The 72,089-nt window shown below is 46.1% G+C and overlaps 1 long non-coding RNA gene across 5 annotated transcripts; it reads right to left on the bottom strand.

The window, feature by feature from the left end:
- Window positions 1–20,032: 20,032 nt before the first annotated feature.
- Window positions 20,033–52,016, bottom strand: LOC111559413. 5 transcript variants are annotated; one of them, XR_006585826.1, is made up of 6 exons: window positions 49,791–52,016; window positions 49,348–49,371; window positions 48,044–48,173; window positions 47,722–47,745; window positions 45,106–45,195; window positions 20,033–21,110 (listed from the first exon to the last, which is right to left on the bottom strand). It is a non-coding gene; the product is annotated as an uncharacterized LOC111559413 (long non-coding RNA). The 5 variants fall into 5 exon arrangements; XR_006585825.1 differs by having other exon boundaries at window positions 20,040–21,110; window positions 47,722–48,173; window positions 49,791–50,322; window positions 50,811–52,016; XR_006585823.1 differs by having other exon boundaries at window positions 47,722–48,173.
- Window positions 52,017–72,089: the final 20,073 nt, after the last annotated feature.

The following is a 72,089-nucleotide window of genomic DNA, read 5'->3' as shown; positions in this document are numbered from 1 at the left end:
ACCACTAACACGTAACCACGAAAACCTAACCCATACCCCAAAACCTAAAACCTAAACTCTAAACAATAAAACCTAAATCCTAATCCCTATCCCCTGACCCTGCCACTACCCTGACCGTGACCCTAACCCTGAAGCTAATGCTGATACTAACACTAACACCTAAGCCCTACCCTAACCCTAAGCTACACCCCAACCCTAGCCCCTAAACCCTAAACCTAACCTTCACCGTAATCCTAACCCTTTAAATGTAACCATCTAATCTAACCCTAACCCTAACCCCGAACCGCTAACCCTAACCCCTAACCCTAACCCCATGGACAGCCCTTCATCACCAGTCATGGGCTATGAACCACCCCCCCCCCCATCCTCCACCTCCTCTATTTGGGTAGATAAACTGAAGTGGTTAGGGATTTCTAAAGCATATTCATCTACTTCGTGAAACACTTTGTGGGAAAAATGTAGAGAGGGATGTTAGGGCTTGGCAATTCAACTGCAAAACTGCCTGAGGACTTTGTAACATATCTCAAGTTTCTCAGGACATATGTTCAACGGACTGTATCATTTCTCCGTAATGAGGTCAGCTTTAGGTTTCTCCTGTCAACAAGAAAGATTTTTACACAAAGACAGATGTATCGGGCGTACTGGTGCATATTTTACAGACACAATGTTTTGAGTTCTGTGAAGGATGAGATGCACCCCTAAGTGTAGGTGACTTAGGTGTCCTGTGTGAAATGGGGCACATGCATTAAATGACATAGACCTTGTGGTCACCATGTTGAAAGCACCAGTGAAGGAGTGGGGGAAACTTGAATCACACAGGAATAGAAATTTGAGAAATTAGAGGACAGTAAGCAGAGTTTGAGGAAGTGCAGAGGGGAGGGCCCTGGGTTCAGTGAGATGCAGTTGCAGCCCATTCCTGACCACAGCCTGAGCAGGGAGCATGAGTTCCACACGGAGCTACTATGTGGGATCACTCTCAGTGCACAATGCAAGGTTCCTCTCCAAAATGTCATATTTGTCAAAGTGCACCCAGGTGATCATCTAAAAAGGATGTTGTCTCCCTGCATTGTCTAAAGGTTCTGGATATTTATGGGTGAAAAAATGTCCTGGATATATAGAAAATTTAACTTGGTCTTAAGGAAATGCTTGCCTGCATAAGTTAATATCCTTCAGTGAGACTAAAAGTGAAGACAGGATCTAGATCAGCTGAGTGCCTGCATTGGCCTTTAGCCTGGGTAAACCTACAATTCAGGGATGCCCAGATGCCACCCCTGCTGGATCTCTGACATAACCTGACTACGACTTTGCATCTATCTCCTTAAACTTCTCTCACAATATCCCAAGGGTTTCCCTGTGTTCCTGCTATCTCAGCCAGAATACCAATTCTCAGTGGGACCTACACAGAGCCCGAGATGGGTTATCTGTGAAAGAGGGGTAATATTTGTTTCTAAGGACATAATGAAAAGAAGACATTGAATACAGAATGCATCTGCACAATGTCTGGGAAATATCCACTCACCCTTCTCACAGTTTCAATTAAGATATCTCCACACAAATGATCATCAAAGAAAGATGGTCACAGAAGTTCATTAAACTAAGATGGTTAACGCCTCAGCCCAGGGATTGGGGATCGCCACTTTAAAGAAAACAATGGCACACTTATTGTATTAAGATTCAGGCCCTGCCAGACAAAGAAAGAAAAAGATAATTACGAGAATGTGTATATCAGAGTTCTACATCTGAGATCTGAAGACAATCATATTCCATTACATATAGACTCACAGATACATCCACACTAAAGTGTTCATCTGAGGCCACAGATTAAGTACCGAAGAGGGAATGCATGTAGGAAAACATAAGACCATAGGGAAATAACCCCAAATCTCATAAATCTCACTGCCTTATACGACAACTATTTTGAAATTTGAAGAGACTGTGTGAGGTGACAGAGTATGGTGATTATATATCTTAAAAATGTGTCAGATCTGCCTGCATGCTTTCTCTGCTAACCCTGCGCTCTCCACTTTGTTTTTCTTAGTATCCCTTAATAGTACTTTCACTGTTCTGTCTCTGTTTCAGTGTTTGCTTCTAGGAGGACCTACTCTCACCCCCCATCGACTATACACAGTGTGGTTCCTATACACGCAGGTAACAAACTAGCAGAAATTGCAGTGATGTAGGATAGTAGCAAGATCGCCCTTTTTGCAGAGGAGCCCGAGAGAGTTTTCTGGGGTGATGGTAACTTCCTGTATCTAGATGCATGGGGTGCTTCTGCTCATTTATTTTAGAAACATTCACTGACTCCTGGTGCTTGGGGTCAGATAGACAGGTACCTGACCCTAGCATATGGCTGATTTCTAATGGTGGGTAAGGATCAGGGACCAGCAGTGACTGTGGGAGATGAGTGAGGAGGCCACACATGGAGTCAGATCCTCCCTCAGGATGCCATGTCTCCAGGGACAGCAACCTTGTGCAGGAGGTCTCTGAGGATCACATATTTCTTGATCAGTCCTGTGAAATGCATAATCCTACTCCAGATTTCTCACTGAGGGATGGACAGGGCAGAGGCCAGCAGCTGGAGGACACCCTGATCATGGCTGGAGTGGAACAGTGGGCCTGAGAGACTGATTCAGAGAAAGGGAAAGGCAGAAGATAGTGGCAAGGATTTTGAGAGATAAAGGGAAGAGGAGAGAATGCAATGTTTTCTACTGACTTCACCCACATTTCTGTGTGAACAAAAGGAGATTCTTGTCTCGCAGGGAAGGGAAGAGGGTCGGCAAAAAGACAGGGTGACATTCTCAGCTCAAGTGCTCAGGATATCTGCCTTGCTCTTGAATACATATCATAGGAAGCCTGTGCATTCTGTCATAAGTGGAACTGCAGCTCATACCATTTAGTGAAAATTAAAGCGATGATGAAGACCTCATCATTAAAGTATTGCAACGAGAGTATGTGAACATACAGAGAGATACAATAGAAGCAAAAGTCCAAAGGTAAACCGATTGCAAAACTTATGGGAATATAGACTATCGGAAAAGGAGATACCTCAATGCCAGTTTTCAGACACTTGCGCAATATGTGAAAACGTGGGGAAAAAAAAGTAGTCCTTACTTCAAAAGCAACATTAGCATTAGACACAAAGGGATCATGATGGAAGGTTTAGGGAGAAACCATATGATTTCATGGTGCTGTACCCATGGTCCTGTACCCTCAATCTCATCAAAGTATACCCTTTAACTTGAGGTTTGTTATATGTAACTATACCTCATTAAAGAGAGTTTCAAAACATAAAATAATGGAAGCAAATGTGGGAAAGTTCCTTTCCAATCCTGAAGTACATGTGTGATATGAGTCTGTCTTCCCATGTCTCAAAAATACAAAATAATAAGACATTTAAAAAATTAATAATAGCAAAGTAAGAGGACCCTGAGCTCACCCTGTCCCATGTTTTCAACTGCATAACATCCACATCCAAGTCCATGAACCAAAGAGCGATCCAAAGACTGGCAGAACAAACTCCACACCAAAGTTGACAGAAGCTGCATCAGAAAGGTTAGGAAGGTCAGAAAGGTGGAGGCTGTCTGCCTGCAGAAGGGGCAGAAAAAGTGAGCCCCACACCAGGGAGGTCATACAGGGAAGACTAATCTCCATAACATTGGGCATTAGAACTTAGAGGGGCTGAATGCCTTTGTGTTCATATACAGGAGCTTTGGAGGTCAAATGACCCAGCACTGGGAGATCCAGAAGGATTAGTGATAGCCAGATCCCTGCGTGTGTAGAGAGGCAATGTAAACATGGCATGTTGCACAATGCTGAGGGAACAGGAGACAGATGTATTCATGCTGATTCCAGAGTGTGTTGGAGGACTTCTCCAACATCGAGGGAGCTCACAGGCACCATTCTTCTCCCCCAGCCTCCCAGAATAAGCATAGAAGCACCCACAAGAGGGTGAGGCTGCACAGACACTTGCTAACTAACCCATTAGCAGTGTGCCAGTCCCAAGGGTTCACTAGGGGACTCACCAAACCAAGCCTGCTGGTCTCAGGCCAAACATTTTTCAAACCACAAGGGCACCCTGTCTGACAAGCTGCATGCATAGCTGCCACAACATGCTGTGCACATCTGCACCTCACCCAGCTGTACATATCCAGGCACCCTCATCTGTCTCACTAAGCCACATGTCCCCAGGCACAGACATGTTCTGTGCATATCCTCAAGCCCCTAGCTTCCACCGCTGGTCCACAGCCCCCAGCCAACAAAGGACATCGGGAAATCTGGCATAGGACTTGTAGCCCTGTGAAATTTTGCTAACACTCCTTCCCTGTGCCCAAGTTATCCAGCGGGCATACCACCCCACAGCTGGCCTGCCTGGGTCCCACTAAAACCAATGAGACGAAGCACAGCCCACAACAGCATGCAATCAGTGCAGACACCTGCACTAAAAGGAAAAGTAACCCAGACACAACAGCAGGCTGTGAACAGTACCCATACGATAGCCTCCTGAAGGTCCAGGTCCTATAAACGGAGACATGCACTGCTGAGTTCTCCAGGACCTCTTCTTCATAACGTTATTAGTTTCAAGAGCAGAAGGCACAGCTGACTTTTTTAACACAGAGAAACAGAGACAGAGAGACAGACAAAATGAACACACAGAGATGTTTTTCCACAATGAAAGACCTAGTGAAAGTCATAGCCAGAGATCTAAGCCAAAGAGATGTAGGTAACATACCTGATACAGATTTGAAAGCAATGATCGTAAGGATACTCATTAGAGTTGTGAAATGAGTAGAAGAGTGAGACCCCTGAATAGAGATAAGAAATAGTACAGTAGACATTGAGGACACAATAAAGGAGAGACACGCTTGCTGGAACTAACAAAGGGATGGAAGAAGCAGAGGAGCAAACCAGTGACCTCGAAGACTGAGTAATGGAAATGAATCACATTGAACCAAAGAGAGAGAACAGAATTCTGCAACGTGAGATGAGACTAAGGGAACTCAGTGACTACAGCAAAGATAACAATATTGATATTGTAGGAGTCGCAGAAGAAAGAGAAAAGGGGGCAGAAAATTTATTTGTGGAAACAATAGCTGAAAAATGCCCTAATTGGGGGAGGAAACAAACGTCCACATCTGGGAGGCTAGAGAGTTCACATCGAAATGAAGAAAATCAGGCCAACATCCAGACATATTGTAAGCAAACTTGCAAATTACAGTGACAATAAAGAAAAACTCTTAAATGCAGCAACACAAAGAGACCTTCACTTAGAAGGGAAGACCCATAAGGCTAGCTACCAGATTTCTGAACAGATACTTGGCAAGCAAGAAGCAAGTGACATCACATATTCAAAGTGCTGAATGGAAAAATTAGCAGCCAAGAATACTCTATCCAACAAGTCTATCATTCAGAATGGAAGGAGACACAGACTTTCCCAAACAAAAACTAAAGGTGTTTGTACCACTAAACCAGTCCTGCAAGAAATATGAGGAGGGACTCTTTGAGTGGAAAGGGGAGACCAACAGTGACAGTATGGAGGTAGAAGACACAAATCAAGTAAAACATGAATATTTTTGTAAAAAATAGTTAAGGAACTCAGAGATATGGATTTGAAATATAATAACATCTACCAAAAACCTAGGGAGGAGAAAATAATGGGTTCCAAGGTAAATGACCATCAGCTTAATACAAACTGCTAAATGCAGAAGAGGTTATATACATAACCCAGCAGTAACCATATATCAGAAACCGGTCACAAATATGCTAAGAATAAAGATAAATAAATTAAAATACTTCACTAAAGAAAATAAGCAAAACATGAAAGACAGACAAGAAAGGATCGGAGAAAATCATTAGAAACCACAAGAAAACAGGTAATATAATGGCAATACATACATACATACATACATACATACATACATAGCAATCATTTCTTTGAAGGTAAATGGAATGAACGCTCCAATCTAGAGACATAGGGTGTAAGAACAGATGAAAAAAAAAACTAGAGTAACAATACTTGTATCAGAAAAAATACGCTTAAAGTACATAACAAGAGACAGAGGAGGACGTTATATAACAGTAAAGGGTACAGTCCAAAAGGAGATATAACAACTATAAATATATCCCACAATTAAGTGGGATTTATTCCCAAGTTGCAAGGGTGGTTCAGTATTTGCAAATCAATCAATGTGATACAATATATCAACAGGAGAAAGGACAAGAACCATATGATCGGGGCACCTGGGTGGCTCAATCCTTTAGCAGTCCGACATCAGCTCAGGTCATGACCCCATGCTTCGTGAGTTCAAGTCCCACATCGGACTCTGTGCTGAAAGCTCAGAGCCAAGAGCCTCCATCGAACTCTGTGTCTCCCACTCTCTTTCTGCCCCTTCCCTGCTCACACTCTCTCTCTCTCAAAATTAATAAACTTTAAAAGAAAAGAACCATACGGTCATTTCAATACATGAAGAAAAAGCATTTGACATACTACAACATCCACTCATGATTATAACCCCCTAAAGTAGGTTTACAGGGAACATACATCAATGCAATAAATGTTTTCTATGAAAACCCTGCAGCTATGATCAACCTTAATGGAGAAAATCTGAGAGCTTTTCCTATAAGATCAGGGAAAACACAAGGATGTTTACTCTTACCACTTTTAATAAACATAACATTGGAAGTCCAAGGTACAGCCAGCAGATAAATCAAACAAAACAAAACGAAACAAAACAACATAAAGTAAATTAAAGTAAAAGAAAAGAAAAAAAGAAAAGAGAAAAGAAAAGAAAAGAAAAACTAATCCAAATCTGGAGGAAGTGAATCTTTGACACTTTGCAGATTACATGACACTATATATATGGAAAACCCTAAAGAGTCCACCCAATAACTGCTAGAAGTGATAAATGAATACAGCAATGTCACTGGATACAAAATCATTGTACAGAAATCTGTTGCATTTCTAGACAATAACGAAGCAGTAGAGAGAGAAATTAAGAAAACAGTCCCATTTACAGTTGTACACCAAATAATAAGGTATCTATGAATAAATCTATCCAAGCTGGTGAGCGACCTATACTCTGAAAATTATAAAACAGTGATGAAAGAAATACAAGATGACACACAAAAAATGGAAGGATATTCCATACTCATGGATCGGAAGTACAAATTTCATGGAAATGTCTATACTTCCCACAGCAACTGACACAACTAATGCCATCGCCATCAAAATAGCAACAACATTTTTCATAGAACTAGAACGGCCCTAAAATTTGTACAGAACCATAAAAGACCCAAATCTTCAGAGTAAACAAACTTTATGTGAAGTGATAATTATGGATGGAACTATGCCTCTGGATCTTCTGCTCCAAAACACAGTAACTCTGGCTTAAGCATTTGAACAAACGTTAGACATATCCCAACCAAGGATCATTCTACAAAATACATTCTACAAACATACCCTCAAAACTTTGCAGATTATGAAAAATATGGAAAAATCTAAAAATCGCCATGGCCAAGTGAAGCCCAAGGAGACAGGATGACTGTCATGTGCCAGCTGGGATGAGTCTGGGACAGAAGAGGTTAAAACCGAAGCATTCTGAATACAAATATAAAGTTAGTTAATACTACCACATCTCTTTGGGATATTGATTGTGATCATGTATCAACTTAGAGGACATCAATAGTCAGAAAACACTCTGATGTATGTGGAGACTCAATAATATCTTCCCAATTTTTCTGGTAACTAGAAACCCACCACGAATGAAAAGATTATTAGTAATCATGGTTTTATGTTTTCAACACCTAATATTATATGACTAGTTCTAGTATTAGTTACTAGTGATGGCCATGTGCCTATTCTTGTTGTTCTTACTATTGTGTAATTTAAATAATAGCATTCATGGTACAGAAATCTAGGTGGTTATCCTAGATAATGAATGATACTCAGATTTTACAGGATGTACTTCACATCATGCCTGAACAGAGTCCAAAAAAGAAAACATACGTACACACGGCCAGATGGATCATTGTGACTGGCTCACTTATTGTAAAGAGTCCTTGCTTTAATATTTTCATGCATATTTTTAGCAGGAATACAAGAGAATGAAATATTTCCAAATCGAAGAGATGTTCAAAGGCTAGAAGAATGATAGGGTGTTCAAGGGTTTTCAGAAGGAAAAGATGTGACCATGAAGTGGCAATCACAGGCAAGCAGGTTTCTCTCATCCACTTTGACAGGTTTTCATGAGGGGATATCCATCACAGCATGTGATCTGCAAAAGGGTAAGACCCAGAAGTACCAGAGGGAAAGACACGCTTTAGGAAGAGGTGACTTGGAAAGGGTGCTTCTGTGCCTAAGTGATGGCTCAGAAACCTGCCTGGGTGTCCCTTGGTCAAAGATTTCAGGAGGCCAGCAGTAACCTAGACTCACAAAGACCTTAGTAACATACATCAATGTAATTTAGAGTCACAAAAATCTTAGAGCCACAGAGTTGATCTCCATCTATGATTAGGAGATGGTCACAGATTTACAGGATATGATCATCGGGCCGGCAGTAGATGGCTAAAATATTATTTAGGGTTATGTTTTTAATAAAAAAATTCATGTGCAAAAATATGGGTTTGGAATGTAAAGAAAACTCACAGGACCATCATGGAGTTACTTACATTAAGGCCTCATGTCACTAACCCTAAATTCACTGCTGACACCTGTGAACACACTGTCCGAAGCACTGCTGCCTACAGTGAACCCACTGTCCGAGGCAATGCAGCCTCCATGAACCCAGTGCCTGCCATCATGGAGTTATTTACGTTAAGGCCTCATGTCACTAACCCTAAATTTACTCCCGTAGGAATGTAACCTTTAACAGGTCAACAATGAAATTCCTATTCATTGCCGGAAATTTAACTGATAGACCGCTGCCATTCCCTCAGGGAGGAAATCTCGCCTAAATAAGGTATTCCATGCCACTAAATTTGTTTTAAGTTTATTTTGAGAGAGAGACAGAGAGAAAGAGAGCACAAGGAAGGCAGGGGCAGGAATAGAGGGAGAGAGAGAAGCCCATGACCACGAGGTCATGATCTGAGCCAGGATCAAGACTTGGACACTTAACCAAGCGATCCAGACCCCGAGAATGTGGAGTTTCAAAGGTGAGCAGGGTGGGCTGGGATACAGCCCTGAGGGCACTGGTCTAATCCTTGAGAGAAGGCAGCAAACTACTTAAGGCAGATGGTATGGAAACAGTGACCTGTACATCGCCTCGTGCACACAGTGGGGCAATTATACACTCATCATGGATAGCATCCCTGAGAGGCAGTGTTCACAACAAGGGGACAAAGGAGGTAGGACAGAGGAGGTGTGTGGGACCATTTTCCTCCTCTTCCTCACAGCATAAACAGAGAGCCATCTGCTGGAAACAATGTCATCCCCACACTGGCTGCCTAAGATGCTAACACCAACCCCACATTCCTGTGCTCTGGTGAGACTGGCCTTCTAGGTCAATCAGGCTTGCCTCAGTCCCAATGGAGGTGTCCCCTTCCCCAGGAGACCAGCGGAAGCACATGACCACACCACCTCTCTTGACCAGACAGTTCTGCAGAGCTTCACTTCGAGTGGCAGTCATTTCAAGTCTCATTTAAGAAGCAGGTCGGAGCTGACCTATATAAAACTCAGCACATTCTGGCCAAAGACCATACATTGTCCATACAACTGGCCTGAAGGACAGTGCAGCCAGAACACAAAACAGTGTACGCAACACACAACACAGACGCTCACTGATGTGTCAGGCCCTGGACACTAGATAACCTCCTTTTCATAAAACCATTCATCTCACAGGCAGCTAACATAATGAGCGTTTGTAACACAGAGAAGGCAAAAACTCAGCCAAAATGCCAAGACAAGAGGAATGCATCCCAAATGAAAGAACAAGATAAGGTCATGGCCAGAGACATAGAAGGAACACTTCCAAACTCATTCTATGAGGCCAGCTTGGCCTTGAGTCCAAACTGGACAAAGACCCCACCAGAAAGGAAAACTACAGAACAATTTCCCTGATGAACCTGGATGCAAAAATTCTCAACAAAAAGTAATGAACCAGATCCAACAATACATACAAATAATTATTCACCACAATGAATTGGATTTATTCCTGGGATGCACCACCAATTCAATATCTGAAAATCAACTGATGTGATACATCACATTGATAAAAGAAAGGATAACAACCATATGATCCTCTCAATAGATGCAGAAAGAGCATTTGACACAATGCAGCATCCTTTCTTGATGAAAAAAAAGCACACATGAAAGGAAGGATAGAAAGATCTTGTCTGAATATCAGTATGTCCAGATACGAAAATCCCACAACTAATACCTTCTTCAATGAGGAAAAACTGAGAGCTTTCCCCCTAAGGTCAGGAACACGACTGGGATGTCCACTCTCACCACTGTTATTCCACAAACTGTTGGAAGTCCTAACCTCAGCAAGCAGACAACAAAAAGAAATACAAGGCGTCCAAATTGGCAAGGAGGGTCAAACTTTCCCTCTTCGCAGACATGATACTTTCCAAGGAAATCCCAAAGACTCCATGGAAAAACTGTTAGGACTGATACTGGAATTCAGGAAAGTCTCAGGATATAAAATCAATATACAGAAGTTGACTGCATTTCTATACACCAATAATGAGTCAGCAGAGAGAAATCAAGGATTGATGTACTTTACAACTGCACTGAAAACCATCAAACACCCAGGGGTAAACATAACCAAAGAGGTAAAAGATCAGTACACTTAAAACAATAGAGGGACGCCTGGGTGGCTCAGTTGGTTAAGTGCCGACTTCAGTTCAGGACATGATCCCGCATTTGTGGGTCTGAGTCCTGTGATGGGCACTGTGCTGAAAGCTCGGAGCCTGGAGCCTGCTTCAGAGTCTGTGTCTCCCTCTCTTTCTCTTTCTGTCCCTCCCCTGCTCATGTGCTCTCTCTTTCTCTCCCTCTCTCTCTCAAAAGTAAACAAAGATAAAAAAAAAATAAAGGAACAAACCATACAACATCTATGAAAGAAATGGAAGAAACACAAAGAAACGGAAAAACATTCCATGCTCATGGATGAGAAGAACACATATTATTAAAATGTCAATACTACCCAAAGCAATCGACACATTCAATGCAATCCCTATCAAAATCACACCAGCATTCCTCACGGAACTAGAACAAACAACCCTCAAAATTGTAGGGAGCCAGAAAAGACCCCAAATCGCCAAAGTCATATTGAAAAAGAAAACAAAGCTGGAGACATTAAAATCTGGACTTTATGGTGTATTAGAAAACCGCAATCATCAAGACAGTATGGTACGGGCACAAAAACGGACACAGACATCAATGGAACGGAATGGGGAACCCATAAATGGACCCTCAAACATATGGCCGAGTAATCTTTGATAACACTGGAAAGAATACCCAATGGAAAAACAAAAGTCTCTTCAGCAAATGGTACCGGGAAAACTGGACAGTGAGAAGTTTGGACCTGGACTGTGTTCTTAAACCACACACACATACACACACACACCTCAAAATGGATGAAAGATATAAATTTAAGAAAGGGACCATCAAAATCCTAGAGAAGAAAACAAGCAATCTACCTCCTTGATCCTGGCCACAACAACTTCTTGCTTGCCATGTGTCCAAAGCAAGGGCAATAAAAACCAAAAAGAACTATTGGGACCTCAAGATAAAAAGCTTCTGCACAGCAGAGGACACAATCAGCAAAACTGAAAGGCCACTGAATGAAATGGGAGAAGATATTTGCAGGTGACATATCAGATAAAGGCTTAGTATCCAAAATCTATAAACAATTATCACACTCAACACCCAAAAACCAAATAATCCAGTGAAGAAATGGGCAAAAGACGTGAACAGACACTTTAAGAAACATGACATCCAGATTGGTCACACATGAAAAGATGCTCAATCTCACTTGTCATCACTGAAATACAAATCGAAACCACAATGAGATATCCCCTCACACCTGTCAGAATGGCTAAAATTAACATCTCCGAAAAAGACAGATGTTGGCAAGGATGCAGAGAAAGGGAACGCTTTTGAAATGCTGGTGGGCATGCAAAGTGGTGTAGACACTCTGGAAATAGTATGGAGATTTGTCAGAAAAACTAAAAATAGAACTACACTAGGACCCAGCAATTGCACTACTACATATTTATCCAAAGGATACACTAACGCTGAGTCGAAGTGGCACATGCACTGCAATGTTTATAGCAACATGATCAACAATAACTAAATTATGCAAAGAGCCCAAATGACCATTGACAGATGAATGGATAAAGAGGATGTGATATATTCATACAATGGATTATTACTTCGCGGTAAAAAAGAATTAAATCTTGCTATTTGAAACAACATGGATGGAACCAGACTTGATTATGCTAAGCAAAATATGTCACAGAAAGACACACATCATATGATTTCTCTCATCTGTCGAATTTAATACAACTGATGAACGTAGTGAAAGGAAAGCAAAAATAAGATACAAACAGAGAGGGAGTCGAACGATAAGAGACTCTGAAATACTGAGAAGAAACTCAGGGTTCCAGGAGGGTTCCTGAATAGGGGTATGGGCTAAATGGGTGATGGGCATTACGGGCGCACTTGGGATGAATATTGGGTATATTTTGTACTTGATGGATCACTAAATTCTACTGCTGAAACTGTATTCCACTATAAAGTAACTAACTTGGGCTTAAATTTTAAAAAAAGAAATATTAAAAAGAAGTAAAGAAATGTACTACCAGTCAAAAGAAAAGAATATTTAAATCGGGCTCTTTGAGAGGAAATCTAGGACTAAAAGTGTTACAGACAAGAAAGGATCAGAGAAAACATCAAGAAAGAATGGCAAAACAACTAGTAGAATGGCACTAAATATATACCTATTAATAATCACTCTAAATGTACATGGACTAAATGCTCCAATCATAAGATATTGGATAGGGCGTCAGAATGGACAAAACAAACAAACAAACAAACAAACAAAACAACACCTATCTAGATGCTGCCTACAAAGCTTTATTTGGACTTAAGTCACCTTCAGATTTAAAGTGAGGGAATGAAGAAACATTTATTATGCCAATAATGTCAAAAGAAAGCCAGTAGCAGTACTTATATCAGGCAAAATAACCTTTAAAACCGAGACTATTTTGGTACCCTTTGGGTAAATACCTAATAGTGACATTTCATGAACCCAGTATTTATAGCAGCATTATCAACAGTAGCCAAATTATAGAGAAAGCCCAAGTATCCATCAACTGATGAAGGTATAAAGAAGTTGTGGTGTGTATGTTGTGTATGTATGTATACGCATATATACATATGTACATATGTGTACGTGCATATATACAAACATATGTATATACAAAGAAATATAACTCAACTTCAAGAAGAATGAAATCTTGCCATTTGCAATGATGTGGATGGAGCTAGAATGTATCATGCTAAGTGAAATATGTCAATCAGAGAAAGACAAATATAGGATTTCACTCATGTGGAATTGAAGAAACAAAACAGATGAAAACATGGGAAGGGGGCAGGAAATGAGAAGAGTGGTAACAAACCACATGACTCTCTTAATGTTAGAGGAAAAAAAAACGAACGTTGATGGAGGGAAATGGGTCAGCGCTGGGCTAGATGTGGGATGAGTATTAAGGAGAGCACTTGATGTGATGAGCACTGGGTATTGTATGTAAGGGATGAATCACCAAATTCTACTCCCGAATCCGAGAATGCACTGTATGTCAACTATGACTTAAATTAAAATAAATAAATAAATAAATAAATAAATAAATAAATAAATAAATAAAGCTAAAACAAGAGATGAAGATGGACGCTATCTCATACTAAAGGGGACAATGAAACAAGAAGATCCAATGATTGTAAATTTTGATGCACCCAACATGCGATCACCAAGTATATAAAATATTTAACAACAACCATAAAGGAACTTATTTTTTATAATATAATGATAGTAGAGGACTTTAACACATCACTCACATCAATGGACAGAAGCTGTAAACAGAAAATCAACAAGGAAACAATGGCTTTGAATGACACACTGGACCAGATGGGTTTAACAGATATATTTAGAACACTCCATACTAAAATGCAGAGTACATATTCTTTTCAAGCGCACATGGGACATTCTCCAGAATTGATCATATTCTAGGTCACATATCAGAAGAAGAACAGCAGAAGAAAGGAAGTAATAGAGATTCAGACAGAAATAAGGGATATTCAAACCAAAAAGACACTAGACAAAATCAATGAAACCAGGGGCTGGTTCTTTGAAAACAGTAATCAACATGAAATCTTCTAGGCAGACTTTTGAGTAAGAAGAGAGAAAGGACTCCAATAAATAAAATCACAAATAAGAAAGGAGAAATAACAGTCCACACCACAAAAATACAGTTAGAAGTTAATATTATGAACAACTATATGCAACAAATTGGACACTCTGAGAAAAATGGACAAATTCCTATAAACACACAAAGTACCAACTCTGAAACAGGAAGATACATAAAATCTGAAAACAGAAAGAAATCAAATCAGTAATAAGAAAAATCTCCCCCCAACACAAGAGTTCTGGGCCAGACGGTTTAACTCATGAATTCTACCATCCATTTAAGAAAGAAGTAATATGTATTCTCCTCAAATTATTACGAAAAATAAAAAAGAAGGAAAACTTATAAATTCATCTTATGAGGCCATCATTACCCTGATACCAAAACCAGATAAAGCCTCCACTAAAACCGAAAACTGGCGGGGCGCCTGTGTGGCTAGGGGTGTTTACTGTCCAACTCTTAACTTCGGACTAGGACATTATCTTGCGGTGCATGGGTTCGAGTCCCATGTTGGATCCTGCCATGACAGTGTGGGGCATGGCCAGGATTCTCTCTCTCCCTATCTCTGAGCCCCTCCGTCACTTTTATGTACTCAAAGGAAAGAAATAAACATTTAAAAAATGTTAAAAAATTTTTAAATAAAACTGCAGCCAAATAGCCTGATGACTATGTATGCAGAAATTCTTATTAAAATACCTTCAAATTAAAGTCAACAATACATTAATAGAATCATTTGCCATAATCAAGTGGGATATATTTCTGGGCTGCAAGGGTGGTTCCACATTCACATATCAATCAACATGATGGGCCACAGTAATAAGAGAAAGGATAAGAACAGTACGATGCTTTCAACAGATGCAGGAAAACTATTTGACAAAATGTCACATCCATTCATGATAAAACCCCTCAGCAGTGTACATTGAGAGTCAACCTTGCTGCACATAATAAAGGTCATCTAGGAAAAACCCACAGCTCATCTCATCCTCAATGGGGAAAAATTGAAAAAATTTCCTCCAAGGTCAGGGACAAAACAGGGATGACCCCTCTCACCACTGTTATTCCACATAGTACGGGAAACCCTAACCACAGCACTCAGACAACAAAAAGAAATAAGAGGCATCCAAATCGGCAAGGAGAAGTAGCACTTTTGCTATTTGGAACTGACATGATATGTTCTATAAAAAGTATGAAAGATTCCCTTAAAAACTGCTAGAATTGATATATGAATTCCACGAGTCATAATATACAGAAATCAAGGAACATAGATGTACTGCATTTCTAACACAAATCATGAATTAACACAGAGAGAAAGTAAGGGATCAATCCCATTGGCAGGCTCACAAATACCACAAGAAACCAGGAATAAACCTAACCAAAGAATTGAAAGACCTGTACTCTAAAGTCTATGAAACACTGATGAAAGAAATGGAAGAGGACACAAAGAAATGGAATACATTTCATGTTCATGGATGGGAAGCACAAAATACTGTTAAAATGTCTACACGCCTCAAAACAATCTACACATATAATGCAATCCCTATCACACTAACAAAAACATTTGTGACAGAACAAGAACAAATAATCTCAAAATTTGTATGGATTAACAAAAGTCCCCAAACAGCCAAAACAAACTTGTAGAAGAAAAGCAAAGCTGGAGACATCACAATTCCAGACTTTAGGTTATATTACAAAGCTGTACTGATCAGAACAGTATGGTACTGACAAAACAACAACAACAAAGCACAGAGGCATAGATCAATAGAATAGAAACGCAGAAATGAACTCACACCTATATGGTCAATTAATTCTCAACAAAGCAGGAAAGAACATCCAATGGAAAAAAAGATAGTCTTGGGACACAGGGGTGGCTCAGTCAACAAAGCGTGTGATTGTTAATTCAGCTCAGGTTATGATCTCAGGGCAGTGCAGAGCATGCGTGGGATTCTCTGTCTCCATTTCTCTCTGCTCCTCTTCTGCATGCTCTTTCTCTCTCAAAACTAAGTAAATAAACTTAAAAAAAGGCTCCTCAACAAATGGTTTTGGAAAAACTGGACAGCATCCTGCAAAACAAAACAAAAACTACAATGGACCACTTTCTTACAACATACACAAAAATAAATCCAACACGGATAAAGACCTATATGTGAAACCTGAAACCATAAAAATCCGAGAGGATAACACGGGTAGTATCTTCTTTGACATTGCCTGTGCAAATGTCTTTGCAGATATCTCTCTAGAGGTAAGGGAAACACAAGCAAAAATAATGAGACTTCATAAAAATTAAAACCTTCTGTCACCTAGGAAATAATCAACAAAACTAAAACCCTTGGATGGCTTAGTCGGTTAAGCGTCCGACTTTGACGCAAGTTGTGATCTTGCAGTCCATGAGTTTGAGACCCGCGTCAGGCTCTGTCCTGAGAGCTCAGAGCCTCGAGCCTGCTTCAGATTCGGTATCTCCCACTCTCTCCCCCCTCCCCAGCTCAGGCTCTCTCAAAAAAAGAAAAAAGAACCATTAAAAATGAAAAATAATTCCTAATTTGGAATATGTGAAATTCCATTTATACCACATTCTCTAACATCACCATCTTGATGTGGAGAGCTTATCTGAAAAGTCACTAATAATAACTTTGATGACACATATGTGACAAGGTCAGAATGCAACTTACAGGGCGCTACACATCAGTTGTGAATTTACAGTATGTATCCTTGGCTAATATTTCCAATGAAATGTGCTTTAGGGACACGGATGGATGAAATAATGTCCACCAGTCATATAGGTAAATATCCTATAGGACCATTATGCCTTCAATTACTAATTGCCACTCTTCAGAATTAAAAGAAACTTGGGACAAGAAAATGTCTTTGAATTTGATGTAAGAGAAGACTAGAATGTTTTATAGTGTTCACCTACCTTCTGGAATCCTCAGATTAGTTGTGGACAGGAGGATAGCAACCCACGATTGGGATGCACACCGCTAGTCCCAGAGGGAGGATATGGACCTTATTGTCAATTTTTTAAATCAATATCAGCAGTCCACCTCTGCCAGGTACAGACTTCAGGACCTGGGGACAACATGATGCCTGATGCCTGGGTTCAGAACTTGAGGAAGGCCAGCTGGTGGGGGAGGGGGGAAATCCAACAGGGCCTGGGGCAGTGAGAGAGATGGCCCCAGGACACCTCCCCACAGGGCAGACTTGGAGTATACCTGCCAAAGAGCGGCACAATCTCCCTCAAGACATCCCTCTCCATGACAGATCATGAGGCTGAGCCTCACAATTCCAGAAGAAATGAGGGATACCCATCTGTCCAATTCCAATGGCTTCTGCAGAGCTTGGACCCAGGGATGTTGGAGTCTTGGGGTCATGGAACTCTGGTGCCCATGATACAAGCCCTTTCTGCCCCAGCACTCAGAGCCACCTCATACATCCCCTCTCCCCTGACGCATCTAACGCCATCCACATACCTCGAGCAGGTGTCTACCTTCCTCTTTGTACTTCCTCTTTGTCACTGTTTCTCTATAACCACATCTCTCTATGTTTCTTCCTCTCAGTCTTTAGGGAGTGGTGTAACATACGGTGCTAACCTTTATTCTTATACATGTGAATATCCAATTTTCCCAGCACCAGTTATTCAAGAGACTATTCTTCTCCACTGTGTATTTTTGACTCCCTTGGCAAATACGAGTTGACTGTGCATGCATGGGTTTAGATTGGGCTCTCAGTTTCCGTTCCATTGTCTTGTGTGTGTGTGCTTATGCCAGTGACATAACAGTGACTTCTTTGTCTTAGAATGAAACTTGAAATCAAGAAGTATGATGCCTCCTATTTTGTCCTTTCTTGCATTGGCTACTTTGGGTCTTTTTGTGGTTCCAAATACATTTGAGGGTATGTGTTTCTAATTGCATAAAAATTGCATCAGAGTCTTGATAGAGATAGCACTGAATCTCTAGAGGGCTTTGAGTAGTATGGACATTGTATCTGTATTAATTCCTCCTTCAGATGGACATGGGGTGGCTTTTCACTGACTTGTGTGTTCTGTTTCTTCCATGCAAATTGAATTTCTTCCATTTCTACACACAGGTTTTGTAGTTTTCTGTAGAGATCTTTCACCTCCTTGGCTAAATTTATTCCAATAAATTTTATTTTTTTTGATGCTATTGTAAACATATGGCAAACTAATCTTTAACAAAGCAGGAGAGATTATCCAATGGAAAAAAGACAGTCTCTTTAACAAATGATGCTGGGAGAACTGGACAGCAACATGCAGAAGATTGAAACTAGACCACTCTCTCACACCATTCACAAAAATAAACTCAAAATGGATAAAGGATCTGAATGTGAGACAGGAAACCATCCAAACCCTAGAGGAGAAAGCAGGAAAAGACCTCTCTGACCTCAGCCGTAGCAATTTCTTACTTGACACATCCCCAAAGGCAAGGGAATTAAAAGCAAAAATGAACTACTGGGACCTTATGAAGATAAAAAGCTTCTGCACAGCAAAGGAAACAACCAACAAAACTAAAAGGCAACCAACGGAACGGGAAAAGATATTTGCAAATGACATATCGGACAAAGGGCTAGTATCCAAAATCTATAAAGAGCTCACCAAACTCCACACCCGAAAAACAAGTAATCCAGTGAAGAAATGGTCAGAAACCATGAATAGACACTTCTCTAAAGAAGACATCCAGATGGCCAACAGGCACATGAAAAGATGCTCAACGTCGCTCCTCATCAGGGAAATACAAATCAAAACCACATTCAGATATCACCTCACGCCAGTCAGAGTGGCCAAAATGAACAAATCAGGAGACTATAGATGCTGGAGAGGATGTGGAGAAACGGGAACCCTCTTGCACTCTTGGTGGGAGTACAAATTGGTGCAGCCACTCTGGAAAACAATGTGGAGGCTCCTCAAAAAATTAAAAATAGACCTACCCTATGACCCAGCAATAGCACTTCTAGGAATTTACCCAAGGGATATAGGAGTACTGATGCATAGGGTCACTTGTACCCCAATGTTTATAGCAGCACTCTCAACAATAGCCAAATTTTTGAAAGAACCTAAATGTCCATCAACTGATGAATGGATAAAGAAATTGTGGTTTATATACACAATGGAGTACTACGTGGCAATGAGAAAGAATGAAATATGGCCCTTTGTAGCAAGAGGGATGGAACTGGAGAGTGTGATGCTAAGTGAAATAAGCCATACAGAGAAAGACAGATACCATATGGTTTCACACTTATGTAGATCCTGAGAAACTTAACAGAAACCCATGGGGGAGGGGAAGGAAAAAAAAAAAAGAGGTTAGCCTGGAAGAGAGCCAAAGCATAAGAGACTCTTAAAAACTGAGAACAAACTGAGGTTTGATGGGGGGTGGGAGGGAGGGGAGGGTGGGTGATGGGTATTGAGGAGGGCACATTTTGGGATGAGCACTGGATGTTGTATGGAAACCAATTTGACAATAATCTTCATATATTGAAAAAAAAATAAAATAAAATTATTTAGTTTAGTTTAAATTTATGTATGCTTTTCTTTAGTATTTATTTTTTCAAGTTTTTATTTAAATTCCAATTGGTTAACATACAGTGTATGTTAATTTCAGGTATAGAATGTAGTCATCCATCACTTACATACAACACCCAGTGATCCTCACTGCTAGCGCCCTCCATAGCCCATCACCCATTTAACCCATGCCCCTGCCCACCTCACTTATAGTAACCCTCCATTTGCTATTTATAGTTAAGAGTCTGGTTTCTGGTTGGTTTTTATTTCATTCAATTTTGTGAGGGATCACATTTATTGATTTGCATTTCTGAAACATCCTGCCTTTACAGGAAAAAAACCCTTCATCACGGTCAATGATTCTTTTCATGTGATCCTGAATTTGGTTTGCCTGCATGTTACTGGGAATTATTCATCTATATTCATCACGAGGATACTGGCCTATAGATTTCTGTTCAGGTAGTATCCTTTCTGGCTTCTTACCAGGGTAATTCCAGTCTCATGAAATGAGTTTGGTGGTGTTCATTCCTTTTGAATCAGTGAGAGGACTGCTGTTAGTTCTTCTACAAACGTTTGGTTAAATTCACCAATGAATCCACCTGGTCCTGGGGTTTTCTTCCTTGGCAGAACTTCGATTACTGATTCAATTTACTTACATTGGTTATCTTTTTGTATTGATACAGTCTTCCTTTAATGGGTCTGTGCAAACCTTCTATATCTTCCTGATACAATCTTGGTAGGTTGTGTGTTTCTAAGAACCTATCCATTTCTTCTAGGTAGGTACTTTTATGTAATCTAATTTGGCCATAGTTGCCACTTTGTCTGCTTTATGTTTCTTTGGTATAAGGCATAGTATCTTCTCTTTTATGTGTAATTCTTTTGAATTTGGTCCTCTTTATGTCTTAGCATAGTCTATGTATAGCGCTGACAATTTTGTTTCACTCTTCTGAAAACCCACTGTTGGTCTTCTTCATGTTTTCTATTGATTTCATGGTCTGTTTCATTGGTTCCCACTCTCATATGGATTAATTTCTCCCTTTTGAGAACATTGGGCATAGATTGTTTTTTTCTTCTAGTTCTTAGAAGTTAAAGGTAGGTTGTTCATTTGAGTCTCAAATCTATCCTCCACGCATGCAAATCCAGTGACTCATCAGAGAAGCTTCAATAGGTCTTTCCTGTCCTATTTCTCATTCTGAGAATTCTGAGAAATAGAACCAGAAAATGTATTTGAAGACACAATAAATGAAAACTTCCCTAATGTGCGGAAGGAAACAGATCCAGAGCAGGAGGCACAAAGAACCCCCATTATATTCAACAGAAGCAAGTCGTATAGTAATTAATACCCAAAATGTCGTGATAAAGAAAACTTTTCACAGCAAGAAAACAAAAGTTGACAGTTACCTACAAGGGAAACCCCATAAAGTTATCACTGGATGTATTTCAGAAGAAACTTTGAAACCGTAAGTGAGCAGCACAGTTTGGTAAAGGTGCCGAATGGAAAACATCTGCAGCCAAAGAGAGTCTATCTAGCAAACTATCATTCAGATGGAAGGAAGATCAAGAGGTTCCCAAATAAATACTAAGCGAGTTCACAATCAACAAACCACCCCTGCAAGAAATGTTAAAGGGGACTCTTTAAGTGGGAAAGAAACACCTAAAGTGACAATATTAAAGTGTGAAACGCAAAAGCAATGAAAATGAGTATATCTGTAAAACATCAGTCAAGGTATTCACAATATGAATGGTTTCGAAATAGGAACACTACATAGCTACAACACGGGGAGGAGAGGAGTAAACAACTGGTTCAAACTTAAACAACTATCAACTTAATATAGACTCCTATATACAGAAGTGGTTAGGTACAAACCTAATAATACCCACAAATCAAACACTACTAGTACATATGCAGAGTATAAAGACAAACAATTTCAACTGTGAAACTGTGAAGAAACCCAGCAAATCAAAAAAAGAGAAAGAGAACAAAGGATCAGAAAAAATCAGAAATAACCAATATCAAGTAATAATAGGACAAGTACATGTCTATCAATTACTTTGAATAGAAACAGAATAAATGCTCAAATCAAAGGCACTGGGTGACAGATAGGGGCAACTGGATGGCTCAATCGCTTGAGATTTCGACTCTTGATTTCGGTTCAGGCTATTATCGCAGGATCATGGGATTGAGTCCCTACTGGGCTCTGCACTGAGCATGGAACTTGGTGAGGATTCATTCTCATTCTCATTCTCTCTCTCCCACTCTCTCTATCTCTCTCTTCCCTCTTTCCCCCCACCCCGCCCTCCCATGCCTGTGCTCTCTGTATTCATAATAAAAGGCACTGGGTGATAGAATGAGTAAATATATAGGACCCATCTATCTTCTACCTACAAGAGAGAAATTAGAGAACTAAGGTTTCAAAAGAAATCTGCAGTAGCAGTACCTTTATCAGACAAAATAGATTTAAAAATAAAACTGTAACAAGAGACAAAGAAGGACACTATAATAATAAAAGATACAACGCAACAAAAAGATAGAACAATTGTAAACATATATGCGCTCAACCTAAGAGCACCCAAATACACAAAGCAGAACAAAACTAAAGAATTCATAGTCATTCAATAATAGTAGGGCACTTTAACACCCCAATGACATCAATGGAGAGATATTTCCATCAGAAAATCAACAGGGAAGTAGAGACTTTGAATGATAGAGGAGACCAGATGGACTTAGCCGATATATTTTAGACATTCCATCCTAAAACAGCACAATACACATTCGTTTCACGTGCACATAGAAAATTCCCCACACTCGATAAAATATTAGGTCATAAAATAAGCCAAAACAAAATCAAACCAATCGACACCATACCATGTGTCTTTTCAGACCACAATGCTATGAAACTAGAAGTCTACAACAAGAAAAAAGATCTGGAAAAGGCACAAAACCATGGAAGTTAAATAACATGCGACTAAACAATCAATGGCTCAACCAACAAATCAAAGAGAAAATCCAAAAAAAACATGGAAACAAATGAAAATGAAAACACAACAATCCAAACATCTGTAAAGCAGGAAAACTGGTTCTAACAGGGAAGTTTATAACAATACAAGTCTGCCTCAGGAAAAAAAAAAAACAAAAACAAAAAAACAAAAAACAAAAAACAAAAAACGAGCATTGAAGTAAACTCCATAATTTTATAAAATAAAAACCAGAAAAAAGACAACAAACAAAACTCACAAAGGACAGAATGAAGAAAATAATTAAAATTAAAAAAATGATATAGAGATTAAACTATGCACCCGATGCATCAAAAACGGATGAGGCAATACATGAAATCCTATCATATCGAGAGAGGCAGGGTCGTGGTGTGAAACATTCCAGAGACAAGCAAGAATGGGGCAAGGCAAAAACAAACTCCAGTGCAGAGAGACAGGGGCGAAAAAAATGAACACATTCCCTCCAAGATGCAGGGCGGTGTCCACACATAAACATCTCCCTGCTCCAAGTGGGAGTGCAAACATTACTTACTTCTTGCCCTAGACCTAACCCTAACATTATCCCAAATCCCAACACCTAAACATAACAGCTCACCCTAAACATAACCCTGAGACTAAACCCTGTCACTACCCCTACGCCTAAACCCAAACCTAATCCTACCGAACAGAGAAAGTTAACAAACCCTAAACTTACTGTAACCTTGTGCCTAAACCTCTAACCCTAACCCTATAACTCTAACCCTAAAACCCTAACCCTAATACTCTAACTTTACCCGATAACCCTAAAACTATAAAACCTAAAACTAACCCTAACCCTAACCATAAAACTCTAACACTAACCCTAACGCTAACTGCTAATCGAATATCCACACCCATAACCCAAACCCAAGTCCTAGACCTAGACCTCACCTTATCCCTAAACCTAACGCAAACCCTAACACTAATGCTATCAACTTACACTAACCCCACCATCTAACCATTACCCTAACTCTCAAACCCAAACCATAACCCTAAACCTAAGCCTAACCCAAGCCCAAACCTAACTCTAACTCCAAACCCTAACCCTTAACCATAACATTAAACACTAACCATAACCCTAAACATAATCCTAATGCATAAACCTAACGCTAACCCCAAACACTAACCCCTAACACCAACCCTAACCATAACCCTAACCCCTAACACCAAACCCAATCCCAAACCCTAACCCAACGCACACGACACAAAGGAATGGTGTCACATCCACACTGGTGAAGTCCCTGGTCAGAACATTAACCCTAGTTAAGGATGTTTCTAGATGGGGACCCAATTCCTATCTCTGAGAACATCACAAACAAATGGCCCAAACCGGTACAGAAATACTTGACATGGAAAATTGAGCATCATCATGACGTTTCCAATGCCCGCATGGAGCAGCACAAGAGGGCTGATGAGGACCAACTGAAGATGGCACACACATGAGGCTTGTCCTGGAACACAAAGACTAAGCCTGAACAGCCCATTCTGATGAGGCCCACACACAATCCTCTGGGGAGACCACTACACTGCGGAGGTTCAGCGCTCGGAGCTTCCTGGGACCTAACCCTAACCTTAACTGTGACACTCACATACCGCTCAAACTAAACCTCACCCCAACTCTAAACCTAACCCTACACATGACCCACACCCGCGCATGGACCCTCATTCAGCCCTCAGGGTGATCATGGCACTGGTGTCACTTTGGCCCTGGCAACATCCATGGAACGAACCTAAACCTTGGCAAAAGCTTTCTCCTAATGGGGACCCAATTCCTAAGTCTGAGGACATGACGGACATGGGGCCCAGAAGCGGAGGAGGATTACGTGGCATGGAACCTGGAACATCATCATGTCATTTCCAAAGACCAGAAGGAGCTCCACAGGGGACTTCTTGAGGTCTAACCGAGGAGTGGCACTGGCACCCAAAACTCAACCTGACTGGGACCCTCCTTAGACCCCTCCACTCAGCCTTGTAGGGTGACAATGGCCCTACTGGGGGTATAGTGCCAGGAGCCTCCTGTGACCAAGCCCTAATCTTAACAGTGACCCACAGTATACACGTGAACCTAAACCTCACCTCATCTTTAACACTCACCCTACACCTGACTCGCACCATGCATGTGCCCTTATATCATCGATTCAGGGAGATCACAGGACCGGTGTCACTTCAGCCCTGGAGATTTCCCTGGCCAAAACCCTAACTGTAGCTAAGGCTTTCTGCATATGGAGACCGAATTTCCACAGTCTGACAAGAGCAGGCACAATTGGTTGAGAAGCGGTGCAGGATAATTGTGTGTGAAGCGTGGAACATCACCATGTCATTTCCAAAACAGGGCTTCAGATGCACAGGAGGATTCCTGAGGCCTATCAAAGAGTGGGGATATAGGTGTGGGGCCGTGGAATGCAAAGACTAATGCTGACCGGTACCCTTCCTTCTGCACTCCAGTCAGCCCTTCGGGGAGACAACTGCACTGCTGTAGGTTCAGGGTCTACAACCTCCTGGGAACTAATCTCAACCATAAACAGAAACGTAACCCTAACGCTACACCTAAACCTAACACAAACTCTCACACTAACGCTAAACCAGACCCACACCCGCCCATGTGCCCACATTTCAGCCCTCCATGGAATTCACGAGAATGGTATCGCTTCAGCCCTGGCGATGTCCCTGTACCGAACCCTGACCCTAGCTAAGGCTCTCTCCCCATGGAGACCCAATTCCAAAGTCTGATAACAGCACATACATGGGTTCCAGAATCGGTGCAGAAATACTCAACACAACATGGAACATCATCATGTCATATCCAAAGCACGACTGCAGCTACAACAGAGGATTTATGAGTACTACACAAAGAGCATTCCATACACTTGTCTGGACTTTGTACCCAAAGACAAATCCTTACTGGAAACCTCCCTTGTGTATTCCACTCAGCCGTTCGGGGAGACAACTTCGGGGAGACAGCTGTACGAGGGGATTCCTGAGCCCCACCAGAAGGGTGGCCCACACATTTGACTGGCCATGGAACCAAAAGACTAATCCTGACCGGCACCCTCCCTTGTGTACTCCACTGAAACCTTCAGGGAGACAACTCCTCTGCTGTGGGTTCAGTACCTGGAGCCTCCTGGGACGTAACCCTAACCCTAACCCTCACCCTACACCTGACCCTATCTATCACAATAACTCTAAAACAGACCCAGAGCCAAGAATGTGCCCTCACATCACCCTCCATGGATTCACAACACTGGTGTCACTTTGGCCCTGGCAATGTCCCTGGACCGAACCCTAACCCTAGGTAAGGCCTTCTTCCCATGGGGACCCAATTCCAAAGTCTGACAACAGCATGCATACGGATTCAAGAATCGGTGGAGAAATACTCGCCATGGAACATGTAATATCACAACGTCATTTCCAAAGAGCTATGGCAGCTGCACTAGAGGACTTCTTAGGCCTAACCGAAGGGTGGCCCATATATTTGTCTGGCTTTGGAACCCAAAAACTAATCCTGACCGGCACCTTCCCTTGTGTACTCCACTCAGACCTTTGGGGAGACATTGCTCTTCTGTGGGGTGTCTAGAGACTCCTGGGACCTAACCCTAACCCTAAACATAACCTTAAACATAACCGTCAACCTTCACCTAACCCTATCTGTAACCCTAACCCTACACTTGACCCGCACCGTCGCATGGGCCCTCACTTCAGCCCTCAAGGGAGATCACGAGACTGGAGTCGCTTCAGCCATGGCAATGTCCCTGGACTGAACCATAACCCTAGGTAACCCTAGCTAAGGCTCTCTCCCCATGGGGACCCAAAACCAAGTGTGACAACACCACGCACCTGGGGGCCAGAAGCAGTGCAGGATCACTCGGCATAGAACCTGGAACAACACCATGCCCTTTAAAAGACCTGGCTGCGGCATCCCGAGAGGATTCCAGAGACCTCACTGACCAGTGGCCCAAAGAGTTGTGTGGTATTGGAAGCCCAAGACTAATCCTGACCAGCACCCTACCATGTGCCCTCACCTTATTCCTTTGGGAAGACAACTGCACTGCTGTGGGTTCAGCGCCTGGAGAATCCTGGGTCCTAACACTACCCTAAACCTAAGCCTAACCAGAACCTTCAAGCAAAACCTAATCCTATCTCAACCACTAACCCTCCACTTGACCATCACCATCGCATGGGCTCTCACTTCATCCCTGGAGGGATATCATGAGACTGGAGTCGCTTCGGACCTGGCGACGTCCAGGGACAGAAACTTAACCCTAGCTAAGGCTCTCTCCCCATGTGGAACCAATACCGAAGTCTGACAACACCACATGCCTGGACTCCAGAAGCAGTGCAGGATAACTCGGGAAAGAACCTGGAAGGTCCCCATGTGATTTCTAAGGCCTGGCTGCAGCTGCTTGATAGGATTCCTGAGGCATACTACACCAGTGACCCATAGAGTTGTCAGTCCTTGGAACCAAAAGACTAATGCTGACTAGCACCCTCCCTTGTATACTCAGCCCAGCGGGGAGACAACTGCACTGCTGTGCTTTCAGTGCCTGGAGCCTCCTGGGACCTAATTCTAACCCTAAACCTAAACGTAATCCTAACCAGAACCCTCAACTGAAACCTAATCCTATCTTGAACTCTAACCCTACACTTGACCCGCATCATCGCTGGGCCCTCAATTCGGCCCTCGAGGGAGATCACGAACCTGGAGTCGCTTCGGCCATGCCGACTTCCCTGGACCTAACCCTAATCATGGTTAAGGCGCTAACCCCCTGGGTAACCAATTCCAAAGACTGACAACAGCAAACACACGGTTTCGAGATCAGTGTAGAAATACTCTGCACGGAATGTAGAACATCACTACGTCATTTCCAAAGCACAACTGCAGCTGCACGAGAGGATTCCTGATGCATATCGGAAGTGTCTCCCATACATTTGTCTGGAATTGGAACCCAAGACTTATCCTGACTGACACCCTCCCTGGGGACACCACTTGGCCCCTCAGGGAGACAACGGCACTCTTGTGGAATCAGTGCTTGGAGCCTCCTGGAACCTAACCCTAACCGAAACCGTAACCCAAACCATATCCCTCAATCTACACTTAACCCTATCTCTAACCCTAACCCTGTACTTCACCTGAAACTTCGCATGGGCCCTCAATCAGCCTTCTAGGAAGATCATGAAACTGGAGTCGCTTCAGCCCTGGTGACTTCCCAGGACCGAACCCTAACCCTAGCTAAGGCTCTCTCCCCATGTGGAATAAATTTCAAGTCTGACAAGAACACACACATGATATCGACAATCAGTGCAAAAATACTCGGCATGGAACATGGAAATTCACCATGTCATTTGTAAAGCGCGACTGCCGCTGCATGAGAGGATTCCTGAAGCCTACGTGTAGGGTGGCCAAAACATTTTTCTGGCCTTGGAACCCAAAGCCTAATGCTGACCGGCACCCTCCTTTGTGTAGTGTGCTCAACCCTTCAGGGAGACAACTGGTCTACTGTGTGTTCAGTGCCTGGAGTCGCCTGTGACCTAACCCAAACCCTATCCATGACCCAAACCATAACCCTCACCCTACACCTAACCCTATCTAGCACACTAACTCTATAGCGGACTCACAGCCACACATTTTCCCTCACTTCATCTTCCATGGAATTAACAACACTGGTGTCGCTTCAGCCCTGGCAACTTCCCTGGACCCAATCCTAAACCTAGCTAAGCCTCTCTTCCCATGGGGTCCCAATTCCAAAGTCTGACAATACCACGCAGACAGGTTCGAGAATCGGTGCAGAAATACTCGGTATGGAGCATGTAACATCACCAAGTCATTTCCAAAGCGTGACTGCATCTGCAGAAGAGGATTCCTGAGGCCTACCCAAAGGATGGCCCATACATTCATCTGGCCTTGAAACCCAAAGACTAATCCTGACCAGCACCCTCCCTTGTGTCCCCCACTAAGCCCTTGGGGAGACAAAGGCTCTGCTGTGGTGTCAGTGCCTGGAGCCTCCTGGGACCTAACACTAACCCTAAACATAACCCTAATCGTAACACTCACCCTACACTTAACCCATTCTCTAACACTAACCATACACTTGAGATGCACCCTCCCATGTGCCCTCATTTCAGCCCTTGAGGGAGATCCCAAAACTCGAGTCGCTTGAGCTGGGTCTATTTCCCTGGACCGAATCCTAACCCTAGCTAAGAATCTCTCACCATGGGGACCCAATTCCAAAGTCTGACAACAGCCTGCTCAAGGGTTCAAGAATCGGTGCAGAAATACTCGGCATGGAAGGTGGAACATCAGTAAGTCATTTTCTAAGGGTGACTGCAGCTGCAAGAGAGGTTTACTGAGGCCTACCCGAAGGGTGGCCCATATATATGTGTGGCCTAGAATCCAAAGGCTAATCATGACCGGCACCCTCCCTTGTGTCTTCCACTCAGCCCTTCGGGGAAACATCTGCACTACCTTGGGTTCAGTGTCTGGAGGCTCCTGACACCTAAACCTAACAGAAACTCTAACCAGAACCCTCAGGCGAACCCAAACCCTATCTCGAACTCTAACCCTACACTTGAAGCGCACCGTCACATGGGCCCTCACTTCAGCCCTCCAGGAAGGTCACGAGACTGGTCTCGTCAACACTGGCGATGTCCCTGGATCGAACCCTAACCCTAGCTAAGGCTCTCTCCCCATGGGTACCCAATACCAAAGTATGACAACCCCACGTGCCTGGGGTCCTGAAGCGGTGCAGGATCACCTGGCATAGAACCTGGAACATCACTGTCTTGTTTCCAAGCCCCACTGTAGCTTCCCCTGAGAATTCCTGAGGCCTACCCGACCAGTGGCCCATACAGTTGTCTGGACATTGAAACCAAAAATTAATCCTGACAAGCACGATCCACTGTGCCCTCACTCAGCCATTCAGGGAGACAACTGCACTGCTGTGTGGTCAGCGCTTGGATCCCCCTGGGAAGTAACCCTAACCCTAACACTAGCCAGAAATCTCAACAGATCCCTAACCCTATCTCAATTCAAAGCCTACTCATGACTTGCACCTTCGCAAGGGCCCTCACTTCAACCCTCCATGGAGATCACAAGACTGGATTCGCATCGGCACTGGTGATGTCACTCATTCAAACCCTAAATTTAGCTAAGGTCTCTCCCCATGGGGACCCAATACCAAAGTCTGAAAACGCCACATGTCTGGGTGCATGAAGTGGTACAGAATGCCTCAGCAAAAAACCTGGAACATCACCATGTCCTTTCAAAGGCCTGGCTACAGCTGCCCAAGAGGATTCCTGAGGCCTCCCTGAAGGGTGACCCATTCATTTGTCTGGCCTTGGAACTCAAAGACTAATCCTGACCGGCATCCTGCCTTGTGTACTCCACTCAGCCCTTCGGGGAGACAGTTGCTCTGATGTGGGGTCAGTGCCTGGAGTCTCCTGGGACATACCCTAACCCTAACCGTAATCCTAACCCTAGCCCTCAACCTGCTCCTAACCCTATCTATCACACTAACTCTACAGCAGGCCCACAGCTGTGCATGTGCCGTCACCTCAGTCCTCCATGGAATTCATGATACTGGTGTCGCCTCAGCCCTGTCGATGTCCCTGGTCCGAACCCTAACCATAGCTATGGCTCTCTCCCCATGGGACCCAATTCCAAAGTCTGACTACAACACGCACACGGGTTCGAAAATAGGTGCAGAAACACTTGGCATGGAACCTGAAACATCACCATGCGATTTCCAAAGCGTGAGTGTGTCTACAAGAGAGTATTTCTGAGGCCTACCTAAAGAACGTCCCGTACAGAGAGTTCCGGCAAGATGGCGGCTTAGGAGGACGCTGGGCTCACCGCACGTCCTGCTGATCACTTAGATTCCACCTACACCTGCCTAAATAACCCAGAAAACCGCCAGAGGATTAGCAGAACGGAGTCGCTGGAGCCAAACGCAGACGAGAGGCCCACGGAAGAGGGTAGGAAGGGCGGCGAGGCGGTGCGCGCTCCACGGACTGGCGGGAGGGAGCCGGGGCGGAGGGGCGGCTCACCGGCCAAGCAGAGCCCCCGAGTCTGGCTGGCAAAAGCGGAGGGGCCTGACGGACTGTGTTCCGACAACAAGCGCGACTTAGCGTCTGGGAGGACATAAGTTAGCAGCTCTGCTCGGAAAGCAGGAAGGCTGGAGGACAAAGGGAGGGAGAGCTGCTGAGCCCCCGGACGACAGAGCTCAGTTTGGCGGGGAACAAAGGCGCTCGCCAGCGCCATCTCCCCCGCCCATCCCCCAGCCAAAATCCCAAAGAGAACCAGTTCCTGCCAGGGAACTTGCTCGCTCCGCGCAAACACCCAACTCTGTGCTTCTGCAGAGCCAAACCTCTGGCAGCGGATCTGACTCCCTACCGCTGCCACAGGGCCCCTCCTGAAGTGGATCACCTAAGGAGAAGCAATCTAAGCCTGCCCCTCCTGCCCCTCTGCACCTTGCCTACCCACCCCAGCTAATACGCCAGATCCCCAGCATCACAAGCCTGGCAGTGTGCAAGTAGCCCAGACGGGCCACACCACCCCACAGTGAATCCCGCCCCTAGGAGAGGGGAAGAGAAGGCACACACCAGTCGGACTGTGGCACCAGCGGTGGGCTGGGGGCAGACATCAGGTCTGACTGCGGCCCCGCCCACCAACTCCAGTTATACACCACAGCACAGGGGAAGTGCCCTGCAGGTCCTCACCACGCCAGGGACTATCCAAAATGACCAAGCGGAAGATTTCCCCTCAGAAGAATCTCCAGGAAATAACAACAGCTAATGAGCTGATCAAAAAGGATTTAAATAATATAACAGAAAGTGAATTTAGAATAATAGTCATAAAATTAATCGCTGGGCTTGAAAACAGTATACAGGACAGCAGAGAATCTCTTGCTACAGAGATCAAGGGACTAAGGAACAGTCACGAGGAGTTGAAAAACGCTTTAAACGAAATGCATAACAAAATGGAAACCACCACAGCTCGGCTTGAAGAGGCAGAGGAGAGAATAGGTGAACTAGAAGATAAAGTTATGGAAAAAGAGGAAGCTGAGAAAAAGAGAGATAAAAAAATCCAGGAGTATGAGGGGAAAATTAGAGAACTAAGTGATACACTAAAAAGAAATAATATACGCATAATTGGTATCCCAGAGGAGGAAGAGAGAGGGAAAGGTGCTGAAGGGGTACTTGAAGAAATAATAGCTGAGAACTTCCCTGAACTGGGGAAGGAAAAAGGCATTGAAATCCAAGAGGCACAGAGAACTCCCTTCAGACGTAACTTGAATCGATCTTCTGCACGACATATCATAGTGAAACTGGCAAAATACAAGGATAAAGAGAAAATTCTGAAAGCAGCAAGGGGTAAACGTGCCCTCACATATAAAGGGAGACCTATAAGACTCGTGACTGATCTCTCTTTTGAAACTTGGCAGGCCAGAAAGAATTGGCACGAGATTTTCAGGGTGCTAGACAGAAAAAATATGCAGCCAAGAATCCTTTATCCAGCAAGTCTGTCATTTAGAATAGAAGGAGAGATAAAGGTCTTCCCAAACAAACAAAAACTGAAGGAATTTGTCACCACTAAACCAGCCCTACAAGAGATCCTAAGGGAGACCCTGTGAGACAAAGTCCCAGAGACATCACTACAAGCATAAAACATACAGACATCACAATGACTCTAAACCCGTATCTTTCTATAATAACACTGAATGTAAATGGATTAAATGCGCCAACCAAAAGACATAGGGTATCAGAATGGATAAAAAAACAAGACCCATCTATTTGCTGTCTACAAGAGACTCATTTTAGACCTGAGGACACCTTTAGATTGAGAGTGAGGGGATGGAGAACTATTTATCATGCGACTGGAAGCCAAAAGAAAGCTGGAGTAGCCATACTTATATCAGACAAACTAGACTTTAAATTAAAGGCTGTAACAAGAGATGAAGAAGGACATTATATAATAGTTACAGGGTCTATCCATCAGGAAGAGCTAACAATTATAAATGTCTATGCGCCGAATACCGGAGCCCCCAAATATATAAAACAATTACTCATAAACATAAGCAACCTTATTGATAAGAATGTGGTAATTGCAGGGGACTTTAACACCCCACTTACAGAAATGGATAGATCATCTAGACACATGGTCAATAAAGAAACAAGGGCCCTGAATGAGACATTGGATCAGATGGACTTGACAGATATATTTAGAACTCTACATCCCAAAGCAACAGAATATACTTTCTTCTCGAGTGCACATGGAACATTCTCCAAGATAGATCATATACTGGGTCACAAAACAGCCCTTCATAAGTTTACAAGAATTGATATTATACCATGCATACTTTCAGACCACAATAATATGAAGCTTGAAATCAACCACAGAAAAAAGTCTGGAAAACCTCCAAAAGCATGGAGGTTAAAGAACACCCTACTAACGAATGAGTGGGTCAACCAGGCAATTAGAGAAGAAATTAAAAAATATATGGAAACAAATGAAAATGAAAATACAACAATCCAAACGCTTTGGGACGCAGCGAAGGCAGTCCTGAGAGGAAAATACATTGCAATCCAGGCCTATCTCAAGAAACAAGAAAAATCCCAAATACAAAATCTAACAGCACACCTAAAGGAACTAGAAGCAGAACAGCAAAGGCAGCCTAAACCCAGCAGAAGAAGAGAAATAATAAAGATCAGAGCAGAAATAAACAATATAGAATCTAAAAAAACTGTAGAGCAGATCAACGAAACCAAGAGTTGGTTTTTTGAAAAAATAAACAAAATTGACAAACCTCTAGCCAGGCTTCTCAAAAAGAAAAGGGAGATGACCCAAATAGATAAAATCATGAATGAAAATGGAATTATTACAACCAATCCCTCAGAGATACAAACAATTATCAGGGAATACTATGAAAAATTATATGCCAACAAATTGGACAACCTGGAAGAAATGGACAAATTCCTGAACACCCACACTCTTCCAAAACTCAACCAGGAGGAAATAGAAAGCTTGAACAGACCCATAACCAGCGAAGAAATTGAATCGGTTATCAAAAATCTCCCAACAAATAAGAGTCCAGGACCAGATGGCTTCCCAGGGGAGTTCTACCAGACGTTTAAAGCAGAGATAATACCTATCCTTCTCAAGCTATTCCAAGAAATAGAAAGGGAAGGAAAACTTCCAGACTCCTTCTATGAAGCCAGTATTACTTTGATTCCTAAACCAGACAGAGACCCAGTAAAAAAAGAGAACTACAGGTCAATATCCCTGATGAATATGGATGCAAAAATTCTCAATAAGATACTAGCAAATCGAATTCAACAGCATATAAAAAGAATTATTCACCATGATCAAGTGGGATTCATTCCTGGGATGCAGGGCTGGTTCAACATTCGCTAATCAATCAACGTGATACATCACATTAACAAAAAAAAAGAGAAGAACCATATGATCCTGTCAATCGATGCAGAAAAGGCCTTTGACAAAATCCAGCACCCTTTCTTAATAAAAACCCTTGAGAAAGTCGGGATAGAAGGAACATACTTAAAGATCATAAAAGCCATTTATGAAAAGCCCACAGCTAACATCATCCTCAACGGGGAAAAACTGAGAGCTTTTTCCCTGAGATCAGGAACACGACAGGGATGCCCACTCTCACCGCTGCTGTTTAACATAGTGCTGGAAGTTCTAGCATCAGCAATCAGACAACAAAAGGAAATCAAAGGCATCAAAATTGGCAAAGATGAAGTCAAGCTTTTGCTTTTTGCAGATGACATGATATTATACATGGAAAATCCGATAGACTCCACCAAAAGTCTGCTAGAACTGATACAGGAATTCAGCAAAGTTGCAGGATACAAAATCAATGTACAGAAATCAGTTGCATTCTTATACACTAACAATGAAGCAACAGAAAGACAAATAAAGAAACTGATCCCATTCACAATTGCACCAAGAAGCATAAAATACCTAGGAATAAATCTAACCAAAGATGTAAAGGATCTGTATGCTGAAAACTATAGAAAGCTTATGAAGGAAATTGAAGAAGATTTAAAGAAATGGAAAGACATTCCCTGCTCATGGATTGGAAAAATAAATATTGTCAAAATGTCAATACTACCCAAAGCTATCTACACATTCAATGCAATCCCAATCAAAATTGCACCAGCATTCTTCTCGAAACTAGAACAAGCAATCCTAAAATTCATATGGAACCACAAAAGGCCCTGAATAGCCAAAGTAATTTTGAAGAAGAAGACCAAAGCAGGAGGCATCACAATCCCAGACTTTAGCCTCTACTACAAAGCTGTCATCATCAAGACAGCATGGTACTGGCACAAAAACAGACACATAGACCAATGGAATAGAATAGAAACCCCAGAACTAGACCCACAAACGTATGGCCAACTCATCTTTGACAAAGCAGGAAAGAACATCCAATGGAAAAAAGACAGCCTCTTTAACAAATGGTGCTGGGAGAACTGGGCAGCAACATGCAGAAGGTTGAAACTAGACCACTTTCTCACACCATTCACAAAAATAAACTCCAAATGGATAAAGGACCTAAATGTGAGACAGGAAACCATCAAAATCTTAGAGGAGAAAGCAGGAAAAGACCTCTCTGACCTCAGCCGTAGCAATCTCTTACTCGACACATCCCCAAAGGCAAGGGAATTAAAAGCAAAAGTGAATTACTGGGACCTTATGAAGATAAAAAGCTTCTGCACAGCAAAGGAAACAACCAACAAAACTAAAAGACAACCAACGGAATGGGAAAAGATATTCGCAAATGACATATCGGACAAAGGGCTAGTATCCAAAATCTATAAAGAGCTCACCAAACTCCACACCCGAAAAACAAATAACCCAGTGAAGAAATGGGCAGAAAACATGAATAAACACTTCTCTAAAGAAGACATCCGGATGGCCAACAGGCACATGAAAAGATGTTCAGCGTCGCTCCTTATCAGGGAAATACAAATCAAAACCACACTCAGGTATCACCTCACGCCAGTCAGAGTGGCCAAAATGAACAAATCAGGAGACTATAGATGCTGGAGAGGATGTGGAGAAACGGGAACCCTCTTGCACTGTTGGTGGGAATGCAAATTGGTGCAGCCGCTCTGGAAAGCAGTGTGGAGGTTCCTCAGAAAATTAAAAATAGACCTACCCTATGACCCAGCAATAGCACTGCTAGGAATTTATCCAAGGGATACAGGAGTACTGATGCATAGGGCCACTTGTACCCTAATATTCATAGCAGCACTCTCAACAATAGCCAAATTATGGAAAGAGCCTAAATGTCCATCAACTGATGAATGGATAAAGAAATTGTGGTTTATATACACAATGGAGTACTACGTGGCAATGAGAAAAAACGAAATATGGCCTTTTGTAGCAACGTGGATGGAACTGGAGAGTGTGATGCTAAGTGAAATAAGCCATACAGAGAAAGACAGATACCATATGGTTTCACTCTTATGTGGATCCTGAGAAACTTAACAGGAACCCATGGGGGAGGGGAAGGAAAAAAAAAAAAAGACGTTAGAGTGGGAGAGAGCCAAAGCATAAGAGACTGTTAAAAACTGAGAACAAACTGAGGGTTGATGGGGGGTGGGAGGGAGGGGAGGGTGGGTGATAGGTATTGAGGAGGGCACCTTTTGGGATGAGCACTGGGTGTTGTATGGAAACCAATTTGTGAATAAATTTCATATATATAAAAATTAAAAAAAAAAAAAAAAGAACGTCCCGTACAGTTGTCTGATCTTGGAACCCAAAGACTAATCCTTACTGGTACCCTCCCTTGTGTACTCCACTCAGCCCTTCATGGAGACAAGTGCATTGTTGGGGTTTCAGTGGCTGGAGCATCCTGGGTCCTAGTCTAACCCTAACCATAACCCTCAACCTACACCTAACCATGTCTCATTAAAAAGGACAACATCAGAATCATAGGGCTCCCAGAAGATGAAGAGAGAGACAAAGGGGTAGAAGTGTTAAGTCACCAAATCATAGCGGATATATATATATATATATATATATATATATATATATATATATATTACCTAGGAAAAGGCACAGACATTAAAGTCCAGGAAGCACAGAGGACTCTCATAAGATTCCACAAAATTCCACCAGTAAAAGGAATATCATATTCAAATTCACAAAATACTCAGGCAAGGAAAGAATCATGAATGCAGCAAGGGAAAAAAGTCCTTAAACCAACAAGGGAAGACAACAAAGATCAGGTTTGCAGCAGACCTACCAACAGAGGCTTGGCAGGCCAGAAAGGAGTGGCAAGATATACTCAATGTGCTGAATCAGAAAACTATGCAGCCAAGAATTCCTTATCCAGCAAATCTCTCGTTCAAAATAGAAGGACGGATTAAAAGTTTCCCAGACAAATAAAACTTAAAGGAGTTCGTGACCACTAAGCAATTCCTCGAGGAATTTTCAGGGGGGCTCCCTGAGGGGAGAAAAGATTAAAAAAAAAAGAATAAAAAAACACCAAAAGTACCAAAGACTGGATAGCACAAACAAATACCACCACAAAATCCAACGCTACAAGACACATAATGGCAATAATCTCATATCTGTGAGTACTCACTCTAAACGTCAACGGCATAGATGCTCCAATCAAAAGACACAAGGTAACAGGGTGGGGAAAAAAACAAGATCCATCTATACGCTGTTTACAAGAGACCCATATTAGACCTAAACACACCTTCAGATTGAAATTAAGGGGCTGCAGAACCATCTATCATGCTAATGATAGCCAAAGAAAGACAGAGTAGCCTTACTCATATCAGACAATCTAGACTTCAAAATAAAGACTGTAACAAGAGATGAATAAGTGTGTTGTATCTTAATTGAGGGGGTCTACCCACCAAGACTTAACAATTGTAAACATTTATGCTCCCAATGTGAAAGAACCCAAAGATATAAATCAATTAATCACAAATATAAAGAAGCTCATTGATAATAAAACCATAATAGTATGGGACTTCAACACCCCATTATGACAACAGAAAGATCATTTAAACAGAAAATCAACAAACAATGGATTTGAGTGAGACACTGGACCAGATGGACTTAACAGTTATATTCAGAACATTTCATCCTAAAGCAGCAGAATGTACATTCTTCTCCAGGACACATGGAACGTCTGCAGAATAGATATCATACTGGAAAACAAATAAGCCCTCAACAAGTACAAAAAGTTCGAGATCATACCGTGCATATTATCAGACCACAATGGTATGAAACTCAAAATCAACCACAAGAAAAAATTTGGAAAGATAACAAACACTTGGAGACAAAAGAACATACTACTAAAGAATGAATGGTGTAATACAAGCTGGTGCAGCCACTCTGTAAACAGTATGGAGTTTCCTCAAAAAACTAAAAACAGAACTACCCTACGACCCAACAATTGCACTGCTAGGCATTTATTGAAGGGATACAGGTGTGCTGTTTTGAAGGGACACATGCACCACCCCCATGATTATAGCAGCACTATCAACAATAGCCAAAGTATGGAAAGAGCCCAAATGTCCACCAATGGAAGAATGGATAAAGAAGTGATATATATATATAGATATAGATATAGATATAGATATAGATATGTATAAGTGATATATATCACTTATACATATGTGATATATATATATGTGTATATATATGTGAGATATATATATATATATATATATTTTATGTATAAGTGATATACATCACTTATACATATAAGTGATATATGTATATGTATGTATATATATATATATGTGATATATATATATATATATATATATATATATATATATATATCAAAAAGACTGAAATCTTGCCATTTGCAACTACGTGGTTAGAACTGTAGGGTATTATGTTAAGTGAAATTAGAGAAAGACAAAAATCATATGACTTCACTCACATGAGGACTTTAAGAGACAAAACATATGAACATAAGGGAAGGGAAACAAAAATAAAATAAAAACAGTGAGGGGACAAAACAGAATGGACTCATAACTATGTAGGACAGACAGAATGTTACTGGATGGGATGTGGGAGGGGGTTGGGCTAAATGGGCAAGGGGCATTAAGGAATATTCTCATGAAATCATTGTTGCACTATATGCTAACTAATTTGGATGTAAATTTTAAAACATAAAAAATAAAATTAAAAAAAAGGAATGAATGGGTGAACCAAGAAGTTAAAAAGAAAATTAAAAAGTACATGGAAGCCAACGAAATAGATAACACCACACCCCTAAACCTCTGGGATTCAGCAAAGGTAGTCATAAGAGGAAGTTTATAGCAATCCAGGCCTTCCAAAAGAGGTAAGAAAGTCTCAGATACACAGCCCAACTTTATATCTTAAAGAGCTGGAAAGAGAACAAGAAATAAAACCAAAACCAGCAGAAGACAAGAAATGATAAAGATTACAGCAAAAATCAATGCTATCGAAACTGAAGACAAAAACAAAAACGCACACAGAAAAAAAAAAAAAAAACAAATAACCCCCCTCCACCCACACACAAAAGAGTAGAATAGATCAATGAAACCAGAAGCTTGTGCTTTGAAATAATTAATAACATTGATAAACCACTAGCCAGTTGGATCAAAAAGAAAAAGGAAAGGACCCAAAGAAATAAAATCACGAATGAAAGAGGATAGGTCACAACCAACACAGCAGAAATACAAATAATAAGAGAATATTATCAGCAAATATATGCCAATAAAATGGACAATCTGGAAGAAAGAGACAAATTCCTAGAAATATATAAACTAACAAAACTGAAACAGGATGAAATAGAAAATTTGAACAGACCCATAACCAGTAAAGACATTGAATTAGTAATCAAAAATTTCCCAAGAAAAAGAGCCTAGGACCAGATGGCTTTCCAGGGGAATTCTACCAAACATTTAAGGAAGAGTTAACACCTATGCTCTTGAAGCTGTCCCAAAAAAAGAAATGGAAGGAAAACTTCCAAATATTTTCTCTGAACCCAGCATTACCTTGATTCCAAAACCAGAAAAAGACCCACTAAAAAGGAGAAGTATACACAAATTTTCATAATGAACATGGATACAAAAATCTTCCACAAGATATGAACCAACCAGATCCAACAATACATTTAAACGTTACTCACCACGACCAAGTGGGATTAATACCTGGAATGCAAATCGGGTTCAATATCCACAAAACAATCAATGTGACTTATCACATCGATAAAAGAAAGGACAAGAACCACATGATCCTCTCAATAGATGCAGAGAAAGCATTTGACAAAATACAGCATCCTTTCTTGATAAAATCCCTCAAGAACGTAGGGATAGAAGGATCACACCTCGAGATCATAAAAGGCATATATGAAAGACCCAAAGCTAATATCATCCTCAAAGGAGCAAAGCTGAGAGCTTTCCTCCTAAGGTCAGGAACAAGACAAGGATATCCACTCTCGCCACTGGCATTCAACATAATATTGGAAGTCTTAGCCTCAGCAATCAAACAACACAAAGAAATAAAAGGCATCCAAATCGTCCAGGAGGAGCTCAACCTTTCACTCTTCATACATGGCATGAAACTCTATGTGGAAAACCCACCATAGTCCAACAAAAAACTGCTAGAAATAATACAGGAATTTAGCAAACTGGCAGGATATAAAATCAATGCACAGAAATCACTTATATTCCTACACACCAACAATGAAGCAAGAGAAAGAGGGATCAGGGAATCGATCCCATTTAAAATTGCACCAAAACCCATAAAATACCTAGGAATAAATCTAACCAAATAGTTGAAAAACCTATACACTGAAAACTATAGAAAACTTATGAAAGGAATTGCAGATGGCAAACACACAGAAAAGACAAATATTGCATGCTCCTGGACAGGAAGAACAAATATTGTTAAAATGTCAATAGTACCCAGAACAATCTACATAGTCAGCACAATACCTATCAAAATAACACCATCATTCTTCACAGAGCTACAACAAAGAATCCTACAATTTGTATGGAACCAGAAAAGACCCTGAATAGCCAAAGCTATCTTGAAAAAGAAAACCAAAGTAGGAGGCATCACAATCCTGGACTTCAAGCTGTATTACAAAGCAGTAATCACCAAGACAGTATGCTCTTGGCACAAGAACAGACACTCAGATGAGTGGAAGAGAATACGAACACATAAATGGACCCAGAAACGTACGGCCAACTAATCTTTGACAAAAAGGATAGAATATCCAATGGAATAAATACAGTCTCCTCAGCAAGAGTGCTGGGAAAACTGGACAGCGACATACAGAAGAATGAGTCTGGACCACTTTCTCACACTCAAAATGGACGAAAGACACTCAAAATGGATGAAAGACCTAAATTGAACATAGGAAGCCATCAAAACCCTCGAGGAGAAAGCTAGCAGAAACCTCTTTGATGTTTGCTTCCACAACTTCTTAGTCAACAAGTCTCCAGAGGCAATGGAAACAAAAGCAAAAATGAACGATTAGGACCTCATCAAAATAAAAAGCTTCTGCACAGTGAAGGAAACAATCAGCAAAACTAAAAGGCAACCAACAGAATGGGAGAAGATATTTGCAAACGACATATGAGATAAAGGATTAGTATGCAAAATCTATAAAGAACATATCGAACTCAATACCCAAAAAACAAGTTATCCAGTGTAGAAATGAGCCAAGACATGAGAAAACACTTTCCAAGGATGACATCCAGATGGCCAAATGAAACATGAAAAAATGCTCAACATCACTCATCATCATGGAAGTACAAATCAAAAACACAATGAGATAACACCTCACCCCTGTGAGAATGGCTAACACTAACAACTCACGCAACAACAGATGTTGGCGAGGAAGCGGAGAAAGCCTTGCACTGCTGGTGGGAATGAAAACTGGCACAGTCACTCTGGAAACCAGTAGGTAGGTTTTTCACAAAATTAAAAAGAGGACTACCCTACAACCCAGCAGTTTCACTACTAGGTATTTATCCAAATGATACAGATGTGCTATTTTGAAGGGAAAGGTGAACCCGAAAGTAATAGAAGCACCATCAACAACAGCTAAAGTATAGAAAAAACCCAAATGTCCATCGATGGATGAATGTATAAAGAAGATGTGGTGTATAAACACACACACACACACACACACACACACACACACACACACACACACACTAGAGTATTGCTTAGCAATCCAAAAGAATAAAATGTTGCCATTTAACCTGCATGGATGGAACTAGAGGGTAGTATGCTAAGCGAATTTAGTCAGAGAAAGAAAAATATTATAGTACCTCACTCATATGAGGACTTTAAGATACAAAACAGATGAATATAAGGGATGGGAAGCAAAAAAATATAAAAACATGGAGGGGGACAAAAACATTAAAAAAAAACTTTTAAATGTGGAGAATAAACAGGGTTACTGGAAGGACTGTGGGAGGGCTGATGTGCAAAATGGGTAAGGGACTTTAAGTAATCTACTACTGAGATCATTGTTCCACATTATGCTAACTTGGATGTAAATTTAAAAAATAAATTAACTAAAAATTTAAAAAAATTAACCCAGTTAATAAAAGACATCCCAACAGAATATTGTTGAAAAGGTGTCAGTCATGAGTCCCCACTAAGGTTTGTACCTAAGTGGCTTTCTTAATTTCCCTAGTTTCTCATAAATACGGACAGTGCACTCTGACACAAATCTGCTCTTGCCCTGCCTCAAGGTGAGCAGAAAGAATATATTCACCTTTGACTTGGCTTGTTAAAAAGAAAAGAGAAAAGCAAATTCATTTAAGATAAAGCAAGTTTTACTCATGATGCAAAATCTGCTTGACTACTTTGGACATAATATATTGCATTTGTTTATGGCTGACTTTGCCTAAATTAGTGAATCTATTTAAATGACCAAATATTGCACATTTCACTCAGTTGTAAACACACACACACACACACACACACACACACAAATAGCATGAAACAAAAGTGAGTAGGATATAACATAAATGCAGTAAGGACGTAAAAGATTAGTTTTCCTATAAAACATAAAATAACTGCTTTGGCAACAGTTTTCCATTTGATAACTTCACAAGCAAATTTATATTGACTTCCAATTTATTAACCATTTTTAGAAATGCTATGTTTAATGATAACTCTAAATACAAATGGGATTATTTTTCAGAAAGAGGGAAACATTTTTTTCTCCTTAGTATATTAATTAAGCTGAAAACTGAAAGGATATCAGTTTTATAAAAGACAATCCCAACAGACAACATGGTTGGTATCTGAACCATCATGTCAGTAAAAGTACAGTCAGTGAGGCTGTATCCTTGACTGAAAATCATGCACCATTTGTGGAGGGAACACCAGAAACTCTCCTCCAACATGATGATTGTCATTCAGGAGCTGTATTTTTTTTTATTTGATGAAATGGCATGTTCAGACTATCTTTATCATGACTCCAGTCTCTGGCTGTTTAAGTCCAGGTCAGTTCTAAATGGTCTTAATTCATTTGCCTTGGGTAACTTTTCTTAATCCTGAATACCCAAACAAAAGAGACCTCAAATCAATTTTTTCATCATTAAAGAAAATAGGTCTACCAAAACGACATATACTAAACCTTACTAGCTATGATAGTATGCTTATCTCTTCCAAGTTACTAAAAGATTACTGCTTGTATTCAGCTTAATGGTCAACCTGGCATTTCATGGGAGCCTAGGGAAACAACAGTAATGTATTTTTGGAATTTCAGGCTATTTCTTTGTTTCAATCAGCAGTCACTATAAATATGTTACAGTATACAGATTTATTCTAGACCTATTTTCTATGTTTAAGTTTATATTTGAGAGAGAGAAAAAGAGCATGAGCCAGGGAGGGGCAGAGAGAGGGAACACAGAATCTCAATCAGGCTCCAGGCTCCCAGCTGCCAGCACAGAGCCCAACATGGAGCTCAAAGTCATGAACAGTGAGATCATGACCTGTGCCAAAGTCAGAAGATTAACCAACGGAGCCACACAGATACCCGAAGACCTATTTTAAATTTGCAAATATCAGACTCCAAAAGTACTGACTATTATCTAAGCCTTTAGCTCATTCACAAGTTGCAATGACTTTGAACAAAAGTAATTTTGATAAGATGCGCTTATCATAGAAGACATAGAAGCAGAAAACCAACAGCTTCCTCATACACAACTTAAGAATCATCTCTACACCACTGATGCCAATTTAAAACAACCATTATATGGCCACTTGATCCACATTCATAAGGTCATGGCAATGGTTTGGAAATGCCAAATGAAACCAGAGCTCAACACATGTAAGGAGTCACACCATGACCCTTAGGATTTCCATCTACATGTCCAAATGACAACGATTAACAGCTGCTTTCCTGTCAATTTAATGATGGTACAACTTGCATGAATGCAAATATAACATACTTTTTAAAACAAAGATCATTCTGAAATAGACAATGTATGCAGACAAATCCTAAGTTCTATTTCAAACAATCAGCTGCACCCAAAGAAAGAACGATACTCTCTTAACTATAAATAACTGACTTTCAAAATCTACGACAGGTTTTCACCAATACAGCTCAGTCATGTTACCAAGAACACATGGTAAACTCTTACAACAAAGGCAATGACCTTTTCCTCTATATTGTAGGAAAAAATAACAGCTATTATCTTGACATTATGAATTCATTGTATAATTCAGACCTGTTACAAAGGAAACAAACTCACTCAGTATTCTTCCTGGCTAAATTCTGCAAAGGGAAGAATACGTTTATATAATCATTAAGGATAGCAGAATTTACAGCAGTAAAAAATAAAAGGATGTGAGATTGAAATTCAACCTGTGGGTATAATTACTCAGATACTAAACTTAATCCCATTTCCTGAATTGTTACACCAGCTTTACACGTACAATTGCTTATATTATACCAGGCTGAAGTATGGCTTTTCCCCGTTCATCTTGGAGACATATGGTAGATGAAAGAAAGTGGGCTTTGGAGCCCATAAGAACACACACACACACACACACACACACACACACACACACACACACACACACACTTACCAAAGGACAGCACTTACTAGTACTGTGATCTCAGAAACATGACCTACTCTCTTTTGAGCTTCAGATTGTTGATTTTCAAAATGAAAATAATCATACTTACCTCACCTGGAGGTTATGATGTCCATGCTAAAGATGTAATTCCAGTGCCAGCCAGGAACTTGGAGTATAGAGGTAGAGGGAAGATGCAAGCCTATGCAAATAAATAGAGTTATAACTTGGGCTAAGGGTAAACTGGGATTAGCACTGTGTGAGCAAATAACGGGCACAAGGGCATAGAGAAAAAAAAACCCATGTAGGTAGTGACTAGGTACAACAGACAGAAACCTGTTATGGAATGGATTTGCCCCCAAAATCCATACATTGAAGTCCTAACTACCCATGGGACTGTACTTGGATACCAGATCTTGAAAGGTAAAGTGGAGGTTGAATGAGCTCATTTGTGGGGAGGGACTCTAGTCTGATAACCGGTGTCCTATAGGAAGAGAGTGGGCAACTACACACACAGAAGGAAGACCACGTGAAGACAGTGGGAAGGAGGCGATCCACCAGTCATGGAGAGAGGACATCCACCCTGGCCACACCTTGATCTGAAGTGTGAGAAAATAAATAAATCAATTTCTGTTGCTTAAGCCACCCAGTCTGTGGTACATTGTGATGGCGGACCCAGCAAAATAATACGAAATACTAATATTTACTTGCTCAGCAAATGGTGTGTGAGCCTTATGAAGGAGTTGGGCACTGTTCGAGGGCCCTAAGGAACCAGCCCTAAACAAAGCTAGTTTGGTCTTTGGACCCCATGGAGCCGACAATCTGGCAGGGACTGCAGTAGGCGACATCCAGCAAGCAAGAAAGAAAAACAGATGGTGCCAAGGGCCAGGAAGAAAAAGAATGCAGGAAAGGGATATGGGGTGTTCAGGTTGGAGAAGGAACAGTTTTCAGTTTTACATAGAGAGCTAGCAGAGACTCCACTGAGCAGGTGATGTCAGAGCAAGGTTATGACGGAAATGAGGGAGTATGTCTTGTTGACACGTGGAAGTATATCCCCGACAGAGAGAGGCAAAGTGAGTGCAAAGACCTGAAGCAGGAGTATGTGCCTGACAAGCTCAGGGAACAGGGAGGGGCCAGTGTGGCAGCAGCCCAGTAAAAAAGGGGAGGGGACTAGGAGAGACCTATAGGGAGGTAGCAGAGTCTGGGGAGGGTAGCACCTGTGTGGTGCACAGCTGGAGTCAGGTGTCTGGAGACATGAACAGCTGTGGGCAGTGCATAAAGACTTAGAGGCCCCAGATGCTGGCATATAGAAGCCTGAGGCTGGCTGAGATCACCCCAGAGTAAGGGCGGGTGGAAAGCAGATGGGGGACAGGAAGAAGACGAGGACCTACCAATACAGACACTGGTGAGCAGCGGCCCAGACGGTGGGAGGAGGAAGGAAGTAATTTTTAAAGAAAGGGGGTAATCAAGTGAGACTGTAAAATGGTGCCACGTAATCCACATACTGAAGTTTGGGACTTCACTGTGACCTCCAGCGATGTGTGTCATCCATTAAAGAGATGAGAAGTAGGGACGAGTGGGAGAGGAAGCCCATTCAGACTCAGCTGACAGAGAAACAAAGGGAAGTTCTGCAGGCACCGGCACGTCCACTGCTAGGCATAGGAAGACAAAGCAGGTGGTGCTGGATGGGAAGTGATTGCTCCCCGTGGGCCGAGAGAAACAGCTGCAGGTGCACAGGAAACACTAATGCTAGTATGTGCAACACGAAATATTTGTACTTGCTTAAGCTCTATCAGAGCAGATAACCATGGATAGTTAACCATGAGATAAAAATAACCTAACTGTAAAGTCAATATCAAACCAATTGTTGACCCAACACAGATAGGCAATCAAGGAAAGATGAAACGAAGTAAAAGGAACTCAGCGAACACAAACCCCACCTGTTTACCAGTAAAATCACCTCTAGCATTTCTAGTTTTAGAGGCCCCGCCTGCCTAGGGACATTCATGAAATGGCCATGGTATCCTGACCATGGAAAAGTAGCATAATCACTTGTTTCCTAAATAGTGACTCATATGAATGGCCACACGAGGGTTTTACTGTCTCTTCCAATCGGTGAAATGGACCTTCCCGTGAAGAGGTGGATATAGGGCAAGAAGACAAGTAGACTGATGGAGCTGCTTTAAAATGTTTTTAGCTTCACTGTTTTTTTGAGAGAGAGAGAGACAGACAGACAGACAGACAGACAGACAGACAGACAGAACACACGTGGGGAAGGGGCAGACAGAAAGTGAGACACAGTATTTGAAGCAGGCTCCATGTTCAGAGTCATCAGCACAGAGGTGAAGCAAGGGTTTGAAACCACAATCCGTGAGACTTTGACCTGAAATGGGAAACTTAACCCACTGAGAGGCCGAGGCAGTGCAAAATACGTCTGGCCTAAAAGGAACATCAAGGCTACATTGCCGATGAAGGGGTGCAGAAGGGGCACATGCATCATCCTCACCCGTGCCAAGGTGTGAGAAAGAACATGAGTGACACCCCTCCATCACAGAGACAGTGGCGCAATGGTGACCCCCTCCCTTGATGTGGGAGGGCGCAAGTGTTAACCCCCTCCTGTCCAAAGGGGGGGAAAGCTAATGCTTGAAAACCTTTCATACCCAGGGTGGAGGAAGTACTACCTAAGCCTTACCCTACCCCTTATGTCAGTGCCAACCCTAACACTTACCTTAAGAGATGTGTGTTTCTTCAGCTGTGAAAGTGAAAGAACCATTCGTGAAATATCACATTTAATAGTGACACCACTACTCTCTCCCTAAAAGGTGGCACTGTGCATGGGTGACCATCTCACACACCAACCAGGGGCAAGGCAGAATCCTGAACCACCTCTGGCGTCAAGTGGGGTGGGGCACATTTTTGAACGCCCTCCAATGCTGAGGGGGGTTATGTGCATGTGTGAACACCCTTCCCACCGAAGTGAGTGGGGCCAAGCATGAACACTGTCCCTTGCTGAGGGAGGGTTGTGTGCCTGTACAAATGGTCTGCCTCACAGAGCGGGGGTTGTGGGCATGCTTGAACCCCCTTTGGCAAGGAGGGGGGACTTTGCACATGCGTGAACAGCATCCTGGCGAGGGGAGCGAGGAGCATACATCAACGCCCTCCCTGGCCGCGTTTCTTCAGCTGTGAAAGTGAAAAGAACCATTCATGAAACATTCACATTCATGTGAAACATGTCACATTCAATAGTGACATCAGTACTTCCTCCCTGAGGGGTGGCGCTGTGCATGGGTGACCGACTCACATGCTGACAGGGGGCCAGGCGGAAGCCTGAACCACCTCCTGCGCTACGTGGGGCAGGGCGCATGCACCAACGACCTCCCTGGCTGAGGTGGTGGTTCTGTGCATGCCTGAACACCCTTCCTTGCCCAGGGGAGGGGGGCGCATGTGCAAATGCCTTCCCTCATTGAGGGGAGCTGTGTGCATGCATGAACATACACCAGTAGGGGGGGCTGTGCGCATGCCTGTACAGCCTCCTGTGGTAGTGGGTAAGGAGCATGCATGCATGCCCTCCCTCACTGATGGGGATTGGGCTCATGTGGAAACGCCCTACCTCTTGGAACAGGAGTTTTGTGCATGTGTGAACACTCTTCTGCCAGTAGGGAGAGCTGTGCACAGGTGTGAACAGCACCCAGGGGTATGGGGCGGGGCCTACGTGCGAATGGCATCCCTCCCCTAGCCGGGGTTCACACTTCCGCCACAATGGAGGCTGTGCACATCTATGAACACCCTCCAGCGCTGAGGGGGTAAGGTGCATAGGTCAACACCCTCCCGTGCCAAATGAGTATGCGGCACATGCTTGAACCATTCCCTTGTTGAGGGATGCGTGGCGCATATGTGACTGCCCTCCTTCATGGAGGGGTTGTTGTGCGCATGCATGAATACCCTTCCTCACTGACTGGTGGCTGTGCGCATGCATGAACACCCTCCCGGGCAGAGGGGGCGGCGCAGATGCGTGAATATTCCCCCATGCTGACATGTCACATCACATAGGTCAACACCTTCCCATGCCAAAGTGGGGGGATTGTGCACATGGGTGAACGCCCTTCCGCCAGGAGGGGGGCCTTACACACGAGAACAAACTCCCGCATTAATGGGGCAGGGTGCGTGCACAAACACCCTCTGTCAACAAGGAGGGTTGTGCGTGAGAACACCCTTCTACACGGACGGAGAGCTGTACCCATCTGTGCCGGGGGGGCATGGAGTATTAGTGAAACACCTCTCGTGCAGAGGGGGGAGCAAGCATGACCTAACTCTTACCCTAAAGCCTAAATGTAATGCTAACCCTAACCTTTACCTTAAGTGATGCATGCTTCTTCAGCTGTGAAAGTGAAAAGAATCATTGATGAAAGGTCACATTTGATAGTGGCAACAGTACTCCCTCTCCGAGGGGTGGCACTGTTCATGGGTGACACCCTCCATCACCGAGGGGATGAGGAGCATGTGTGAACCACCTCCCATGCCGAGGGAGACAGGGCACATGTGTCAACACCCTCCCTCACCTTGGGACGGGTGGTGCAAATGTGAGAATGCGTGAACGCACTTCCAAGCTGAAGAGGATGGGGCACATGTGTGAACACCCTCCCACCCTGAAGGGGGCGGGACACATGCATGAATATTCTCCCACATTGAGGGGCGGTGCTATTGCGTGAATACACTCTAGAGACGAGGGGTTGGGTGTGGAAGCACGACCTAACCCTTACCCTAACCGTTAATGGTAATGCTAACCCAGACCCTTACCTTAAGAGTTGTCTGCTAATTCAGCTGTGAAATTGAAAAGAACCATTCATGAAACATCACATTTAATAATGGCATCACTATATCCTCATTGAAGGGTGGCGCTCTGCATGGGTGACCTCCTCCCACACCAAGGTGGGGCTGTGCACATGCGTAAAAACCCTCCCTGCAGAGGTGAGCAAGACACATGCATGAACCATCTCCCATGCAGAGGTGGGGTGTGCCCATGAGTGAACACCCTCCCGACCCGACAGGTGGTCATGCACATATGTGAACAATCTGTCCTGAAGGGGGGATCTACGCATGTGTGAAAGCCCTCCCCAAAGGAAGTGGAGTGGAGCACGTGCTTCAATATTTTACCACTCTCAGGGATTGGGGTGAAAAGGTGAACACTCTCCCTTGCTCAGGATAGTGGGGTGATGCGTGAAGTCTTCCCGTGCTGAGGGGGGAGAGCAAGCATGACCTAGCTCTTATCTTAACCCCTAAATGTAATGCTAACCCTACCCCTGACCTTAAGAGATGCATGCTTCTTCAGCTGTGAAAGTGAAAACAGCCGTCCATGAAACGTCAGATTTAATAGTGGCACCACTACTCCCTTGCTGACTAGTGGTGCTGTGCACATGTGACCCCTCCAGCGCCTGAGGGGGGAGGGCACATGCGTGAACCCCCTCCCACGCTGGGGGGCAGGTTCATGCACCTACCTGAACACCTTCTCAAGCCAAGGGGGCACTGTGCTCATGCGTGAACACCTCCTGAGGCAAGGAGGGCATGGTGCATGGACAAATGCCCTCCCTCGCCAAGGGTTGTGGTGTCCATGCATGAACACCCTCGCACACGAGATGGGTGCAGGCGCATACATCAACATCCCCCCGCTGAAGGGGACTGGTTCCTATTGGTGAACACCCTCCCGAGATGAGGGGGTGCGTGGCTCATGTGTGAACGCCCTCCCACTCCAAGGGAGGGTGCAGGCATGGCCTATCCCTTACCCTAACCATGAACGGCAATCCTAACCATAACACTTACCTTAAGAAATGCCTGCTTCTTCAGCTGTGAAAGGGAAAAGAGCCATTCATGAAACAACACATTAAGTAGTGGCATCACTACTCCCTTGTGGAGGGGAGGCAGGCTGCATGCCTGAACACCCTTCCACAAGGAGGGTGGCGGGGGTCAGGTGTGACCTTCCTCCCTTGTCAAAACGGGGGTGCAAGCATGACTTAACCCTTACCCTAATCCTCAGGATAATCCAAACCCTAACCCTCATCATAAGAGATGCTGCTTCTTCAGCCATGAAAGTGAAAAGACTCATTCATGAAACGTCAGATTTAATAGTGCCAACACTACTCCCTTGCTGTCTTTTTCAATAGGTGAAATGGACCTTCCCGTGAAGAGGCAAGAACAGGACAAGACCCTATGGAGCTTTAATTCACTGGCCTACAGAGACAACATCAATACAATCAGTAGGGACAACACATCTCCCCATGGGCCAACAATTTAGGTTGGGGTGACCTCAGAGAACATCCCCTCTGAGGGATTTAGATGTACACTTACCAGTCAAAAGTACAACCTCACTTATTGATCCAAAATACATAACCAACACCTTAGGTTTGATACATGTACCCTGCTAGAGTTTCCTTTGGGGGTGGGTGATTGTTGTCTCCACATTCGGTGCAGGGTTATGAAACGGTGGTGGTGGGTGTTTTCTCCTCTTCCATAAAGAGTTCCAAGGCGACCATTTGTGGGAGCCAAGTGGTAGTTGGTCTGCTCCTGAATCCCAGTGTGCTTCAGGTTCCCTGTTGAGCATCATAGCAGCGGCCTAGTGGAAACATGAGAGATGTCAGAAGACACTCAGGTAACCAAAGATGCGAATGAAGAACCTCCTGAAATACCATCAGAAGACTATGGGACACTGCTACCATCCACAGTTACAGTCCAGTTTCCGAGAGCATGTGGGATGCTCTAGAGGAATGCAGTGTTACAGTGGATGAGAGGTGTCCGGCTGGTAGAAGAAATGCTGCGCATCCCCGATGCTGGCTGGGGAAATGTCGTATATGTTGTCAGCTATGCCAAAGATAACAAAAGAACAATGAACGAGACAGACGCCTGCTTCTTCAGCAATGAAAGTGAAAAGAGCCATCCAGGAAATATCGGATTGAAAATGCTTTTAGGTACATTAATTTTTGAAAGGCACAAAGAACACAAGTGGGGCATGGGCAGAGAGAGAGAGAGAGAGAGAGAGACAGATAGTATCTGAAGCAGGCTCCAGATTCCCAGCTATCAGCACAGAAGCTACCCAGGGCTCAAAACCAGAAACTGAGAGATCATGAACCAAGACGAAGTGGGACGCTTAACTCAGAGACATCCAGGTGCCAAGGAAAACATCTGAATTAAAAGGAATATCACTGCTACATCGCGGATAAAGGGAAGCAGATGGGACACATTCGTGAAGCCATCCCACACCAAGGGGGGTGCACCATGCCCTAAACCTTAACGGACACCTAACATTAATCCTAACCATAAACCTTACCTTAAGAAACGCCTACTTCTTCAGTTGTGAAAGTGAAAATAGATATTCATGATTTAATACTGGCATCAGTATCAGATTTAATCCTGGCATCAGTAATCCCAATCTAAGGAGCTGTGAGGCTCATGGGTGACACCATCGCACGTAGAGGGTGTGGAGGGTCGCATGTGTGAACACACCCCTTGCACCAAAAGCGATTGGGTGGAACGTGAAATATTACCATACCGAGAGGGGGTGGGGTGATGGTGTGAAAAACTCCAGAGCAAAGCTGGAATGGGCGAGGCAAGAACAACCTACAGTGCAGAGAGACTGGGGCGATAGCAAGAACACAATCCCTTGAACATGGAGGGCGGTGTCCACGCATGAACACCTTCCCGCTCAAAGTGGGGATGCAAGCATGACCTACTCCTTGCCCAACTCCTAACCCTATCACTAAACAAAATCCCACCACCTAAACCTAACACCTAACCCTAACCATAACCCTAATGCTAAATCCTGCCCCTACCCTTCCCCTAACCCTAGCCCTACCTCTAACTAACCGTAAACATAAACATAACCCGAACTAACCCTAACCTTACCCTAACCCTCTAACCCTAAGCCTCTAACTCTAACCCTAAAACCCTCATCCTAACGCTCTAACTCTACCCGCTAAATCTAAAACTATAACCTAAGGCCCTCTCCCATGGGGATCCATATCGAAAGACTAATAACAGCACACACACCAGGACCAGAAACGGTTCAGGAACACTCAGCATTGAATGTGGACATCTCCATGTATTTCCAAAGCGCGGCTGCAGCTGCACAAGAGGATTCCTGAGGCCTAAACGATGGGTGGCCCATACAGTTGTCTGGCCTTGGAACCAAAAGACTAATCCTGACCAGCACCCTCCCTTGTGTACTCCCTTCTGCCCTTTGGGGAGACAACTGCTCTGCTATGGTTTCAGTGCCTGGAACATCCTGGGACCTAACCCTAATGCTAACCAGGACCCAATGCTAACCCTCAACCTAAACCTAACCCTATCACTCACACTAGACACACCTATCTACACCAGACCAGATACAGTTGTCTGTCCTTAGAACCCAAAGATTAATCCTGACCCGCAGCCTCGTTGTGCATACCACTCAGTCATTTGTGGAGGCAACTGCACTGCTGTGGGTTCAGCGCTTGGAGCCTTGGGAACGAAGAAAACCCTAACTGTACCCCTAACCATAACTCTCAACCTAATCGTAACCCTGTTTCTAACCCTAACCCTACACTTGAGACGCACCCTCGCATGGGATCTCAGGTCAGCCCTTGGGGGACATCACTAGACTGGAGTTGCTTCGGCCCTGGTGACTTCCCTGCACCGAGCCCTAACCCTGGCTAAGGCTCCTTCCCCATGGGGACCCAATTCACAGTCCGACATCAGCACACACATGGAATTGAGAAGCAGTGCAGGAATACTTGGTGTGGAATGTGGAACATCATCATGTCATTTCAAAAGCCCGGCTGCCACTGCACTCGAGGATTCAACAGGCCTAACTGAAGAGTGCCCAATACAGTTGTCTGGCCTTGGAAACCGAAGACTATTCCTGACTGGCAGCCTCCATTGTGCACTCCGCTCAACCCTTCCAGGAGACGACTGCACTGCTGTGGGTTCAACGCCTGGAGACTCCTGGGACCTAACTCTAAACCTAACCGTAACCCTAACCATAACCCTCAACCTAAATCTAACAGTTTCTATCACACTAGACCCACCTATCTACACCAGACCTTATAGAGTTGTCCGTCCTTGGAACCCAGAGACTAATTCTGACGAGCAGCCTCCATTGTGTACTGACTCAGCCCTTCGGGGAGACAATTGCACTGCTGTGGGTACAGCGCCTGGATCCTTCTTTGACCTACCCTAACCCCAACCATAACCCTGATGATAACCCTCAATCTCACCTGACCATATATCTCACAATACCTCTACACCAGACCCACACCAGCGCATGTGCCCTCACTTCAGCCCTCGAGGGAGATCACGAGACTGGAGTCCTTTGGCCCTGGCCACATCCCTGCACTGAACCCTAACCCTAGCTAAAACTCACTCTCCATGGGTACCCAATCCCAATGTCTGACAACAGAATGCACATGGGGTCGAGAAGCAGTGCAGGATCACTCGGCGTGGAACGTGGAACATCACCATGTCATTTCCAAAGCCCGGCTGCTGCTGCATAAGAGGATTCCTGAGGTCTCCCCCAAAGAGTGTCCAATACACTTGTCTAGCCTTGGAACCCAAAGACTAATCCTGACCGGCAGCCTCCGTTGTGCCCGAGAGCATTCCTGAGGCTTACCCGAAGAGTGCCAGAAAGAGTTGCCTGGCCTGGCAACCGAAAGACTAATCCTGACCCACAGCATCCGTTGTGTACTCCAGTCAGCACTTCAGGGAGACCACTGCACTGCTGTGGGTTCAGCATCTGGAGCCTCCTGGGACCTAACCCCAACCGTAACCAAACCCTGAACTTAGCCCTCAACCTAAACCGAAACCTATCTCTTACACTAACTCTATACCAGACCCGTACCCTCACAAGGTTTCTCACTTAAGCCCTCCATGAAATTCACGAGACTGGAGTCAGTCTGGCCTGGTGATGTCCCTGCAATGAACCCTAACCCTAGCTAAGTCTCCTTCTCATGGGAACCCAATTCCAATGACTGACAACAGCACGCTCATGGTGTAAATCACTCGGCTTGGAACCTGGAACATCACCATGTCATTTCCAAAGCCCAGAGGGAGCTGAACAAGGGCTCTGCTGAGGCCCAACTAAGGAGTGTCCTACACCCAAGGATGGCCTTGACACTCTAAGACTAAAAAGGAATGGCACCATCCTTTGCACCCTCCACTCAACCCTCTAGGAGACCACTGCACTACTTAGGTTTCTGCACTTAAGCGCCTCCTGGAACCTACCCCTAACCCTCACCATGATCCTCACCGTATTCCTCAACCTAAACCTCACCCCAATTCTAACACTAACCCTACACCTGACCAGCTACCGCACATGGCCCTCATTCATACTCACTGGAGATAAATGGATTGTTGTTGCTTTGGCCTTGCTTATGTCCCTGGATCTAACTCTAACCCTAGCTATTTCTCTATCCCGATGGGGATCCAATTCCTAATGCAGAGAATATCACGCACCTGTGGCCCAGAAGCGGTGCAGGATTACTCCACATGGAGCGTGGACCACCACCATGTCATGTCCAAATACCAGAGGGAGGTGCCAAAGTGCTTGCTGAGGCCCAAAAGTGGCCCACATGCAAGGCTGGCACTGGTAACCAAAGACTAAACCTGACCAGAACCCTCCCATGTGCCCTCCACTGAGCCCTCCCAGGAGACCACTGCACTGCATGGGGTTCATCACCTGGGGACTCCTTGGAGCTATCCCTCACCCTAATCATGACCCACTCCATAATCCTCAATCGGAACTTCCCCCTAAGTCTAACGCTAACCCTACACGTGACCCGCATCCGTGCATGAGCCCTCATTCATCCCTCCATGGAGGTAAAGGATTGTTGTTCCTTCGGCCTTGCTTATGTCCCGTCCCTGGATCAAACCCTTGCCCTAGCTACGGCTCATTCCCGATGGGGACCCAATTCCTAACTCAGAGAAAACCACGCACATGGGCCCCAGATGCGGTGCAGGCTTACTTGGCATGGAACGGGGAACATCACCATGCCATTTCCAAAGCCCAGAGGGACCTGCACAAGGGGGTTGCTGAGAACCAACCGAAGAGTGGTCCACACAAGAGGCTGGCCTTGGCACCCAAAGAATAAGCATGACCGGCACCCTCCCATGCACCCTCCTCTGGGTCCCCCAGGGAAACAACTGCACTGCCATGGATTCGGCACTTTGGGCCTCCTGGAACCTAGCCCTAACCCCAACCGTGACCCTCCCCATACTACTCAACCTATACCTCAGCCCAACGCTAATGCTAACCCTACACCTGACCCTCACCCGTGCATTGGCCCTCATACAGGCCCTTATGGAGATAATGGGACCGGTGTGTCTTCAGCCCTGCTTATGTCCCTGGACAGAACCTCACCCTATCCGTGGTTCTCTCCCAATGGATATCCAGGTCCTAATTCTGAAACACCACGCATATAGGTCAAAACCCCTACAGTATTATTCGGTATGGAAGTGGAGCATCATCATTTCGTTTCCACTGCTGGGATGGAGCTGCCCCAGGAGGCTACTGAGACCCAATGAATAGTGGCACACACAAGAGGCTGGCCTTGAAACACAAAGAATAAGTCTGAACTGAAGGCTTCCATGCAGCCACCACTCAGCCTTCCGTGGAGACCACTGCGATGCTAGGGGTTCACCGCCTGGAATTTCTTGGGCCCTAACCCTAACACTAACCGTGACCCTCACCATACCCTGAACCTCAAACTCATTCCTACACTAACGCTAACCCTACAGCTGACCCTCACCTGCACACTGGCTATCATTCATCACCCCATGGAGGTAAGTGGAACGGGGTAGCTGTGGCCCCCCTTATGGCCCTGGTCTGAAACCCAACTCTATCTAAAGCTCTCTCCAGATGGTGACCCGATTCTTAAGTCTGAGGATACCTCCCTTCCAGAAGAAGAGGCGGATTCCTCGGCATGGAACGTGGAATATCACCATGTAATATCCAAAGCCCAGATGTTGCTTCAGAAGCAGTTCCTGAGGCTCAACCAAAGTGTGGCCCACAAAGGAGGCTCACCCTGGCTCTCAAAGACTAAGCATGACCTACACCCTCCCATGTGCTCACCACTGAACCCTGCAGGAAGACCAGCACTGCTGGTGCTTCAGTGTCTGGGGGACCTGGGACAAAACCTAACCATTATATTGACCAGAACCATACACATTATCCTCAACCTCACCCCAACTCTAAAGGTAACGCTACACCTGACCTGCACCCCTGCATGGGCTCTCATACAGCCCTCCATGTAGATAATGGGACTGGTGTCACCTTGGCCCTCCTTATGTCCCTGGACCGAATCCTGACCCTAGCTATGGCTCCCCCCAATGGGGATACAGTTCCTAACTCTGAGAACACCATGTACATAGGGTCCAAACCCCTGCAGTATACTTCAGGATGGAATTGGAACATCATCATTTCATTTGCACTGCTGGGATGGAGCTGCATAAAGAGGTTGCTGAGGCCCAACTGAAGAGTGTCACACATAGGATGCTGCCCTGGCATGCAAAGAATTAGTCTGAACTGTAGACTTGCATGCAGCTTCCACTCAGCCCTCTGTGGAGACCACTGCACTGCTAGGCGTTCACTGCCTGGAAACTCTTGGGACCTAACCCTAACACTAAACTTGACCCTCACCATACACCTCAACCTAAACTTCACACCAACTCTAACGCTAACCCTACACATGACCCACACCCAAGCATGGGCCCTATGGAGTCCTCCAGAACGATCACGGACTCATGTGGATTTGGCCCTATCTACATCCCTGGGCCGATACCTAACCCTAGTAATGGCTCTCTCCCATTGAGGAACAAATTCCTAAGTCTCAGTCACCACGCATATGGGGCCCAGAAGCGCTGCAGCGTTACTCGCATGGAACGTGGAACACTGACAGGTAACTTCCAAAGCCCAGAGGAAGCTGCAAAAAGGGTTTGCTGAGGCCCATCCGAAGATTGCCCCACAACTGATGCTGGCTTCGGCACCCAAAGACTAAGCCTGAGGGCAACCTACCATTTGCCGTCCACTGATTCCTCCAGTGAGACCACTGGACTCCTTGGGGTACAGCACCTCGTACCTCCTGGAACCTAACCCAAACCGTAAACGTGACCATCAACATACTCCTCAACCTCAACCTCACCCCAGCTCTAAGGCTTCACCTGACACCCTACACCAGACCCTCACCCGCGCATGGGCCCTCATTCAAACCTCCATGTAGGTAATGGGATTGCTGATGCTTCAGCCTTGCTTGCCTCCCTGGACCAAACCCTAACCCTAGTTGTGGCTGAATCCCGATGGGGATCCAATGCCTAACTCTGAGAGACCACACACATGGGGCCCAAAGCTTTGCAGGATTCCTCGGCATGGATCTTGGAGCATAATCGTGTCATTTCCATTACCCACAAGGAGCTGCACAAGGGGGTTCCTGAGGCCCAACTGAAGAGTGACTCACACAAGAGGCTTGATCGGGCACTCAAAGACAAAGCCTGATCAGCACAATCCCATGTGGGATCCACTCAGACCCTCTTGGAGACCACATCCTTCCTGGGGTTGTTGCACCTAGAGCCTTGTGAGACCTAACAATAACCATGACCTTCAAAGTACCCCTCAACCTAAACATCACCCCTAAACATAACCTACAACTGACCCGCACCCTCGCAGGGACCCTCACTTCAGCCCTCCAGGGAGATCACGGGACTGCTGTCGCTTCGGCCCTGCTTACGTCCCTGAATGAACCCAAACTCCATTTTAGGCTGTCTCCCCATGGTGACCCAATACTTACTTCTGTGCAAACCACACATGTGGGGTTCAGAAAAGGAGCCGGATTCCTCGGCATGGAATGTGGAACATGACGAGGTAATTTCCAAAGCCCAGAGGGAGCTGCACAAGGGGGTTGCTGAGGCCCAACCAAAGTGTGGTCCATATCCAAGGCTGGCCCTAGCCCCTAAAGACTAAGCCTGGCCGGCACCCTCCAATGCGACCTCCTTCAGCCCTCCAGGGAGATCACTGCACTGCTTGGGTTTCAGCACCTAGGGCCTCCTGGACCCTAACCCTAACTGTGACCCTCACAGTACTCCTCAACCTAAACCTCACTCCAACTCTAACACTAATCCTACACCAGCCCTCACGTGCGCATGGTCCCTCATCCAACACCCCATGTAGATAACGTGAGTAGTGTTGCCTCAGCGCTGCTTATGGCCTTGAAGCAAACCCTAACTCAAACTAAGGCTCTCTCCTGATGGTGACCCAATTCTTTAGTCTGAGGATACCACACACATGGAGTCCAGAGGAGGAGGAGTATTACTCGATGTGGAATGTGGAATATCACCATGTAATATCCAAAGCCCAGATGTTGCTGCAGAAGTGGTTACTGAGTCTCAAAGAATGGCCCACGATGGAGGCTTGCCCTGGCAAACAAAGACTAAGCATGATGGACAACCTCCAATATGCCCTCCACTGAGCCCTCCGGGAAGCTCACTGCATTGCTGTTGGTTTATCGCTAGGAGCCACCTAGGACTTAACCCCAAACCCAATAATGAACATAACTATACACACCAACCTCACCATGAACATAACTATGAACAGAACTATAACAATGAACATAACTATACACACCAACCTCACCAACTCCAACCGTAACCCTACATCTGACCTGCAACTGTGCATGCGCCCTATTCAGCCCCCTATGTAGCTCAAGGGACTGGTGTCGCTTCAGCCGTGCTTATGTCGCTGGAACATACCCTAACCTTAGCGATGGCTCTCTCCCAATGGGGATCGAGTTCCTAATTCTGAGAACACCACGCCCATAGGGCCCAGATCCCTGAAGTATTATTCGGTATGGAATTGGAACATCATCATGTCAATTCCACTGCCAGCATGGAGTTGCACAAGGAGGGTGCTGAGGCCCAACTGAAGAGTGGCACTCACGGGAGGCTGGCTCTGGCATGGAAAGACGAAGCCTGAACTAGAGGCTTTCATGCAGTCTCCATTCAACCCTATGTGGAGACCACTACACTGCTAGGGGTTCAATGCCTAGAACCTCCTGGGACCTAAACCTAACAGTAACCTTGACCCGCACCATACCCCTCAACCTAAAGTTCACACCAACTCTTACCATAATCCTAAACCTTACACGCATTAGTGCATGGGCCCTCACTTCAGCCTTCCAGGGTGATCACGGGTCTCCTGTCCATTCAGCCCTATCTAAGTCCCTGGCCCAAACCCAAACACTAGCTAAGACTCTGACTCTCTCTCTCTCTCTCTCTCTCTCTCTCTCTCTCTCTCTCTCTCTCTCTCTCTCTCTCTCTCGATGAGGACAAAATTCCTAAATCTGATATGACCACACACATGTGGGGCCAGAAGTGGTGCAGCGTTACTTTCCATGGAAAGTGTCCTGAAGGGCACAGATGCTCTCAGTACCTGAAGGCAAGCCCCTTGCCTGAAGCCGCTCCCTGTGCCTGAAGGCATGCCCAGGGCCTGAAGGCATGCCCCATGCCTAAAGACAAGCCCCTTACCTGAAGGCAAGCCCCTTGCCTAAAGCCATGCCCTGAGCATGAAGCCATGTCCCATGCCTGAAGGCAGGTCCAATGCCTGCAGTTTCGCCCTTGCCTGAAGGCTCGCCCCTTGCCTGAAGCCTCCACCCATGCCAGAAGGCTAGCCCCTTGCCTGAAGGGTTAGTCATGCCCAGTGCCTGAGGGCATACCCAGTGACTGAAGTCAGTCACTCCCAATGTCTGAAGTAATGCCCAGTGAATGAAGTCACTCCCAAAGTCAATCTCAGGGAATGAAGTCAAAGTCACTCCCAGTGACTGAAGACAAAGTCACTCCCAGTGAAGGAAGTCATCCCAAAGTCACTCCCAGTGATGGAAGTCTCTCCCGAAATCACTCCCAGTGATGAAAGTCACTCAATAAGTGACTGCCAGTGACGGAAGTCACTCCAGATATCACTCCAGTGACAGAAGTCATGCCCGAAGTCACTCCCAGTGAGGGAAGTCCCTCTCGAAGTCACTCCCAGTGATGAAAGTCACTCCCGAAGTGACTGCAAGTGACGGAAGGCACTCCAGATGTCACTCCCAGTGACAGAAGTCATGCCCGAAGTCACTCCCAGTGAGGGAAGTCCCTCTCAAAGTCATTCCCAGTGACTGAAGTCACTCCCGAAGTCACTCCCAGTGACTGAAGTTACTCCCGAAGTCACTCCCAGTGACTGAAGTCACTCCTGACGTCACTCCCAGTGACTGAAGTCAAAGTCATTCCCAGTGACTGATGTCATAGTCACTCCCAGAGACTGAAGTCAAAGTCACTCTAAGTGTCTGCAGTTACTCCCAGTGACTGGAGTCTCCACTCACAGGGACTGCAGTCATCACTCCCAGTGCCTGAAATTGGCACTCCCAGTGCCTGAAGACACTCCAGGGGAAGGACAGAGTGAGAAGGAGACACAGCCTCCCAAGCAGGCTCCAGGCTCTGTGCTCTCACCACAGAGCCTCCTGGGGAAGGACAGAGAGGGAGACACAGAATCCCAAGAAGCCCCTCCAGGCTCTGTACTCCCAGCACAGAAACCCCAGGCTCTGTGCTCAAAGGACAGAGCCTCCAATGCCTCAAGGCACTCCCTTGGTCTGAAGGCACTCCCCTTGCCTGAAAGGTACCAGCACTCTCTAAAGGCATACTCCATGCCTGAAGCCATGCCCTGAGTCTGACTGAGCTCCCTGTGCAGGATGGGGCATTCCATGCCTGAGTGTCACAGGCGCTCCCCTTGCCTGAATGGCACAGGACCTCCTCTTGCCTGGAGCCACGCCCCATGCCTGAAGCCATGCACCATGCCTGAAGCCACTCCCTATGCCTGATGGTTCGCCCCATGCCTGACTGTGTGCCCCATGCCTGAAGAGCACAGATGCTCCCCTTGCCTGAAGGAACGCCCCTTGCATGAAGCTGCTCCCTGTGCCTGAAGGCGCTCCCAGTACCTGAAGACAAGCCCCATGGCTGAAGGTGCACCCCTTGCCTGAAGATGCTCCCTGTGCCTGAAGCCACTCCCTGTTCCAGAAGACATGACCCATGCCTGATAGAGCTCTGTATGCCTGTAGGCAAGCCCACTGCCTGAAAGCAAGCCCCTTGACTGAAGCAGCGCCCCATGCATAATGCCTCACCCAGTGCCTGAAGGCACACCCTGTGCCTGAAGGTATGTTCCATGCCTGAAGGCACTCCCCTTGAATGAAGGGCACAGGCACTCCCTGAAGACGCATACCATGCCTGACAGCGCACCCCTCGCCAGAGGGCACCCCGTGCCTGTAGCACAGACTCCCCCTGTGCCTTAAGTTGCGCCCTGTGCATGAAGCCGCTCACTGTACCTAAAGGTGCTCCCAGTGCCTGATGACAAGCCCCATGGTTGAAGGTGCCCCACGTGCCTAAAGACGCTCCCTGTGCCTGAATCTGCTCCCTGTTCCTGAAGGCATGCCTCTTGCCTGAAACAGCTCCAGGTGCCTGTACTCAAGCCCCTTGCCTGAAGGCAAGCCCTGTGCCTGAAGCCTTGCCCCATGCATGAAGCCCCGCCCAGTGCCTGAAGGCACACCCCTTGCGTGAAGGCATGCTCCATGCCTGAAGGCTTGCCCCATGCCTGAATTTTCACCCTGTGCCTGAAGGCTAGCCCCCTGCCTGAAGGACACAGGCATGCCCAGTGCCTGTGGACATGCCCAGTGATTGAAGTCAGTCACTCCCAATGACTGAAGTCTTGCCCAGTGAATGAAGACACTCCCAAAGTCACTCCCAGTGACTAAAGTCAAAGTCACTCCCAGTAAATAAAGTTACTCCCAAAGTCACTCCCCGTGACGGAAGTCACTCGCAAAGTCACTCCCAGAAACAGAAGTCCCTTGCCAAGTCACACCCAGTGAAGGTAGTCCCTCTTGAAGTCACTCCCCGTGACAGAAGTCACTCCCGAAGTCACTCCTAGTGACTGAAGTCACTTCTGACGTCACGACAAGTGACTGAAGTCAAAGTCACTCCCTGTGACTGATGTCATAGTCACTCACAGTGACTGAAGTCAAAGTCACACTCAGTGTCTGCAGTTACTCCTAGTGACTGCAGTCGTCACTCCCAGTGCCTGAAGGAACTGCAGGGGAAGGACACAAAGAAAAGGAGACACAGAATTCCAAACAGCCTCCAGGCTCTGTGGTCTCAGCACAGAGCCTCCCGGGGAAGGACAGAGAGAGAGGGAGACAGAATCCCATGAAGCCTCCAGGCCCTGTGCTCCCTGCACAGAGCCTCCACTTCCTGAAGCCACTCACCATGCCTGAAGGCATTCCCTTTGCCTGAAAGGCAGAGGTACTCTCTGAGGGTGCACCCCATGCCTGAGGGCATGCTGTGAGTCTCAATGAGCATCCTGTGCATGATGGGGCATCCCTTGTTGAAAGGCACATGTGCTCCCCTTACCTGAATGGCACAGGAGCTCTCTGTGCCTGAAGCTGCACCCCATACCTGAAGGTGCTCCACATGCCTGAAGGCAAGCCCCATGCCAGAAAACACTCCACTTGACTCAAGGGCACAGGCATTCCCTGAAGGCGCGCCCCATGCCTGACGGCGCACACCGGGCTGAGGGCGCCCTGTGCCTGATGGCGAGCCCAGTGCCTGATGGCGCACCCTGTGCCTGAAGAGCACAGAACTCCCCTTGCCTGAAGTCGCGCCCTGTGCATGAAGCTGCTCACTGTACCTGAAGGGGCTCCAAGTGCCTGAAGACAAGACCCATGCATGAAGCCCCGCCTAGTGCCTGAAGGCACACCCCTTGTCTGAAGGCACGCACCATGCCTGAAGGCTTGCTCTATGCCTGAATGGCACAGGCATGCCCAGTGCCTGAGGGCATGCCCAGTGACTGAAGTCTGTCACCCCCAATGACTGAGTCATGCCCAGTGCATGAAGTCACTCCCAAAGTCACTCCCAGTGACTGAAGTCAAAGTCACTCCCAGTGAAGGAAGTTACTCCCAAAGTCATTCCAAGTGATGGAAGCCTCTCCTGAAGTCATGCCCAGTGACGGAAATCACTCACTATGTCACTCCCAGTAAGGGAAGTCTCTCCTGAAGTCACTGCCCATGACAGCAGTCGCTCCCGATGTCACTCCCAGTGACAGAAGTCATTCACGAATTCACTCCCAGTGACGGAAGTCCCTCTGGAAGTCCCTCTCCCAGTGACAGAAGTCACTCCCAAAGTCATTCCCAGGGACTGAAGTCACTCCCAGGGACTGAAGTCAAAGCCACTCACAGTGGCTGATGTCATAGTCACTCAAAGTGACTGAAGTCAAAGTCACACACAGTGTCTGAAGTTACTCCTAGTGACTGCAGTGGTTACTACCAGTGCCTGAAGTCTTCACTGCCAGTGTCTGAAGTTGGCACTCCCAGTGCCTGAAGAAATCGCAGGGGAAGGACAGAGAGAGTGAGACACAGAATTCCAAGCAGCCTCCAGGCTCTGTGGTCTCAGCACGGAAACTCCCGGGGAAGGACAGAGACAGAGGGAGACACAGAATCCCTGCCAGCCCCTCCAGGCTCTGTGCTCCCAGCTCCGAGGCTCCAGGACCTGGTGGTGCTCGCAGCACAGAGCCTCCAGTTCCTGAAGCCATTCGCCATGCCTGAAGGCACTCCCCATTCCTGAAGGCACTCCCTTTGCCTGAAAGGCACAAGCACTCTCTGAGGGAGCACCCCATGGGTGACAGCGCACCCCTTGCCTGAGTGTGCCCTGTGCCTGAGGGCGAGCCCAGTGCCTAAGGCCGCGACCTGTGCCTGAAGAGCACAGTGGCTCCCCGTGCCTGAAGTCGCACCCTGTGCATGAAGCCACTCACTGTACCTGAAGATGCTCCCAGTGCCTGAAGACAAACTCCACGGTTGAAGATGCACCCCGTGCTTGAAAACGCTCCATGTGCCTGAAGCCACCCCTGTTCATGAAGGCATGCCTCTTGCCTGAAACAGCTCCAGGTGCCTGTACTCAAGCCCCTTGCCTGCAGGCAAGGCCCTTGCCTGAAGGAAAGCCCTGTGCCTGAAGGAAAGCCCTGTGCCTGAAGGAAAGCCCTGTGCCTGAAGCCCCACCCAGTGCTTGAAGGAATGCCCCTTGCCTGAAGGCACCCCCCATGCCTGAGGACTTGCCCCTTACCTGAATTCTCACCCTGCGCCTGAAGGCTAGAAGACTGCCTGAAGGGCACAGGCATGCCCAAGTCCTGAGGGCATGCCCAGTGACTGAAGTCAGTCACCCCCAATGACTGAAGTCACTCCCAGTGATGGAAGTCCCTTGTGAAGTCACACACAGTGATGGAAGACCCTCTCGAAGTCATCCCACTGACGGAAGACTCCTGAAGTCACTCCCAGTGACTGAAGTCATAGTCACTCCCAGTGACTGAAGTCAAAGACACACTCAATGTCTGCAGTTACTTCTAGTGACTGCAGTCGTCACTCCCAGTGACTGAAGTCCTATTTCCCAGTGCGTGAAGGAACTGGAGGAGAAGGACAGAGAGAGGAGACACAGAATTCCAAGCACCCTCCAGGCTCTTTGGTCTCAGCACAGAAACTCCTGGGAAGGACAGAGGAAGAGGGAGACACAGAATCCCATGCAGCATCCAGGTCTGTGCTCAACCCAGAGAGCCTCCTGGGGAAAGACAGTGAGAGATGGAGACACAAAATCCCAAGCAGCACCCCCCAGGCTCCAGTGCCCAAGTGTTCAGGCACTCAGGGACCATGGCACTGGAACGACCAGTGCTCAAATGCCCACTGCACTCCAGCTCCAGTGAACTGCCAGCGGCACTGCAGTCTGCAGTGACCCAGTGCCCACAGCACTGCACCCTGCAGTGAACCCAGTTCCGACTGTACTGCAGGTTCCAGGGGTCCCTGTACCCATGTCACTGCAGCCTCCAGTGAACAAAGTGCCCGCGGGAATGCACCCTCCAGTGAACCGAGTGAAGACGACATTGCAGCCTGCAGTGAAACCGGGGCCTGTGGGTCTCAACCCTCCAGGGAAGCCAGTGTTCCTGGCACTGCACCTTCCAGTGAAGCCTGTGCCCCCGGCACTGCACACTCCAGTGAAGCCAGTGCCCACAGCACTACACCATCCCGTGAACAATTGTCTACCACACTGCAGCCTGCTATGAACCCAGTGCCCGCTGCTCTGCAGCCTCCATTGAAGTCACTGCCCGCCGTACTGTACTCTCAATTGAATCTTGGGTCTGCGGCACTGCAGCCGCCAGTAAAGCCAGTACCTGCGGCTTTGGAGCCTCACGTGAAACACGTGCCCAGAACAATGCCACCTCCAGGTTCCCAGTGATCCGTGCAGTGCAGTCTGCAATGGATCCAGTGTCCACAGCACTGCACCCCGCAGTGAACCTCGTTCTGACTACACTGCCGGTTCAAAGGATCCCAGTGCCCATGGCACTTCAGCCTCCAGGGAACAAAGTGAATGCGGCAATGCACCCTCCAGTGAACCCATTGCCCGTGGCACTGCAGCCTGCAGTGAACCCAGGACCTGCCCGTCTCTACCCTCCAGTGAACCCAGTGCCCACAGCACTACACCATCCGGTGAACAAAGTGCCCGCATCAGTGCACCATGCAGTGAAACCAATTTCCGCTTTCATGCAGCCTCAAGTAAACCAATCGCCAGCAGCACTGCAGCCTCCAGTGAACCCACTGACGGCGGCACTTCAGCCTCCAGTGAAACCAGTGCCCGCATAACTACACCATGCAGTGAACATAGCTCCCGCTTCTATGCAGCATGCACTGACCACAGTGCCTGCAGCACTGCAGCCTCCAGTGAAGCCAGATCCCGCAGCACTGGAGACTCCAGTGAACCCACGTCCCGCAGCTCTGCACCCGCCAGTGAAGGCACTGCCTACCGCCCTGTAGCCTCCTGTGACCCCAGTGCCCCGGGCCTGCAGCATGCAGTGAAACCAGTTCCAGCTTTTATGCAGCCTCCAGTGAACACACTGCCCGCAGCACTGCAGCCTCCTGTGAACCCAGATCTGGCGGCACTGCCCCATCTAGTGAACCCACTGCCTGTGGCAATGCAACCTCCGGTGAACAACTGCCTGAGACACTGCCCCTTCCACTGAACCCAGTTTCTCAGCACTGCACCATCCACTGAACCCAGTACTCCTTGTACTGGAGCCTACTGTGAACCCACTGCCCGCGGCACTTCAGCCTCCAGTGAACCCAGTGCCCACGGCACTGCATCATCTATTGAACCCAGTGTGCGTGTCACTGCATCCTGCATTGAACACACTGCCCAGGGTACTGCAGCCTGCAGTGAACCCATTGCTCGCATCGCTGCATCCTGCATTGAACCCAGTGCACAGCGTACTGCAGCCTGTGGTGAACCCAGTTCCCGCACCACTGTACCATGCCGTTGACCCAGGACCCATTGTACTGGAGCCTGCTGTGAACCCACAGCCCACGGCACTGCAGCCTCCAGGGAACCCAGTGCACACATCACTGCATCCTGCATTGAACCCACTGCCCAGGGTACTGCAGCCTGCAGTGAACCCAGTTCCCGCGGCACTGCACCATCCAGTGAACTCAGTACCCGTGGAAGTGGAGCCTGCTGTGAACCCACTGACCCTGGCACTGCAGGCTCCAGTGACCCACAGCCTGCGACAATGCCCCCTCAAGTGAACACAGTGTCCATGTCACCGCACCCTACAGAGTACCCGGTGCCCGTGGCAATGCACCCTCCAGTAAACGCAGTGTCTAGAACTCTACACCATCCACTGTATAAAGGGCCGGCGGATCTGCAGCCTCCATGGAAGCCAGTGCCCGCCGTGCTGCACTCTCCAGTGAACCTAGGGTCCACGGCACTGCACCCACCAGTAAAGCCAGAGCCCGGGGCATTGCAGCCTCCGGTGAAACACGTGCCCACAGCACGGCAGCCTCCAGTTATCCCATGATCCGTTCACTGCAGTCTGCAGTGACCCAGTGCCCACAGCACTGCACCCTGCAGTGAACCCAGTTCCGACTGTACTGCAGGTTCCAGGGGTCCCTGTACCCATGTCACTGCAGCCTCCAGTGAACAAAGTGCCCGCGGGAATGCACCCTCCAGTGAACCGAGTGAAGACGACATTGCAGCCTGCAGTGAAACCGGGGCCTGTGGGTCTCAACCCTCCAGGGAAGCCAGTGTTCCTGGCACTGCACCTTCCAGTGAAGCCTGTGCCCCCGGCACTGCACACTCCAGTGAAGCCAGTGCCCACAGCACTACACCATCCCGTGAACAATTGTCTACCACACTGCAGCCTGCTATGAACCCAGTGCCCGCTGCTCTGCAGCCTCCATTGAAGTCACTGCCCGCCGTACTGTACTCTCAATTGAATCTTGGGTCTGCGGCACTGCAGCCGCCAGTAAAGCCAGTACCTGCGGCTTTGGAGCCTCACGTGAAACACGTGCCCAGAACAATGCCACCTCCAGGTTCCCAGTGATCCGTGCAGTGCAGTCTGCAATGGATCCAGTGTCCACAGCACTGCACCCCGCAGTGAACCTCGTTCTGACTACACTGCCGGTTCAAAGGATCCCAGTGCCCATGGCACTTCAGCCTCCAGGGAACAAAGTGAATGCGGCAATGCACCCTCCAGTGAACCCATTGCCCGTGGCACTGCAGCCTGCAGTGAACCCAGGACCTGCCCGTCTCTACCCTCCAGTGAACCCAGTGCCCACAGCACTACACCATCCGGTGAACAAAGTGCCCGCATCAGTGCACCATGCAGTGAAACCAATTTCCGCTTTCATGCAGCCTCAAGTAAACCAATCGCCAGCAGCACTGCAGCCTCCAGTGAACCCACTGACGGCGGCACTTCAGCCTCCAGTGAAACCAGTGCCCGCATAACTACACCATGCAGTGAACATAGCTCCCGCTTCTATGCAGCATGCACTGACCACAGTGCCTGCAGCACTGCAGCCTCCAGTGAAGCCAGATCCCGCAGCACTGGAGACTCCAGTGAACCCACGTCCCGCAGCTCTGCACCCGCCAGTGAAGGCACTGCCTACCGCCCTGTAGCCTCCTGTGACCCCAGTGCCCCGGGCCTGCAGCATGCAGTGAAACCAGTTCCAGCTTTTATGCAGCCTCCAGTGAACACACTGCCCGCAGCACTGCAGCCTCCTGTGAACCCAGATCTGGCGGCACTGCCCCATCTAGTGAACCCACTGCCTGTGGCAATGCAACCTCCGGTGAACAACTGCCTGAGACACTGCCCCTTCCACTGAACCCAGTTTCTCAGCACTGCACCATCCACTGAACCCAGTACTCCTTGTACTGGAGCCTACTGTGAACCCACTGCCCGCGGCACTTCAGCCTCCAGTGAACCCAGTGCCCACGGCACTGCATCATCTATTGAACCCAGTGTGCGTGTCACTGCATCCTGCATTGAACACACTGCCCAGGGTACTGCAGCCTGCAGTGAACCCATTGCTCGCATCGCTGCATCCTGCATTGAACCCAGTGCACAGCGTACTGCAGCCTGTGGTGAACCCAGTTCCCGCACCACTGTACCATGCCGTTGACCCAGGACCCATTGTACTGGAGCCTGCTGTGAACCCACAGCCCACGGCACTGCAGCCTCCAGGGAACCCAGTGCACACATCACTGCATCCTGCATTGAACCCACTGCCCAGGGTACTGCAGCCTGCAGTGAACCCAGTTCCCGCGGCACTGCACCATCCAGTGAACTCAGTACCCGTGGAAGTGGAGCCTGCTGTGAACCCACTGACCCTGGCACTGCAGGCTCCAGTGACCCACAGCCTGCGACAATGCCCCCTCAAGTGAACACAGTGTCCATGTCACCGCACCCTACAGAGTACCCGGTGCCCGTGGCAATGCACCCTCCAGTAAACGCAGTGTCTAGAACTCTACACCATCCACTGTATAAAGGGCCGGCGGATCTGCAGCCTCCATGGAAGCCAGTGCCCGCCGTGCTGCACTCTCCAGTGAACCTAGGGTCCACGGCACTGCACCCACCAGTAAAGCCAGAGCCCGGGGCATTGCAGCCTCCGGTGAAACACGTGCCCACAGCACGGCAGCCTCCAGTTATCCCATGATCCGTTCACTGCAGTCTGCAGTGACCCAGTGCCCACAGCACTGCACCCTGCAGTGAACCCAGTTCCGACTGTACTGCAGGTTCCAGGGGTCCCTGTACCCATGTCACTGCAGCCTCCAGTGAACAAAGTGCCCGCGGGAATGCACCCTCCAGTGAACCGAGTGAAGACGACATTGCAGCCTGCAGTGAAACCGGGGCCTGTGGGTCTCAACCCTCCAGGGAAGCCAGTGTTCCTGGCACTGCACCTTCCAGTGAAGCCTGTGCCCCCGGCACTGCACACTCCAGTGAAGCCAGTGCCCACAGCACTACACCATCCCGTGAACAATTGTCTACCACACTGCAGCCTGCTATGAACCCAGTGCCCGCTGCTCTGCAGCCTCCATTGAAGTCACTGCCCGCCGTACTGTACTCTCAATTGAATCTTGGGTCTGCGGCACTGCAGCCGCCAGTAAAGCCAGTACCTGCGGCTTTGGAGCCTCACGTGAAACACGTGCCCAGAACAATGCCACCTCCAGGTTCCCAGTGATCCGTGCAGTGCAGTCTGCAATGGATCCAGTGTCCACAGCACTGCACCCCGCAGTGAACCTCGTTCTGACTACACTGCCGGTTCAAAGGATCCCAGTGCCCATGGCACTTCAGCCTCCAGGGAACAAAGTGAATGCGGCAATGCACCCTCCAGTGAACCCATTGCCCGTGGCACTGCAGCCTGCAGTGAACCCAGGACCTGCCCGTCTCTACCCTCCAGTGAACCCAGTGCCCACAGCACTACACCATCCGGTGAACAAAGTGCCCGCATCAGTGCACCATGCAGTGAAACCAATTTCCGCTTTCATGCAGCCTCAAGTAAACCAATCGCCAGCAGCACTGCAGCCTCCAGTGAACCCACTGACGGCGGCACTTCAGCCTCCAGTGAAACCAGTGCCCGCATAACTACACCATGCAGTGAACATAGCTCCCGCTTCTATGCAGCATGCACTGACCACAGTGCCTGCAGCACTGCAGCCTCCAGTGAAGCCAGATCCCGCAGCACTGGAGACTCCAGTGAACCCACGTCCCGCAGCTCTGCACCCGCCAGTGAAGGCACTGCCTACCGCCCTGTAGCCTCCTGTGACCCCAGTGCCCCGGGCCTGCAGCATGCAGTGAAACCAGTTCCAGCTTTTATGCAGCCTCCAGTGAACACACTGCCCGCAGCACTGCAGCCTCCTGTGAACCCAGATCTGGCGGCACTGCCCCATCTAGTGAACCCACTGCCTGTGGCAATGCAACCTCCGGTGAACAACTGCCTGAGACACTGCCCCTTCCACTGAACCCAGTTTCTCAGCACTGCACCATCCACTGAACCCAGTACTCCTTGTACTGGAGCCTACTGTGAACCCACTGCCCGCGGCACTTCAGCCTCCAGTGAACCCAGTGCCCACGGCACTGCATCATCTATTGAACCCAGTGTGCGTGTCACTGCATCCTGCATTGAACACACTGCCCAGGGTACTGCAGCCTGCAGTGAACCCATTGCTCGCATCGCTGCATCCTGCATTGAACCCAGTGCACAGCGTACTGCAGCCTGTGGTGAACCCAGTTCCCGCACCACTGTACCATGCCGTTGACCCAGGACCCATTGTACTGGAGCCTGCTGTGAACCCACAGCCCACGGCACTGCAGCCTCCAGGGAACCCAGTGCACACATCACTGCATCCTGCATTGAACCCACTGCCCAGGGTACTGCAGCCTGCAGTGAACCCAGTTCCCGCGGCACTGCACCATCCAGTGAACTCAGTACCCGTGGAAGTGGAGCCTGCTGTGAACCCACTGACCCTGGCACTGCAGGCTCCAGTGACCCACAGCCTGCGACAATGCCCCCTCAAGTGAACACAGTGTCCATGTCACCGCACCCTACAGAGTACCCGGTGCCCGTGGCAATGCACCCTCCAGTAAACGCAGTGTCTAGAACTCTACACCATCCACTGTATAAAGGGCCGGCGGATCTGCAGCCTCCATGGAAGCCAGTGCCCGCCGTGCTGCACTCTCCAGTGAACCTAGGGTCCACG

This window comes from Felis catus, chromosome D1 (assembly GCF_018350175.1).
Source record: "Felis catus isolate Fca126 chromosome D1, F.catus_Fca126_mat1.0, whole genome shotgun sequence".
Lineage (NCBI taxonomy): Eukaryota > Metazoa > Chordata > Mammalia > Carnivora > Felidae > Felis > Felis catus.
This window is presented reverse-complemented; position numbering and strand designations above follow the sequence as displayed.